This window comes from Alnus glutinosa, chromosome 8 (assembly GCF_958979055.1).
Source record: "Alnus glutinosa chromosome 8, dhAlnGlut1.1, whole genome shotgun sequence".
Classification (NCBI taxonomy): domain Eukaryota; kingdom Viridiplantae; phylum Streptophyta; class Magnoliopsida; order Fagales; family Betulaceae; genus Alnus; species Alnus glutinosa.
Window position 1 is genome coordinate 25,063,498 of NC_084893.1, and position 71,722 is coordinate 25,135,219.

The 71,722-nt window shown below is 36.4% G+C and overlaps 5 protein-coding genes and 1 non-coding gene across 8 annotated transcripts; 3 read left to right on the forward strand and 3 right to left on the reverse strand.

Moving 5' to 3' along the window:
* The first annotated feature begins 205 nt into the window (after nt 1-205).
* LOC133874543 (tRNA (guanine(37)-N1)-methyltransferase 1) lies at nt 206-7,550 on the forward strand. Its single transcript, XM_062312393.1, has 9 exons — nt 206-1,152; nt 2,839-2,937; nt 3,460-3,579; nt 3,722-3,888; nt 5,381-5,451; nt 5,692-5,834; nt 6,698-6,809; nt 7,049-7,161; nt 7,281-7,550. Exons 1-9 carry the CDS (start codon nt 316-318, stop codon nt 7,422-7,424), a joined length of 1,806 nt encoding a protein of 601 aa, XP_062168377.1. The 5' UTR covers nt 206-315; the 3' UTR covers nt 7,425-7,550.
* A 12,041-nt stretch (nt 7,551-19,591) lies between these two features.
* On the reverse strand, nt 19,592-19,673 carry TRNAS-AGA (transfer RNA serine (anticodon AGA)). Its single transcript has one exon. It is a non-coding gene; the product is annotated as a tRNA-Ser (tRNA).
* A 2,082-nt stretch (nt 19,674-21,755) lies between these two features.
* LOC133874926 (universal stress protein PHOS32-like) lies at nt 21,756-30,834 on the forward strand. 2 transcript variants are annotated; one of them, XM_062312853.1, is made up of 3 exons: nt 21,759-22,623; nt 30,360-30,406; nt 30,655-30,834. In XM_062312853.1, the coding sequence occupies exons 1-2, from the start codon at nt 21,867-21,869 to the stop codon at nt 30,365-30,367; spliced, it is 765 nt and encodes a 254-aa protein (XP_062168837.1). In that variant the 5' UTR covers nt 21,759-21,866; the 3' UTR covers nt 30,368-30,406; nt 30,655-30,834. The 2 variants fall into 2 exon arrangements, with proteins under 2 accessions (XP_062168836.1, XP_062168837.1); XM_062312852.1 differs by lacking the exon at nt 30,360-30,406 and having other exon boundaries at nt 21,756-22,623.
* Nucleotides 30,835-38,954: 8,120 nt separating this feature from the next.
* LOC133876493 (zinc finger protein CONSTANS-like) lies at nt 38,955-40,508 on the reverse strand. Of its 2 annotated transcripts, none has more exons than XM_062314781.1 (2): nt 39,598-40,508; nt 38,955-39,390 (listed from the first exon to the last, which is right to left on the reverse strand). In XM_062314781.1, the coding sequence occupies exons 1-2, from the start codon at nt 40,147-40,149 to the stop codon at nt 39,130-39,132; spliced, it is 813 nt and encodes a 270-aa protein (XP_062170765.1). In that variant the 5' UTR covers nt 40,150-40,508; the 3' UTR covers nt 38,955-39,129. The 2 variants fall into 2 exon arrangements, with proteins under 2 accessions (XP_062170765.1, XP_062170766.1); XM_062314782.1 differs by having other exon boundaries at nt 39,604-40,486.
* Nucleotides 40,509-51,034: 10,526 nt separating this feature from the next.
* LOC133875506 (calcium-binding protein PBP1-like) lies at nt 51,035-51,794 on the reverse strand. The gene has a single exon (XM_062313660.1). It carries the CDS (start codon nt 51,564-51,566, stop codon nt 51,231-51,233), a length of 336 nt encoding a protein of 111 aa, XP_062169644.1. The 5' UTR covers nt 51,567-51,794; the 3' UTR covers nt 51,035-51,230.
* An 8,265-nt stretch (nt 51,795-60,059) lies between these two features.
* LOC133876267 (G-type lectin S-receptor-like serine/threonine-protein kinase At4g27290) lies at nt 60,060-66,065 on the forward strand. Its single transcript, XM_062314548.1, has 7 exons — nt 60,060-61,344; nt 64,269-64,403; nt 64,576-64,733; nt 64,807-65,017; nt 65,106-65,343; nt 65,422-65,572; nt 65,766-66,065. Exons 1-7 carry the CDS (start codon nt 60,060-60,062, stop codon nt 66,063-66,065), a joined length of 2,478 nt encoding a protein of 825 aa, XP_062170532.1.
* The last annotated feature ends 5,657 nt before the right edge of the window (nt 66,066-71,722 follow it).

Here is a 71,722-nt window from a genome sequence, read left to right on the forward strand (position 1 = left end):
AGATCGAATAAAAATATTAAAAAAATTTTGTAATTTCAATATGAGTCAAACACCGAAAAATACTTTTAGTGAAAAATATTTTTTAAAAATATAACTTCTCTAAAATCATTTTACAACGAAAATCGGTTTACCTCGACACAAACGGAGCATTAGTGAAATTGTTATCGAACTGTTTTCAACGATGTCACACATGCGCCGGAGAAGAGCATATCACTAGCAGCCTTAAACCCTGGTTAAACTTAAACCCTCCGTCACTCACACACAACGTTTCATTTCATTTCAAAATTTCAACCCCGAAACTCATTCACAGCCAACATGGTCGTAACCAGGGTCTTCCTCAGGATTCACTGTCTTCCCCTCATCACACTCTCCCCAAAACTCATCTTCCCCAAATTACCCCTCACAGTCTCTCTCTGCTCCACCACCAGCACCCAAGCCCTAACCCAAACCCGAATTCATGACCCGGCCCTCTCTTACGGACCCTCCCTCCACAAAGGAACCAAGCCGCAACCCGAACATCAACAACAAGACCAAGAAGATGAGGTAATCGACGAACAAAGCTTCACACGGGTCTTCGACCTGGCGGCCCTTCGTGTCCCGGCAAAAGATTGCTTTGCCCTCGAGATGCGACTCCGAGGCCACCTCTTGAACTGGCCTCGCATTCGCAACATTGCCCGAGTCCCCGGCGACGAGGTCGACCCGGAGGTCTTAGATCTATTAGGACCCCAAGGCCAAGGTTTGAGCACTGAAGAAGAAGAAAATATCGTTTCGTTGGAACGAAGAATTTACGGAAAAGCGGAGGGCGACGGCGACGTTTTGAGCCCGGTGTTGTACAGGGAAAAGCTGGCCAGGACGTTTAATTCGCGGGGGTATGTGAGATTCAGGAATTTGGCGCGGATTTCGAGGCCGAAAAGGAAGAAGAAGAGGAAGGAGGAGGAGGAGGAGAGCGGTGGGGACAATAAGGGAATTGGGAAGAATGAGATTGCTTTGGTGGAGGTTGTGGAGGGGGAGGGGGAAGGGGAGGAATTGAAGGGTTTGTTGGGGGATGAGTTTAAGGGGAAGACGAGGAAGTGGAAGGGTTCGACGAGGTTGTTGCTTTTGGACGAGCGGTATGCAGAGAGGGACGTGGAGGACTTGCCCGAGGCAATCAAGGTTAAAAGGCTGTTCCCAACACTTTGATACTCTGTGAGTTCGTTGGAAGATTTTTCTGAATTTTTTCTTTGCTTTGTGCTGTATGGACTGGTATCGCTAGAGTTTCCTGTTTTTAGATATTATCTTTGCGTCTTGATTGATACAGGCTCTATACTTCTCTTGATATCAGATTTGTTGATGATCTTGTATAGCCCCCATTATGACATTGGTTGCACATTGCTGTATTTGGTTTACCACTTCAATGTTTTTGATGTGATTAAAATCTTTTCATGAAGACAACATTTTCACTACCAAGAGTAAGTAAATATGTCGTGGTGCATTTCATGACCTTGAGTTTAGGCAGGCTGTTTATGTAATGAAAAGGCAAAATTTGATATCAAAGCGTAACTAAATGTGTCGTGCTAATATAACTGTTTTCACTTACATGTATAACTATTTTCATGATGTCCTGCACCTGGAGAGTTCTCTCTCTAGGTTCCCGAGCCTCAAGCAACGTCTTCATTTTTATTGCAACTCTAGCGGTAGTTGGCCTTCATTTATTAATGCTAGTCAGGCATTTTAAGTGTAAATGATGGCATCCTGTGATTTTTTGACGCTATCAAAATGGTCAGAGTTTCATATTAACATGATACAACCATTATTGTCATATTTGTCAAAGATATCTCATGGTATTTTGATAACATGTGGAAGTGGAGGTTTCTGGTAGAGCTTGTGGCTCCCCCCCTCAGGGAACCCTTTTTTACATGAGGGAGAGCTATTTATGTAGGCTTTGGCACATCACATATCTAGTCCTGATTGGTGAGCTCTCAGGAATTGGTGTCTGACGGTAACTGTAGCGAGGTTTCTTCATTACCTTGGTTACCAATTTTGGCTATTGGCACCGAGCTTAACCGTGGTTGGGAAAGTCGATCTTCACAATCAGCACATAGCATGCAGATCTGTTAGCGCACTTATATTGTACTGCAATCAATGTTTGAGTTTGTTCAAACATTATTGTGATATCCACCAAGATATACTTGTCAAATTTCCATAGTGTGCCACCATGGTGGAAATTATGTGTCGACTTTCTTTGCTAAAGTCACCATTAGTATTGTATCCACCAAGGTTAACTTGTCAAGTTTCCATTGCACGGTGCTATGATGGAAGTTACATGTCTACTTTCTTTGCTAAAATTTGCTTTAGAAATCCTCTTCTCCTTCTCCTTCTTAATGATTGAGTTCGCTCAGCTACGAGGCTGCCATTTTCTCACTCCTTTCACTTCTTAATGATTGAGTTCGCTCAGCTACGAGGCTGCCATTTTCTCACTCCTTTCACTTCTTAATGATTGAGTTCACTCAGCTACGAGGCTGCCATTTTCTCAAACCTACATTCTTTCAAAGCAGCCATTGTACCCAATCAGAAGTGTTAGTCTCAAGTCACAAACTTGTCTTAGTCCTTGTGACCTTAGGTATGGAGACAGTGGCCCTTTCCTTCTTAGATAACTTGTTTCCTTTTTTATTTATATATTCATTTATTTTGCAACTTATTTTAATCTGTCTTGTTTATTTTTCTATGGAAATCCATGTTCTACACAATCATCTTACCTTGTTTCGGATGAGCATCTCATATATTCTTGTTTTTATGGAAGGATTTGTATGTAAGCTACTTTTTTCATCTATTTAATTAATATTATCTTCAAATTATCAGGCCGTGTTGAAAGAAGATATGGGGGAAAGAACAGAATCAGCTTTTGAGCTTGCTAGATGCAAGCTGACCTTGTTTTATGATTACTGGCAGATGAATGAGGTAAATGACACAAAGGACATCCAACAACTAGGCTAGGTGACATCTTTAAGTAAACTATGCTCTGAACCTTCTGGATGCGAAGCATTTGATGACCAAGAACTGGACACTTTACATTGTTCTTTCATATGAGATAATAGATGGAGAGAAGAGGCCTTCATTTACCTGAAGTGTTCTCTGATAATTGTTCTCAACTGCTTTATTAGAAATGACAGTACTCAAATAATAAGTTAAATTAACATCCTGATTGTCACTTGACCTTTTATGCACAAGAATGGGGGTTGACATGTCTCCCTATTTCAGTAGTAGACCCATATACATTGTATCATAGACTTCTCTGAAGAGTAGAGCCTTCTCACATATCTAGATAAGTGGCCTCTGTATCTTTTTAAGCTCACTCTCTTGTTTAGGGGCATAGACCGTTGATTAGGTATTAGTATTCATATCTTATGGGGATTTGCCACTCTTAAATTGCTGAAAGTTTGCAGAATCAATGGATATATCAGGTCCTGTATGTTCTTGCAGATATTGGAGGCCTTGCTACCAAAGGGTATAATTGTTCCTTCAGCTTTTGAAACAGTTGGGCATATTGTTCACCTGAACCTGAAGGAAGAACATCTACCGTACAAGAATCTTATAGCAAAGGTGCTTTTTTTGGAATTTCTTTTTTACTAGTTTGACAATTGAAAAGTGATTTTGCATCTATCAATTTTTTTTTTTAGAAAAAAAAAGAAATGAGAAGTGAATTTACTGTCACTTCACAGAAGAAGGCTGTTTTTGTTTCCAGGTTGTTCTGGACAAAAATAAGCCAAAGATAAAGACAGTTGTCAACAAGATTGAAGCCATTCATAATGACTACAGAACAATGCAGCTGGAGGTTTTAGCTGGAAACCACTCTCTTGTGACAACAGTAGTTGAGAATGGAATGCGATTTCATGTTGATTTAACAACAGTGTATGTTTCCTTTTGATTGCAAGCTTTATGGGAGAAGTTCATTAAAGTTATTGAATGCTTGCCAATGTCATGCTATGATTCAAAACTATTTGTTTCTGGTAAAGCTGCAAGCCTACCCTAGTACCCTTGCTATGTTCTAGTGCAGTATGCACCTCGAATGTGCCAAACTCTGATCGAATATTGAGTTACATCTACAATTTCTTTTTTCGTGAGGTCTCTGTTCTGGACATCTTTGAATCAATTTGAAGGCACGTTCGAGGTGTAATACAGAAAAAACTTCTTATAGCCTTAAAATCGATTTGTTAGCTGCATTTATCTGGAATCAGTAAGGCCTAAACGTAATATGTTGGAAATACAAGACACTGTAAGTCTCCAACCATAAAATTGTTACAGCCTTCTATTGACCTCTTGGGGTGTATTAGCATTTTTTTATTTTTTTATTTTTTTTTTATTTTTTTTTATATATATATATATATATATATATATATATAAGTAGGGTGTATTAGCAATTCATAAATAACCATATCTATTAATTTATCAAATCCATCTTCACCTTCTATCTAAAAGGTTGCCTGGAGAGGATCAATGACAGCCAGTATTAAATCTTTCTAGCTCATGCATTTGTTGATCACAAGTTAATCTGGGCATGTGAGTTAGATACACAGTTCACTCTTAGCACCATTCCTTGTGCGAAACTTACAAGAAACACCCAGTAGTTCCTTCTCCTGGTAGTGTCTGACCATTGATCATAGGCATGGGATAAAATATCTGGAATCATGATATTGTAGCCAGGGAATTGAGTGTCATGGTATACATGAATGTAGGAGTTGCTCCTAATTGGTTATATTGGAAGTTCATATTTAGAGTTGGTTTCAACTCTTATTCAAGTTTGACCTATTGGGTAGTTTGATTTCAGTAATGATAATATCATGAAGACAAACAAAAAGATAGAAATATTCGAGCTATACAACCCTTCTCATCCAACACAAAAAAAAAAAAAAAAAAAAAAAAAAAAAAAGGAAAAGGAAATAGACCAAGAAAAAGAGAAAACTGAAAAACAATGTTTTGGCATTTTGAATTAGGATGTGATATTCCGACTGAGGAAAATATTCATCAACTTGACAGATTATGTGAGTTTAACACCATAAGGTGGGTTCTTTTTCTGTTTGCTTCAGTTAAATTCTATTGTAGTCAGGTGAAGGTCTTTGATCTTATAAAAGTCTTATGCTGTTGGATAGAAAAATAGGGAAGTAAAAATCTAGTCTGTTATTATGTCTTTGGATACACAACAGGCTCAATATACTATAGCCTGGTTTGACTATTCTGTCTATTGGGTGGGAATAAATTTGAAATTCTGTTTTCTAGAATAATCTATATGATTTGTTTTGTCAAGGACAGCTGCTTTTGTATCCCTTTTTGTGCTTAATTTGAAATGAATCAAGGCAGCAACCGAATAACAGTGGCTTCTGGATGGTTTTTCTCTTTTATGCAGGTATTGGAATTCAAGGCTTGCTACTGAAAGACAAAGGCTTCTGAATGGCTTTACTCACAATGATGTTGTTTGTATGTTTATGTCTTGGCCTATTTTTGTTTATATTTATTTATTTGTTTTTGAATAAGTAAAAATATTTTGTAAAATAGAGGAGAATGCTAAAGCGAAGTGTCAATAGAGCTAGCCTTTTTAGTTTTTATGTTAGGTGATCTTATCTTGTTTTGAACTTTCCACCTACTTTTTCTGTCTCTGATAATGTCATAAAACCGTGGTGCTTACCTGTGTATGGTCGTCTTTTATGCAATTGACAGGCGATGTTTTCTCTGGGGTTGGTCCACTAGCAATATCGGCTGCAAAGATTGTAAAACGTGTTTATGCTAATGATCTGAACCCACACGCGGTTGAATATATAGAAAGAAATTGTGTGCTCAACAAAGTTGAGAGGAAACTTGAGGTATGTGACTGACTTGTTGCCGTATTGGTATTTAGTGGTCGTACCTTTTCTATGCTTATGATAATAAGAAGAATATTCATCCAAAAAAAGATAATAAGAAGAATAAGAAAAATGAAGGATCTTCTAGTTTGACTGTATAGTGGGGAAAGGATTTCTTTGTGGTATGTAAATGATGAAGACAGCGTGGGTAGATGAGAGTAATTCCTCCCAGAATATTGATAAGTTAGACACTGAGTATTACACAGGAATTCTTTTTTTTTTTTTTTAAATTTATTTATTAGTAAGTTACATATGCACCCGGTGGGACTTGAAATCACGACCTCACCCTCTACCTTGCTACAAAGGGAGGAAGTACCATTTGTGCTAAAGCTCATTGGTTTCTACTCATTGGATTCTTAAGCATCTCTCTTAGTAAGCATGACATGAATAAGGAAAGATTCATTTGTCAGAGATATTCTTGGAGGTTTCTTGATCGGTTGATAAAGTCAAAATGATGAATAAGCATATTTGCACAATGTATCCTGAATTTAGCTTCTTTCGCTAGTTCTCAGGCTTTAATTCATACCCATTTAAGAGTAATGCTACACATCATCCCCTTATCCTCCTTTTGTCCTCCCAAAATTGATGTGGCTCTTAAAATTACCATTGAATTTTTGATATATCACTTTTGGATTTTGATCCAATGGTGATTTTAAGAGCCACATCAATTTTGGGAGGACAAAAGGAGGACAAGGGGATTATGTGTAGCATTACTCCCCATTTATGGGGCATTAACTCAGAGATACATTGCCTAGGCGTTTCACAGTATTAGTTTTCTTATGAATAGAGTTATATGCTTCTTCTTATGGACCTTGACTTCCCAGGTCTTTAACATGGACGGGAGGAGGTTCATCCAGGCTATATTTGCAAGTGAGAAAGCTAAGCGCATTACACAAGTGGTTATGAATTTGCCAAATGATGCTGCAGAGTATCTAGGTCTGTTGTTAATTTTTATGGATGTTCTTGATCTCGTTTTTTTATTTTTATGTGTTAATATCAGACTAGTATTCCATTGGATTCGTAAATTACTATTGTGCAGTCTATAAAAAAAATGATCAGCAGAGTTGTAATTAGCTATTAAGTTTATCAAGTTAATAATTTGGACCAATTCTGTTGTAAAATATCTTGACTCATCCTCTGTGTGAGTGTGTGGATGTTTTTGCCTCTATGAACAGATGCATTCAGGGGAATATTCAGAGATAGACCGGAGAATGGAGATTTCACTTTCCCAATGATCCATGTTTATGGATTCTCCAAAGCACAAGATCCAGAGTTTGACTTTCATGAGGTCTGTTCTAAAATTTCATACAACATGCACGTGTTATTTGCTTGGCTAATTGAACAAACTCCAGGCTGTTTGTTTGAAATTATCTTCCCTCATCCTTCTCCGTAATAATTTTAATGCAGCGGATAAGAATTGCATTGAAAGAGGTGGCAGTTGATGTAGAAATGCGAAGAGTACGCGTCGTTGCACCAGGAAAATGGATGCTATGCGCATCGTTTGTCCTCCCTGAGACTGTAGCATTTGCAGATAGTAGACCAGATATGTAAAAAGCTGAGGGTAAGCTGTACCCAAATTTCTTTAAACATCAATTATAAAATCGATATTTACAAATGTATTTTTATATGTACTCTCTATTTGTATATGCATTTAGGAGTAGTTAATTTATGTAGTCATTTTGCCAATGTTCATAATGTTATTGTTTCTACTCGTTTTATCATTGGAAAAAAAGGCCAGTGAAATAAGCTAACATGATCAGTACTACACCATTTAAAAGGGTTTATCTAACAATCACTTAGCTCCTTTGGACAAGTTACCTTCGCAGCAAAGAAAGGACCATTTTCTGATTGTCCGGAGTTCCCATCTCCATACAACTATCATTAGTTTTCTTGATTTTATGGAGAAATAAAATAGATGAGACCACTGTAATGAGATGAGCAAGAATCTTAGGACGGGGAAAAACTCATCATATAAGTGGCCAGGAATGGAGTAAGGGCATAATAGAATGTTTTAATCAAGAAAACACTCAACAAACTACTTTGGATGGTAGCATATAGCACCTTCGACTACATGATTGAATTTATAATAATTGTGAAAGAAATGATTTGAGTTAGAAATATGCTACAGACAGTCAGTGTCAAAACTCAGCAGTTTCAAAAAGGCCCCACATCAATTGTAATGTAGGGACACGCAAATTTTAAAATAGGTCTTGAAAATAGCGGGATTTGAAAGGCTTATTATGTAACAGGTGGTTAATAGTTGCACTTTGGCTTTTAATAACAACATAATCACCTGTTAGTGGCTAATCAATCCTAACAAAACGGTTAGGATTATTTAAAAGTGAATAACCGTAACTGCTTTTACACGGCAAGTAGGCAAAAGGTCCAAATATATAAAAGAATAAAGTAAATAAAAAAATTAGCAACTAGAGGGATCAACGATAAACTGATTGGTTAAAGAAGAAACAAATTTTTATTTTAAAAAAAAAAAAGACAAAAGAAATTCAGGAAAACTGACTTCTTTCCATTTTTTATTTACGGTATTTTTGTCATTTTTTTTTGTACGAAGGGGATGTATTGCAATTGTAATGTAATTTGGGGGGACATTGTTGTAGTTGAAAATATTTAAGGAGAATATTACAAATTATTCAATATTTAGAACTTAGAAGGGGATATATCATATATGTATGTGTACTTTTTCAACAAAAAATTAAAATAAAAAAACACAAGTAAATGTCAAATATATGGCACTGGAGTGGCAGGGGTGCCCTTATTTAACATACCAAAAGGAAAAGAAAAGAGAGTCCAAATTTCATTTTGGATTGGCTGTGATCTATTCTTCACCCAGACACCTCACAGTCATATCTTGCTTTAATGTCTTGAGTCTCTGTTTTGTAGTGTTTTTGTGCTGTACCACCACAACTAATCAATGACAGCGACCTCTTCCTGAATCAAAAATAAATAAACAAATTAAAAAAAAAAAAAACCAATTTGTACATAAATGCTATAGACACTGGATTTTTTTGTACTCAGATTTGTCCTCCTTGGACGGCCCAGATTCACCCCAAACATTTGCATGCTGCTCATCATGTCCTTCCTAAAAATCTTACTGTAAATCACGTACTCTGTATGCATCTGTTTTGCCCCACCCACAGGCCATGCCAATTGTGAAGAATAGGGTGGGGTGGGCAGGATGGTCTTTCTGGGCACGATGGGTGGGGGCAGGATGGTAAAACTAAAGGGTGAGAGAGAATGAAAGCAAATCTCAGTTCAGATTGAGATCTATATAATAATATCTTTCCTGTGGTCCTTATTTATGACTAAAAAAATGAAAGAGAAGGAGGGGGAGCAGAGGATCTTCTCTGCTACTTTGTGCAAAAATAGGTAGCTCATTCACCAGTTGCATAAAGCCAGAACTAACAGTTACTCTAACAGCTACATTCTTTATAGCAGCCAGCTCTAGGATACACAAATGTAATGCTCACCTGCTCACTCTCCACATTATTACAAAACAATCCTAAAAACACCATCACTTACACTAATCTTGAAACATAAACTTAGTAATTAATGATTTAGGCATTCTAAAGAGACCGGGTGCCTCTTGCGAAATAACGGCCTCGTTTGATAGTACTCTTTAAAGAGTGTTGCCAAATGAGCCCGTTGTCTTGGCCGGAACCACCGACAACTATTCGATTGCAAACTTAATCTTATAATTTGGCATGTCATGTTTTGAGGTTATAGCGAGAAAATAAAATGTTTTGGATACTACTATTTTTATTACAACCACCCTTTAGAAATTGACGTAACAATTTATAACTGTTAAAATGATTAAGAGTGTAGAATGGTGCTAGAGGAGCTACAACTTTGATTACGAAGCCATTTTTAAATTGACATAGCCAGTCTATAATTGGTGAAATAATCAAGCAAAAAATCTTGCTTATTGTTTTTTTCTTAATTATTTCACAAATTGTGAATCGTCATATCATTTTGGAAATGACTTTGTAGTAAAAGTTGTAGTAGTCCAAGCATTTTTTAAAAGCGTTTGCTTGAAGCTTGCCAAAGAAATATAGGTCATGTTTAGTAAACTTCGCTAAAACCCTTTTAACTTTTCAAACGTTGGAACTCTTTTGAAATAACAATTACTCAAACAGATTTTCAGATGTGGCTACCACTACTAACACATTTTCAAAACAAACTATAAAATTCTTCTCAAAACTCAAAACACTGTCATGCTAGTAATGTCGTTGCTTGAGTCATACGGTGGCTGCCGATGCCCGCCATTGTGGCATCATCTTTTTACACTTGTTTTCTTTTTCCTAACAATCATTTTCTTATACATGATCCATGCCATGCCATTCACAACCAGTTCTCTTATCCACTAATAATAAATAAATAAATAAATAAAAGTGAAATTCCAATTTCTTCGTGTTAGTACCCAACCTTACAACTCATGGACTTTTGGTCCGTTTGTGTTTGCAATTTTAAAAAGTAATATTTTAAAATAGCGTTTTTAAAACGTGCTATTTGAAAATATGACTGAAATCATAATTTTACCTTTAAAATTGTTGTTTAGTCTTTAAAATAATGCATTTTTAAAAATCGCAGGTTCTTTTCTTTTAGGGTTAAATACATACTTGCCACATGTGGTTTGTAAATTTTATTTTTTGCCTCTTCAGTTTTACTTTTTATCATAAGTGATACCTGTGCTATGGGAAAAGATGCAAATGGTATCTCCGTCTATTTTTCATCCAAAACTAACAGAAATCCACGTCAGCGCCATGTGGTACTATTCAAAATACGACACGTGGCCATAATATATATATTAATTTTAAGGCTTTTTTTTTAAAAAAAAATAATAATAATTTTTGGAGTGGCTCTTTTGGGCCACATGGGGTGGTTTGGCCACCTTCAAGGGCAAAACGGGAAGTAAAAAAATTTGAGGGTTTTGCCTTGGGGGTGGCCGAACCACCCTCGTGGCCCACGAGGGTGGTTCGGCCACCCTCAAACCACCCCCGTAGGCCACAAGGGTGGTTCGACCACCCCCAAACTAGATGATCTGGGGGTGGCCGAACTACCCTCGTGGCCTATGGGGTATTTCGACCACCCCAAGGGCAAAACGGGAAGCAAAAAAATTTGAAGGTTTTGCTTTGGGGTGGCTGGCCACCCTCTTGTGGCCCAAAAAGCCACCCCTACAATTTTTTTAATTTTTTTTAAAAAAGGCCTCAAAATTTCAAAAAAAAAGTGTGGCCATGTGTTGCATTTTGAATGGTGCCACGTGGCGCTGACGTGGATTTCTGTTAGTTTTGGATGAAAAAATAGACGGAGGTACCATTTGCATCTTTTTCCATAAAATTAGTATCACCTATGATAAAAAGTAAAACTGAATGGACAAAAAATAAAATTTGCAAATCATATGAGACAATTTTGCATTTAACCCTTTCTTTTAACATTTTTAAATTGCAATTTTTTTTTTTTTAGACACAATTCAAAACAACATATTTTAAAATCGTTTTTTTTTTTTTTCCTGTAAAATCAAAATGTTAAACGAATTTTTAATTTTATCAGATACCCTCACACGTGTGAACTGGTCCCCACCGGCACCCACAAAGAGACACCCTCTAGCCGCATCGCCTACATCCTAAATGCCATCATAATGCCCAAATCCCGCAGGCGTTCCATCATCCATGCAGGGCGCAATCTGCGTCCCCAGAACCCAAGAATCCACCATGTCTGTCCAAACCCATCTTCATACGTGTCTACCCAACAACCTAACCACCCTACCTTCGCACGTGCCAATCCCCCTTCAGATTGTTCTCCACGTCCCTTTTCCTTCAGCCGCCTATTTTCCATACAACACATACTTCTCTCTCTCTCTCTCTCTCTCTCTCCCTCCCTCTCCTCGTACCTCACACTCCAGTGATGGTCCCCCATCTGGCACGTAGTAGAGAGGGGTCCACCGAAAGTGGGACCCATGAAAATAATCTTTTAAGATTCTCAAAGAACGACTATAACCAAGGGTGCTGCCTATCAGGACCTTTGATTCCTCTTTGATGCCTGATGGTGCCAAAATCTAGGGAAAGATCAATGCCCATCAAGAGAAGGTGGAGCCCATATGGGTGAGATGGCCATCCCTGATTGGCACCCATCTCAAATCATGGTGGTCGTGGCATAGAGGCCGGCGCGAGTTCGTACACCCTACATGCCTTTTGGTTATGTGGGATCTCTCACCAAATTCGTATTTTGTCCGGCCTTGGTTGCTCACACGGTTCAGCTTTTGATCCAAAGCCTCCCATTTTATATGTTATTTTTAAAATTATTATTAAATTTTAAAAAAATTATCTTTAATTACACTGAGAATGAAAATTTACAGTAATTAATTGTTAAAAATGTTAATAATTTATACAGTTAATATAAAAAAAAATTATATCATATCTATTTATCCAAATAAATTTTCAAGTAAAATCTCTAATAACAGCTGCTTAAATTTTTAGCCATTAATTGCCATGAATCTAAATCAATAGACTGCATGGGTGTGGCTAGGTTTCGCTCATTTATGAAGCCCCTCTTAGCCCTCTAGGTGAGGAATCGTGGACCAATTGATTTGTAAAGGTTAGATTTGGGCATTTTAAATCAATTCTTGAGAGTGAAGATCATGATGTTGTAGTCTTAAATGTGGATTAATTAATAAAAATTCTGGTTAGACCTAGTTTGAGTTAGGGGTAGGTCAGAGACCAAATGATGATTGGAGCATCATAGATGCCTAGCTTGGCACAACAATATTCTTTATTATCTGGTGGTAAGGATATGTTTGGATCATGATGTGGTTTTGTAACAAATCCGAAAAGGAATTTCATAATAATGGTCCTTTTGTTTTGCCTTTTTGGTATTTTTTAGTGTTTAATGGGAACAAAAATAATGATAAATAAAAATTATTTTTAGTTTGACTGTAAAAATTTATTTAATTTTTGAAAGAAAACCGTAAATCATTTTTTAGATTTAAACTTTTTATTCTTGTATGCACGTTTGTGAAAATTCATAATCGTCGGGCATTGGAATTTGTTAGTAACCCGACTCAACCGCTGAAGATTTCCGAATTTTAGTATCGGATTGCTAAAATTTAGTGGCAGTATTGGTTGAATTCTGACAATGGTCGTCGGATTTCGGTGGATCAGATTCCTGCCAGTTTGGTCAGAATCTTACCAATACAGCTTTTTTCTCGGATTCCGGCCAATTTGGCCAAAATTTTTGCTGGAATTCGATGACGGCGGCCAGACATCGTCGGATTCCGTTTTACGCTGTTAGTAATTTTTTTATATGAGCCAAGCGCTGAAACATTATTTTGTCGAAAATATTTTAAGATGAAAAATATTTTACGTCGAAACAAACATAGCATAAATTTAGCCGTACAAGAAATGGGTAACAAAAACTTGGATGAAGTGGTTGAAAGATCGATTTTTATGGCTGCTACTTTTTGGGGTTCTGTTTCCCTTCCCTTGCCTTAGTTCCATTATCGATCATCATGGGATCAATGAGTGCAAGTTTGAAGAACTTAGGTTTAAATTACTTGTAGTAATAGTATATGGAAATATATACGAGGTGTTTTATAATGTTTTTTAAGGAGGTTTTTTGTGTTTTGGTTAAAAATGTATTATGATGTGACATAACTTTAAAAGTAGTTTTAATTTTATTTTTTGTTGTTGAGTATTTTGTGTTTAAAATTATTTGTTAATTAATGTTTTATTACATCTTAACCAAGGCAGCAGGCAAGGAAAAGAGATAGATCCCAAGCTTGAAGCTTCCTCACTAAATCTAAAAGCTAGCATTATATAGAGAGAGTATTTTTTTTTTTTTTTTAATTATCATATTACATTTATTTAGTAATTTAGATTCTTGAGGTAACCCCATAGAGTCATGGAGAGAAAAATCCAGAAATTTAGGAAGAAGCCCCTCCCCCCTTGAATTGGTGCATATATATACATATATAAGTGGGACCCACCATGAGATTTTATCCCCCAACACAAGTTTTGCTTAAGCATTATTGTCAAATTGTCAATTAATTGCTAACTTGACTCATGTCCTTCTTTCTATCATTCTTCTCCTCCTTATTATTAATTGATTGCAAATTTAAAAGGTAAATTAAATGTAGTATTAACAAACTCCTGCCCAAAAATCTTACTCTATATGATTGCCCAAGATCGAGGCCATGGTTTAAATATCTTACACTACCCACCACGTGATCCCCATGATCAGAGGATCATGACCGTTAAATTGGGCATTACATAAATTGATGTGCAAAATTACAAACACTTGCCTAACATAATAATTCTTTTGCTTATTTTGCCAAAACTGACTGTGTCCTACGAATTACAATGCAACCTGGCTTCCTTATTTTGGCCCTGGAGGCTGGACAATATTGTGGACAAGGCTAGCTCCATGTTCCATGTTCCCACCAGGCGCTCGAATAAACCGTCCGTTCGGTCTCAGACCATGACACGTGTCAGACCTACTCCATCACGCGTGTACTAGGAGCGTGCATACATTCCATCTCTAGTTCTAGCTACTTCTCAAGACTGAATTGAAACACACGCTCCGTAAAATGTTGTGGGTTTAGGCATACTTGTTCCAGCGAACCTTGTGTTCGAGTTTTTACACACAAGGAGAAAAATCAACGGTCAACAGAGAGATCGTATGGTGTGTACGTGGAGGTAGTAAAAAGTAAAAACGCATGGGCGTGGAGGTAGTAAAAACATGTACGAGAACGAGATGAGCAACTCATGGCACTACAGAACAAATTACAAACACAGAGTAGCATAGACATGCATAGAGCCATGTCTTTTTAGCTTTTCACACTGGTAGTTTTTCCCCGTCTCTCTCTCTCTCTCTCTCCCCTCTGTCTCTCTCTAGGCATTTAGCTCTCTCACCCAAAAAGCATTAGCACTCTCAATATTCTTACAAGTACCCCAAACTGTCTTAATTTTCTCCTCTTTCTCTCAAAACAACCACTCAATGGATGAGTATCCACTTCTTCTTATGGCTGCAGGCCAAACCACCACCGAGCAAACCAAACCCGAATCGGCAAAAACCCGAGGGAGAAAGCCCGGAAGAGGACCAAACCAGAAAAAACAACCCCAGAGAGGACTAGGTGTGGCTCAACTTGAGCGCCTCAGGCTCCAAGATACCGGAATACCCCACTTTCAGTCCTTCAACCAGCTCCCCGATCCTCAGCGTCAGTCCCGGACCCCAATGGTGCCCTTACCCTTCACCGACCAGGATGTGTCTGTTCCTCTACAGTACGGTGCACCTTCACGGCCGGCTGTTAATGGCTGTGGAGGTCTGGTGGTTCAGAGGGCTGGAAATGGAGGTGGGTTTGGTGGGTTGTGCTATGGTGGGTCTTCTGGGATGGGAGGGACGTTGGTGACGGTGGATCAGGTTGGGATGGATCCTTATGGTCGGGCTGGGGATCCGGATCCGAGAGTTTTTGTTGGGACTGTGTTTGAGGCCTCGAAAGAGCTCTCTTCAATGCCAAAGATGCTCTCTGGGCCTCAGCGCTGTGATGCCTGCTTGAAGGTTTTGGGTTTAGTTTTTTCGAGTACTTTTTTAGTCTTTCTGTTTGTTTCCCTAGAAAATGTAGGAAACGGTGGGGAAAATAAATATTTCGAATCATGTGCTTTCTAGACATTTTCATATGAAAAAGTTCAACCAAGCCATATAGTTGTGTTGGGCATGGTTAAGGCTTTTTGGTCTTCATGTCCTAATTCATAAGTACACTGTTCCACTGGGTATTTTCCTCCAAAACGTTTTTCTCTGCAAAAATGAAACGTTATATATAGTTTTCTACGTGTTTATCTCAATTCTTATGCTTCTTTTTTTTGTTGTTAATTGTGATGTCGTTTTTGGTTGCAGAAAAGGCGAGGCAATGCGGGAAACATGGGGCTTAATGGGGGGAGAGACAACTATAGTGAGATATGTCCAATCAATGGCTCTGATTTTCTCGGATCCAATCTGCAAAACATCCCAAACTTCACTGGTGAAACCGGAAATTTTGGTGTCAGATCATCGAGGCGTGGTGGTCGCAAGCTTGATGAGGTAGATTAAACCTCCAAAATTTTGAAGAAAACAGAAACGAGAAATCAGTGAGACTTAAAAAGCACAATATATATGTTTAATCCATTATCATGTGTGCGTGTGTGTATATATAGACAATGTATAGAAATTTTCCATAACTCTCTCTATATTTTTTAATTATAATATAATATCTGGATATGTATGTCGCTGAATTCCCATTGGTTGTTTTAATGGGGTTACTGTGTAGGGTGTAGAGGTGGTGGCAGTTCACAGGAAGGGATCAAATTGTTCGAAGGGTGGAAGCGTTTTGATGGAATATGAGTTTTTCCCTGAGAAAAGTGGCAGAGGCGGCACTTCTTCCGAGGGGCATGAATTTCCTACAGAAGCTTCAGTTGCTGTGGGCAGTGAAGCTTCTTCTCTTCCTACTGCTGCTTATATTTCCACTTCTAGCTCTGTTGATTTGTCTCTCAAGCTTTCATATTAGAACCAAAGAGGGGTCTATTTTTTTGTTTTTGCTTGTTTTACGTGATCAGTGAGTAGCTAGTGAGTGTAAAAAACAACCCAAACACACAGCCTTTTGGTTTTCCTTTTGTTGTTAAGCTATTTTCAATCATCGACCTCACTGATTTTGTTCAATTTTCTCATCTGATCACCATTATTTCTCATAATATTGATCTTTCCTTTTCATTTTTTTTGGGTGCGTATGAGAGACCTTATTTAATTCTGTTACGGGACAAAGCTTAATGGCTTCCCGTTGTGTTTTTTAATAATGAATGTAATCAAACAAGCTGAAGTACCAAAAGTAGTATGCAGAATACAAGCAGCCATGCTTCACAGTACATGTAAAATATATATATATCTTTCTTCGTTGATGTATAAATGTCTGAAGCTTTGAGTGGGATCGATGCACCCACAATAATAAACTAACTCAACCCAGCTACTATATGAGAATTATCTACTGATTGTACTATCTGGGATATACCCAGATAAATCTCTATATTCTCAAACACCAACATAATCTCTTTATAAGATGTTTCAAGTGTAGACAATGAACAGAGAGTACTGTGGCATTGCCCACCAATTTGATGTGGAGAATGAGCTTCTAAAATACAGTTTATCTTCTTGGTTTTTTTGGCCCGGGTGGGTCGTTTAGGGTTTGACAGCTACAAAGAAAGAGCTTTAATTTACTTCAAATCATTACAGATATTTGAAACAAAGAGTAGGGAAGAAAGAAAAATGAATCCTGGGAATTAAAATATATATATATATGTACAGGCTGTAATTTAAACTTGAGAGAGGTGAAAAACCCTAGCAGTTCTTTTCTCCAACTAGCTTACTTGTTTTTTCTATAAAGTAGGGCCGTTTTTCTGTTCCAGAGTTAGTTTACATCTTTATGTGCTGAAACACAAGGTGGGCATCTCTGGCTTTCCGTTTATAGGAGTCAGGCAAACCCTTCTGTGGGGGTGCTTTGAAAACCGTGAAAGGAACTCCTGCCCTACCTTACTGTTGCTTTAACGACAGTACTGAGCTGCGTGTGGATGGCTGATCATCACCAGCGGGTGGCTGCTGATCAGTACATGCAACACCACGACAGGTACAAATGTGTAATGAGTATAAATATGGTAGTAGACAGGCAGGTGACTGTGTGTCTCAGTACAAGTAAGGTTGTGGAAGCTTTTTCCGACTCCTTTTTTTTGATTGGTTCCTCACTGATCCGGTGATCCCCCACTGTTCTGCTTATTATGACCACCTTTTTCTTTTCTCTTCCTCTATCTTGCTATATCTATTATGGTAAAAAGCTACCTTTTTTTTTGCCTTTGTATTTTTCTTTGTTGCCATGTTTTAAAGTTTGAAGTTTTGTTTCGATGTAGAGGCCGCAAACGTGTCCTAAATATTGGTTGATAATAGAACTCCCGGCCACTAGCTCGAGAAGAATATGGTGGAAGAAAAGTTTTTGGGGATTGGAACTATATACTTTCCCTTTCAATATATGCACCACCTAATGGGTAATGTTTCTGGTCTAATTTTTGTAATGTATTCTACCAATTTAATTACCACGTAGTTGAAATGTTTATCTTTTGTTAGAATTTAACATAAATTCTAACGAAATAAGGTATAATAGACATTTCATGTAAGTAAAAATGACAAAAAGATATTGCATATATAAGATAAATTTATTTTTCAAAAAATGAAAAAAAAAAAAAAAAAAAAAAGCCCGTCAAACCCATTGCCTTCTAACATAATGGGGTATAAAGATATTTCACCCGACTAAAAATGACAAAAATATCTTGCATAAGACAATTTTATTTTAAGCAAAATGAAAATAAGCAAGAAAATCCTGTCAAACCCATGATATGGCCGAGAGTCGCCTCCCATTGAGGATTATATATATATATATATATATGTATAAAAGGGTATAGTTGTATTTTTTTTTAAAAAAAATTATGTGGTAAAATGATCATTTTACATCACGTACGTGTAAAAATTAACTCTTAATTTTCAGGCTTAAAAATTAGGTTGATCCATATAAAAAAAATTAGATTTAACCTCTCATTTATATTTTGACCATTCCGAATGAGAAATTCTGATTCTGTTCCTATGTGATGATGTGTTTGCCACTTTGCCGACTGTTTAAGTTTATAGAAAACATTGCAAATGGAGTAATAGATTAAAATGATAAGAAGTATTTCTCCAAAGTTTTTATTTCTAGGCAAAGAATATACATGGCATCCTCCATAATAAGAGTAATTAATAATATACATGACATCTTCACATGTATGTTGGAAAAGCTGATCGTGTAATTATGCACATGAAGCCCATATATATATATATATATAGCCGATTCTTTGTTAAGATTATTAAGAATATGGGAAAAAAACAAGAAGTGTTTACCGACTAAAAAGCAAAAAGTATGAGCTCCGATCCTGACGATTATGCATGGCTATGGAATTAAATCATTCCTGGTTCGGGTATCAAATATCGTACACTACAACTGACTATTACTTTTTGTAAAGATATTCTCCAAGAGGATCACGGCTATTAATTCCTTGGTATAGGAAATGTTACAATTATTAGTTTGTACAAATGATTTTTTATTTATTTATTTTATTTTTTTGTAGATTTGTACAAATGATTGATAGGTATATATATATTCTCTTTAAAGTTTATTAATTAGAAATAATCGTAAATAATATATATCTTATCAATTTTTATAGAGTTTGAGAACTAAAAAAATAAATAGAAACCATAACAATCTTTTTAAAAAATTAATAATTGTAACGTGTGGAACCATCTTTAAATATTTATGAGGGAATAATGCAGGAGATTAGATAGAATCATATATATATAGAAGGAGATAAAGGAGCTAGCGTGCAGAAATCAAGGGGAACCATGGCTGGATTGGACCTACTAAAGTTAGGTTCATGTACATATCATCAGTTCTTCTACTCTGTTAAAAATAATGCAAATGATATTATTTGATGTGAAATTTATATATGTGAGATAAATCTCACACTAAATGTAAATGTGTATAAATAATACATCTTTAAAAATAAAAGGGTAAAATAGTAAAATAAGAACATTTAAAAGGCATTGACATGTCTTTGTACATACTACATGCTTATTACATGGAAAAGAAAAAAACACCAAAACGACGTGGACGGCAGGATTCGAACCTGCGCGGGCAGAGCCCACATGATTTCTAGTCATGCCCGATAACCACTCCGGCACGTCCACATCAGTGAAAGTACTATCTAGTTTAAATATTTGACTTATAGTTTTTGTTCACTCCGCAGGTCTCGGATTAATACAATTAATAAGATGACAAAACCAAAGCAGAGTTCTCTGAAGATTTCTCGTTCTTACTATTGTCAACAGCTCTTTAATTTTTGGTTAGTTTTATCTATCTCATTTTCAAGCTTTCATAAATTAAAACACAGTTTTAGGCTTTTCACTGAACGGATCCTTAACACAATCTAAACAGGCTCGTAGGCTATCTAGTGCGGACAAAAACTTTTTATTTCAAATGAAATAGGGAGAAATTATTTTACGGTTAATATTTTATTTTATGGTGTCTATGATGACAAATTATTTAAAACTTTTAAATGATATCATATTATATTCATCACATACATAGTTAAACAAAATAAAATAAAATCTTGATCATTAATTTTAAGGATTTGGTTTAAGTGCTGTAAAAAAAATTCCCAACAATTATACGGTCATTTTTTTCAAGGGTTTAGATTGAATTTCACTTTATCTCTCCTTCTCATGGAATACTTGAAATCACATAAACCCAATCCAAATTTTAAATGAAATGAAAGAGAAAATCCTATTCCATCTTGGTATTGCATTAAAGAGTTGTAATTAAGTTTGACATTTAATAATGATAAAGAGTTTATGAGGAAAAGAAGAAGTATTACCATTTTTTTTTTTTTGGGTAGTGGGCGTAAATCACATTATATTGGTACGGGTAAGCGGAATTCGCCTATAACTGCATATAGACAGGTCGTTTTTTGTACTAACCCTCCGTAACATTCGCTATGTATTTTTTACTCCTTTTTGGGCCTTTAAAAAAAAAAAGAAGCTCTGGACTTAATTTATATGGGCATATTGTTTTTGCTTAAAAAAACAAATGAGCTTTTTTAATGTACTTAATCTAATTTTTGAAAATGATGCATTAAGATTTTGTTTTTTACTCATTTCCCTAGACGAAACGGAGTCGTTTTGGGATTAAATTCGGAAGCGACGTTGTTTTATTAGTCAAAACTATTTTTCTTTTTTTTATTCGCCTTCATCTACTCACCTGATTCTGACCTGAACTCCCCTAATTTTTTTTTTTTACCAACCAGCCAAAGGTAATCTTGTTGTTTTGTGGGCTGTGAGATTATGGGTGTGCAAAACCCACACGTACCCGCGAACCCGCCCCGCCCCGCACCAACCCGCCTCATCAATAATGGATATAAGACATTTCTAAAAGAGTGCGGGTGCTAAATATGCTAACCCGTGATTTATGGGGCGGGTTGCGGTATTAAATTTTTTCTCACCTGCACACCCGCCCCGCCCCGCAATCCCTTTATACTCGTACCATCAAATTTTTCATAAAAAAATTATTAGTCATGACTAGGGGTGTGCCTTTGATTTCATCAAATTTTCCCTAAAAAAATTATAAGAGTCATGACTAGGGGTGTGCCTTTGATTTTATCAATTTTTCTCCAAAAAAATTTTAAGTCACAACTAGAGTCACGAATTGCCCGGATTGTGTACCTTTGATTTCATTCAATACAATTCTGCACTTTCCATTCATCTCGATTCTTATTTCATTTTTATATACACTTTCATCTCTACATTCTCACATACACATACCCATTCAATCTACAATCACATAAAAAAATAAAAAAGTTCTTTACAGTTGGGTTTGTTGGTAATTCTGGTTCTTTCTTCTTGTTCTTGTTTGCTGGTGAGGTTGATTCAATCGGGATTTTCAAATTTTGAACTGGGTTAACAAGATTGTGAATTATTTTTCTGGTTTTTGGCCCCCCCCCCCCCAAAAAAAAACCTCACCCGCATGCACCCGTTCCGATCCGCAATACTCGAGGCCTAGCGGGTTGACCATTCACTATGCGGGTTGCGGATCTCGATTTTCAAACCCGTTCACTACGGGGCGGGTTGTGGGAAACATGCAAATCTGGCCCAATCCGGCCCGCGCCAACCCCTATGTGAGATGCACCCAACCCAAGTAGTGAAATCCCCTGGCCGGACAGCGGACACGGTCCGAGCCCATCGAAGATGCTATACGCTGGTAGATAACAAGCATAACCCCTTTTTAACCCCTTTTTAGCCCGCCCTCCACTCACTCTTCCACTGTTTTAACCAGTCTAGAAAGCTCCTCATCTTTCTGAATCCGATCACTCTCTCTAGTCTGACCAAATGCATCCCCAAAACCACCACCAGCAATACGACTCCTCACTTGACCCAGACCATCCACAGCTCCCAACCATCAAAATTCACCACCCGGCCTCCCCAAGACACCACTCCGCCACGTCGGCGGCCACCCCGACGCCCACCGCCGGGGCCCGCCGCAAGATTGGCGTGGCCGTCGATCTCTCCGACGAGTCGGCCTACGCCGTGCGCTGGGCCGTGAATCACTACATCCGACCCGGAGACGCCGTGATCCTCCTCCACGTCAGCCCCACCTCGGTCCTCTTCGGCGCTGACTGGGGCTCTATTGACCTCTCGATCTCCCCCTCCGACGTGGACGGCTGCCACAGCGCCAACTCCGCCACGGGCACCAAAGCGCCGGACCAGAAGCTGGAGGACGACTTCGACGCGTTCACGGCGTCGAAGGTCACCGATCTCGCGAGGCCGCTGAGGGAGGCGCAGATCCCGTACAAGATCCACATCGTGAAGGACCACGACATGAGGGAGAGGCTGTGCCTGGAGGTCGAGAGGCTTGGCCTGAATGCGGTGATCATGGGGAGCAGAGGGTTTGGTGCGGCTCGCCGCGGCAGCGACGGTAGACTCGGCAGCGTTAGCGACTACTGCGTCCACCACTGCGTCTGTCCTGTCGTCGTGGTGCGGTATCCCGAAGATAAGGATGCCTGCGATCGCGCCGATGCCACTGCCCGAGCCGTGGCCGTCGTGAAGGAGGTGGAAGAGGAAGAGGAGGAGGAGAACGATCTGAAAGGTTAGGGTTTTTGCTTTTGTTCTTTTGATTTTGTATCTGATTTTGCATTTCATGTTTGTATGAAGCAAATTGAATTAAGTAGAATTTGTGATTGGTTATGGGACTGGTTTTTGTACTTAGTGTGTCTAATTTCAGCTATGTTAGTGATGGTTGTTTTGTTGCTTGAGGTATGATTAGATTGTATGGGGACTGAGATGAGTGAATTGCCGTGACTTGGGAATGAGCTTATAGAGGCTCACTATATTCATAGTTATTTGCATGGTTTGAGGATTTTTGTTTCGTTCATAGCTGTTAGAGGCAATTATAACAAGGAAAAGTATAGCATTTGGGGTGGGATTGATTTGTTTGTTTGTTTGGTTTTTTTTTTTTTTTGTTAATTTATTAACTATGGACCATTTCGCATTGGGAAGGTTGGGTGTGCTACAAAAGCCAAATTGCATGCTGTTTGAAAGTGGATGAAATTGCTTAGACGCCTTCTTAATTTGTGGTTGTTTGTGCTTTTAGTAGTATGAAGATGTTTCTTTTTTGGAGCATGCAAGAATTAGCAGGATTGCTCATCTTCTTTGGCAACATCTCATCTTGTCATTTTTGGATATATGAGAGTGACCACATAACTTCAATGTTCTGGAAAAAGATGCCATCTAGAATGGATATTCTTTTTAGGCATGTGTTGGAGTAACTAGTTGGGTAGGTCCAATGTATGTCTGGTTTGACCTTTTATGAACTGTCCAGATGGGTCTGTTTCTTATTTTCGAATCAGATGGGAGATTGGGTTGCATTTACTTGACTGTGACATTAATGGTGATAATGTTACAGATGAGGTTTAAAAGTGGAATTCTGACTCTTCAATATAGGGTTTGTTTGGCAAATAACAGAACAGAACAGAGTAGTGGGTCGTTAGTTTTGGAATTAGTAAAAAGTGATGATGTGATATAAAATAAAAAGAATTTGTATAAAAAAGTGAAAAAGTTTTGTATTGTAGTAAATTTTTTTAGGGATAAATACCCCATTGGTACCTGAGTTTTACGTGTTTTTAAATTTAGTACCTCAGTTTTGTTTTGTATCATAGGTGGTACCTGAATTAAGGGTAAAAACCTATTTGGTACCTCCGTTAGATTTTCCGTCCAAATTTTAACGCCTCGCCACGTGTCAACCGCTGAGGTTGACACGTGGCACTGCATAAAAAAAAAATTAAAAATTAAAAATTAAAAAATTTAGAAAATGATTAAAAATAATAAAATTTTAAAAAAAAAATTAAAAAAAGAAAAAAGAAGAGGGGTGGCTGAGCCACTCCCTTGGCCGGTCTGGCCGGTCTGGGGTGGCCGAACCACCCCATAGGGGGTGGTTCGGCCACCCCACAGTTGAAAAAAAAAAAAAAAATTTTTTTGAAGGGTTTTGGCCCTAGGGGGTGGTTCGGCCACCCCCAAGGGCCAACCCTCAATTTTTTTTTGAAGTGTTTTGGCCCTAGGGGGTGGCCGAACCACCCCCAAGGGCAAACCCTCAATTTTTTTTTGATGGGTTTTGGCCCTAGGGGGTGGCCGAACCACCCCCTAGGGCCACGGGGGTGGTTCGGCCACCCCCATACCGGCCGGACTGGGGGTGGCCGAACCACCCCCGTGGCCCTAGGGGGTGGTTCGGCCACCCCCAAGGGCAAACCCTCAATTTTTTTTTGATGGGTTTTGGCCCTAGGGGGTGGCCGAACCACCCCCTAGGGCCAAAACCCTTCAATTTTTTTTTTTTTTTTTTTTTTTTTTTCAACTGTGGGGTGGCCGAACCACCCCCTATGGGGTGGTTCGGCCATCCCAGACCGGTCAGACCGGCCAAGGGGGTGGCTGGGCCACCTCCTTGGCCAAAATGGGGGTGGCCGGCCACCCCCATGGTGGCCAAGGGGGGTGGCTCAGCCACCCCTCTTCTTTTTTCTTTTTTTAATTTTCTTTTTTAAAATTTTATTATTTTTAATCATTTTCTAAAGATTTTAATTTTTAATTTTTAATTTTTTTTTATGTAGTGCCACGTGTCAACCTCAGCGGTTGACACGTGGCGAGGCGTTAAAATTTGGATGGAAAATCTAACAGAGGTACCAAATGGGTTTTTACCCTTAATTCAGGTATCACCTATGATACAAAACAAAACTGAAGTACTAAATTTAAAAACACGTAAAACTCAGGTACCAATGGGGTATTTATCCCATTTTTTTATTTGAATAATAATAAAAAATTATTGATGTGATATAAAAAGTGAAAAAAGTGAGAATGTTTTGATATTGATTGTTATTGAAAAATGTCAAAATAATAATAAAAAAAAAATGTGAATAGTGACTTGCATTATTCTGTAATGTTTTGTAACTTAACAAACAAACCCATAGTGACTAAGAACACGGATTTGTATTTGTGGATATGTGAGGGACAAAGTTTTACTGAAACCATTTGTGGGGATCTTGTATAGAGCTACAAACTGACTGTAATTGCCGAATAAAAATGTGCTTCAAAAACTGACACCTGCAAAGTTACACATCTGAGAAGTATAGATTAATATGCATGGGATGAAGTTTGTAGTGCACATCCTCAATCATGCATATGATGATTAGTTTTTTTTTGTTAAAAGTCAACAAGATAATACTTTTAAAAATATCTGATTTATAGAACTAGGGTTCAGACAAGTGAATTTTTATGCTTTACAGGAATTTATTAGATCCAAATTCATTGACATTTTAGGTTCCCTGTCGTATATGCTGTCGATTGCTGAAGATGTTTTGCTTTTTACATTTCGGGGAGCCTTTGACCTACCTAATAACGATATTTATTGTTTGATATCGGCATTAGGGATGGATTAGTAGCTGTAGGTATTGGTGAGTGGTGAAGTTTGCGTCAACTTACTATAAGCAGTAAAATAAAAAGATCATTGAGAACCATGGAATTTCTAGTTCTTTTTTTTTTTTTTTTTTTTGATAAGTAAGAAGAACTTTATTAAAGAAAGCGTAAGACGTCCCTAAGTACACAGGAAGTATACACAGGGAAAACCAAAGCTAACCCAAAAAAACCCACAACACCAAGGCCCCAGAACACAAAAGAACCAAAACAAGCTACAAAAGAACCCAACTAAGAACAATACTACCCACTACCCGTCAAGGCACAACAAACCTACAACAAGTGTGCCTTGCCTTTACTACGCCTAGAGGGGTAGTTCGCTTCACCATAGTTGATGAAACTATGCAAATTTAGAAGCTCCCCTTTCCCTTTAGACTTCTGGCGCGCAAAAAACTGGAACTCCTCTTCCATGGCATCCCGAATAGCCAAAGCCTCCTCCCCAAAATCCCCATCCATCGCCCGATCTAAGGGCAAACAATCCCAATAATCATCTTCATCTTCCTCCCACACCACAATCTCCCCATTATGATCAAAACCAACTGGCCAATTCCGAGATTGGGAGACACCATTAAAGCAACCACTCGAAGGGGACAAAGGACCTACCACCCCGCCATTGTTGACCTCCTGAAGCGCCACGGGAGGGACTGAAATTGGGGGAAGGTTGAGAAACCCCTTTCTAAAAACCCTGATGCACTGGCGTCATTGACTTCTTCATTGCAGGACGCTTTGCCGCCTTCTCAGCTGGCGGCTCTGCACCTGTAACCCTCTTATCAACGTAGTCAATTGACATCTTCACGGCTTCCAAAGAATCAGAAAGTAGCCCATCATTCCACTTCACAGAATGCCCTTTCCTCAATTTTTTCGCCCTCCTGTAGTAACACTGACAAGGCTTAGAAACCACCACAGGGAGGGGAGAACGCAGCTTATCTCCTAAATTAGCTGCTCCGGCGAGAGACAACGGGGCAGCAAGGGGTTTAGGAATCAGAAGCTTCCCCAAAGGAGTGAACTTAAAAGAGACAGAAGCAGAATCCGCCGAAAAACCCATATTCGATGCCGGAGAAGGGGGGAAACCGAACAGATTAGAGGCTGGAGTCCGGCTAAAAACCGCCGGAAACACTTGGGACCTGCTCGACTCACCCCCGGAAGAAACCTCTGTACCTGAAACTGTCCCTGTATCTGCCACCGACGAGGGCTCCGGCCTAGAGGAAACCCCAACAAAAGCCGATGAAGCTGGACTCGCGCCCTCTTTAGCTCCCAACGCTGTAACCTCCAAACCCCTAGGAGGAAGCCGATTCAGAACCAACCCAGAGGACACCTCCGTTGACGTCTCCGGCGAGGATGGTGGTGGACAAAAAACTATAGATTTCTAGTTCTAAATTGAACAACCTTATGTTGCCGAAGCTTTTTGGATATTTGTTCTGGGCAAATTATGGGAATCCCTGGAGTTTTGTGGATATTGATTTTTCTTTATTAGGCTTCTAATCTCTTTCCATAATTATGTTGTTTAAACAATTAATAGGTGTATACTAAAGATGTCTTTCTCATCAGAATCGTTTGTTGGCACAGTATCTTTTCCTTATGGTTTGCACAGCACTTTGTACTTCTTCCACGGTTCAGTGTGCACCAAGTTTTGACCCTCAGACTTGCAAAACATGGGAAAGTTTTGTTTTATTTTTTATTTTTAAATAATAATAATTTTAATATAAGGAAACAAAATTAATTAAAAATGCAATTGGCGCATGAAGTATACAAGAAAAACACAATCAGAAAAGGAAAAAGAATAGAAAAGTCATGGGAACTAGAAATATGAAAACACTCATAGGCAGCCATATATTGGTATAGGGTACTGAAGAAGAAAACCTTTATCTCTACCATCGTCCTCTCATTATCTTCAAAGCTTTGATCATTTATTTCCCTCTAGATACACCACATCAAGCAAGGCAGAATCGTCTTCTAAACAGCTTCACTTCGAGGACTTCCAAACTTCCATCTCCAACAAGTGAGGAGATCTATCACTTGGTGGGGCATGACCCACGCTAATCCAAAGAAACCGAAGATAGAGTTCCATAAGACACTAGCTATCTTGTTATGGAGTAAAAGGTGGTCTACGGTTTCTCCAATCTTTTTGCACAAGAAACACCAATCTACCACAATGATTTGCTTTTTTCCTAATTATCCAAAATGAGGATCTTCCCTAATGCGGCCAACCAAGCAAAAAAAGCTACTTCAAAGGGGCCTTACTCCTCCAAGGGAAAGGAGTACTAACATGAGGAATTAAGACATTATAAAATGATCTTACATCAAACAACCCTCTCTTGGAAGGGCCCAACAAAGCTTGTTCTCGCCGCCCCATCTCAACTGAATGGAATTCAATTGATTGAAAAACGAAGTAAAGAATTCCATCTCCCAATCATGCATCGCTCTAACAAAATAACATTCTACTGAGAAGTGCAATTAGATAGCTAAAGATGATCTACCAGAGAGGCCTCTCTAAAGCAGCAAATGCTAAATGACTTCGGAAAGCTACCTTAAGGGGCTGCTCTGCTCCCCGCACCACACGTCATGTAAAAAACTAACATTTGAACCGTCACCCATCTCAAATCTAGTACACCTAGAAAACTCCTTTCAACCCTTCCTAATGAATCCCGTGTGACCCATTAACTTCATTAGAATACCAACCCTGTTTTAATTAGGCCTAGTTTGGAGAGTTTTAAGAAACAGTTTTTTATTATTATTATTATTTATAATTGCTTTGTCATGGTTTAGCTACTGTACAAGATTACCCCCCCCCCCCTCCCACCTCCACCCAAAAAAAAAAAAACTTGGGGGTGCCCAAGGGGAAGAGCATACGAGCATCAATTATCATTTTCTGCTAACACTGCTGCTGCTTGCTTCTGTAGAAAACATCTTGCTTTTATTAGTGCATTGAACTTAATATATAAGCCTAATAAGTATATCCCCGTTTGACCAATTACAAATACTGTGATGAACTTTCATAAGATGACTGCAAAAGGGACAATTTGTTTTCAAAATGGTTAAAAGTTTATCCTAATTAAGATTTAAATCAGGCTTCCTTTAACTGTGATCTTGCCTTGATCCAAAAGAAATTGTACAAGGATTGCATAGCTTCTATTGATTAATAATGCGTGGAGATTGGGTTATTACCACAATAATGGTTCAGAGTGAAGATTTATCCAGTATCACATTGCTGAGTTCTACCAAGTGTTTCTTCTGTTCTGATATACCATATTCAAGCATAAATGCATCGAGATATACTTGACAATGTCCATAGTATTACATGTCTATTTATTGCTCGCAAATTTGATTTAGATTCAATATAAAACAATACTGTCAAACTGATTTCTTACTTTTTTTGGGCACTTCTGAAACTTCGTGGGACTGCAGTACTGTTGCTTTATTGCTTTAAGACTTCAAAAGATGGGGAACAACAAATTTTGCAGTTATCTTGGTGTATTATTTCTTGTTGAAAGTGGCCTCAAATTCCCATTTTGAATAAATTGCATATTTAAGTTTTACTAGTGTGAGAGGGAGAGGTAAATGTTTTCCCTGTCACATTAGTAATTGTTATTCCTTGTTTAATAAGGAATAATAATTTGGTATTTATTGTAGAACAAAGAATCTGAATTAGGGTTTTAGGGTTGAAAGATGTCTGAGTGAGTGAGACTTTAGATGTCTTGGCTTAGGCTTGAGTATCTTTCAGCACCTTTTGTACTCTATCTTGGTTATCTCGGCCCATGAATGTTGGTTTTCAAGCTGAAACATGTAAATCTTGGTGCACGTGTTTGGTTTATTTTCTTCTTCCCTTCTCTACTTATACGTCTTCCAAAATTTTAATTTATATGTAGGGGTAATTACCTTTTCCTCCCATGAACTACCAAAAAATGCGCGATTCCCCCATGAACTACCAACTCGACCAAAATAGAGCATTCAACTACCAAAGACAACCATTTTTTTCCCTTCCGTCAGTTAGAGGGGTTAAAAGAAACAGTCAATTGGTTATGTGCCGTTTTATATGGGGGCATGTTGGAAGATAGTGGTAGTTCATGGGGTAAAAGAGGAAGATGGTGGTAGTTCATGGGGGGAAAAGAGGAAGAAAATGAGGGTAAAACGGCGTGTGACGGTCACGTGACCCGTTGACCGTTTGTTTTAACCTCTTTGACTGGCGGAAGGAGGGAAAATGATTGTCTTTGGTAGTTGAATGCTTTATTTTGGTCGAGTTGGTAGTTCATGGGGGCATCGCATTTTTTGGTAGTTCATGGGGGGAAAAGATAATTACTCCTTATTTGTAACAAATTGTTACCAGAGGTTCTGCCTGCATATCAATTCTTGCAAGTGATTCTTCAATTCAATAAAGGATATCTTCGAACTGGATGCAGTAGGATGGTTGAACGCTGCTTTACGCACCAAACATGGGAGTAGGGGATAAGAAGGAAGAGTTCCACATAAGTTATCTTTGTTATTTATCTATTGGAGTTTATCAAGTAGAAAGGATAGTAAAGAATAAAGGATTGTGTATATCCTTGGTGTTAGTATGTTAGTAGAAGTTTGTAAGGGATGCCTCATACGTATCTCTGTAGTTATCTTTAGTTATGTTTATTTTTTGGGATTGTAAGGCTATATATAGCTGGTTGCTTGTTGAATAAAGTATCAAAGAAGTTAATTATCAACTCTAGTAGTTGTTTGGGGAGGTTTAGGGTTTCTCGAACTACCTTAAAATTATCCATTATGCGCTTGAGAAATTAGGCACGTAACATGCTGGAACGGTTGACTGGCTTTCTTTTCTGTTTTGAAATCTATAATTATCACTCATAAAACTAACATCCCTATTTGTTGCTATTTTTGAAGCAGATGCTTAGTAGGTAAATGGTGTCATGGCTTGATCCTCTCAAATGCGGGTATGAATATAGGTGTTAAATATTCCTACTATCTATGTTCTTCATTTATGATTGCTTTTTGCAAAAAGTTTTTCCGGCTTAGTAATTTGCTTCTTTTCTGGTCAGAGCTGGTTTATATAAACCGAGTTTCATACTTTCTGCATGCATATTGCACTTGCAATAACGAATACCATTGTTTCCTGCATGTGCTCTCCTCTCTTTTGTCATCTAGATTCTTGGTTGCATCTCAGCTTGCTTTTGTGCTGTAGGAAGTATAGAAGGAATCTGATTCAACGAGGATCAGCTGACACACTGAAGAATTAATGTGGATTGTAGAGTGCTTTCTCTGTGTCGTGTCAATAAGATTCTCTTTATGTATGAACTATGAACTATGAACTATGGGTGGATTAGGAATGATACATGTATGGATGAGAATTTTTTTTTGGATCTGTTAGGCTTTATGCTGCTGCATTGTGATGTCGACCCCATTCTGATCTTAAATATTTTTATGTAACTATCTTGCTTCGTGCTCTTTTGCTGTGTTAAAAAATTTGGTTGACGGGCAATCACAGTGGTGTTTTGAAAAAGTGAAAATTGTTTTGTGTTTTGTTTTCTCAAAACAAAAAACAACAAAAATTATAACCTGTTCTGCTTTGTTTATCTCTCTTGTTATATTTTTGGACACGGACTTGTCTAATATTCCCAAATAGAAAAATCAAAACTATGAGTTGCTCAGCAAAGGGAATTATTGGAACTGACATGTGACATGGCATGCATCACATGCTACACTTCATTCTTCATGTTAATATTGTTGTCGTTGCTCAAGATTGACCCTGTAACCAACTACATCATCAAATATCATGAAGTTCGTATTATTTTTATCATTAAAGAACTGGGGATCATCCATCTAAAGAATTCAGTAGTATGGGTGTAAAGAATATTTTTTTTGTCTATTACTCATGGGTTTGGGGATTTTTAACACTTGTAATTTGTTGTAAACTAATACTTTAGGATGTGAGAACTCAATACAATATGTTTAGACACCACATTTACTTGAAAACTTAAAAGGAAAAAATTATATTTAACCACTAAATTTTCAACTTATTTGAATCTAGTCTTTACATTTTTAATTTTAAGAATAAGTTCTTTAAGTTTTACTGAAGTTTTAAATTGGTCTCTCTATTACTTTATTGTCAAAATTAACGATTTTATACTTGTCATGTGTGTCTCATTTGACGTGTCAGGGTCTATCTCAGCGTTAAAGTTAATGGTTTTTCATCGAACGCTATAAATTTAAAAGATTAAAATAACAAAGAATATGGTTTTTGTTTTCTGAGTTTGAGTTTTTTTTTTTTCTCTTAATGGAAAATTTGGTGCTTAATGATATGACATTGATATAAAGTGTTGATATGAATAATAGCGTATCAATTGAGACATATGTGATATATGATAAACTATTTATTTTGACGAAAAAAATTGATAGAGTGACCTATTTAAAATTTGGGGTTAAATACCCCAGAGGTACCTGAGTTTTACGTGTTTTTAAATTTAGTATCTCAGTTTCATTTCGTATCACAGGTAGTACCTGAATTTGGAAGAAAAAAACCCTAGGTAGTACCTGTCAGATTTCTCGTCCAAATTTCAACTTCTCGCCACGTGTCAACAGCTGAGGTTGACACGTGGCACCACATAAAAAAAAAATTAAAAATTAAAATTACAAAATGATTAAAATGATTAAAATTAAAAAAAGAAAAGAAAAAAAGAAAAAAAGAAAAAAAAAAGGGGGGTGGCTTGGCCACCATGGGGGTGGTCGGCCACCCCCATTTTGGCCAAGGAGGTGGCCTAGCCACCTCCTTGGCCGGTCTGGGGTGGCCGAACCACCCCCTATGGGGTGGTTCGGCCACCCCAGACCGGTCAGACCGGCCAAGGGGGTGGCTGGGCCACCTCCTTGGCCAAAATGGGGATGGCCGGCCACCCCCATGGTGGCCAAGGGGGGTGGCTAGCCCCCCCCCCCCCCCCCTCTTTTTTTTTTTTTCATTTTTTTTTAATTTTAATCATTTTTTTAATTTTGTAATTTTTAATTTTTAATTTTTTTTATGTGGTGCCACGTGTCAACCTCAGCGGTTGACACGTGGCGAGAAGTTGAAATTTGGACGAGAAATCTGACAGGTACTACCTAGGATTTTTTTTTTCAAATTCAGGTACTACCTGTGATACGAAAAATGAAACTGAGATACTAAATTTAAAAACACGTAAAACTCAAGTACCTCTGAGGTATTTAACCCTAAAATCTGAGCAAAAATTGAAGGATTATATTATTGAAATTAGAAATCAAATGACTAAGTGAGCATTCTTTTTGTATATATAAAAAAAAATGGGTCGTTCAAAATATCAAACAAAGATTTTAGAATAAGATTAGCAGAGCAATCCACTTGGTGCTTTTCTCTGGTCAATCACCAGAGAATGTTAGATTTTGTTTGAGTTCCAACAGTGGCAACAAGTTAAATGCATTCCCTGCGTAGATTGGGTTTCTGATTTTTGTTTTTGTTTTTTTGGATGAATCTGAGTAGACTGGATTTGTTAGATGCTGAGGGTAAGATCATTCCTTATCTGATATTAGTGAATGAAATCGCTAGTATGTTCTCACATTAATCCAACACTTTCCTTGCTCCCCCTTCTAAGTTTCTTACCCATTGTCAAAAGACTAAATATTGTTGCACTTGAATGTAAAGAACCACAGTGGTAAAAAACCAATCTTGTTTTAAATTGAGTAGTTCTTGTCCTCTGAGGAAAATTTTTAAATAAAGGAAAAAGGAACTTTCATAAAATCTTTTGTCACTACCATATATAGTTAGTTTCAGGTGTTCATATATTAGAGGATTGAAATTATGATCAGAAAGTAATGATGTTATTTGAAATTTCTGGTTAAAACCACTTGATTGATATGGGAGCTAATATTGGATTGGTTGTATGTCCTTCCTTAAGCAGAGTGTCTACCAACGGATAAAACTAAGGCCAAGTGTCGCCTAATAATAGTGTAATGACCTAGGAAAAACATTTACATTTGCACTATCACTTAAAAGTATTAGTCAAGTTATAATTTGAAAATTATTTATAAAGCTCAATATTTCATAGTAAGAAACCACAATGTGGTACTTAGCATTCATGAGCATCTTTATAATCTATCAACTCAATGTGGGTATCTGAGCTTCCCAATGTAGGACAAGCTTTTTAGGGTGTCATAGATAAGGTACAACCTTGACCAAGTGTGAGCCGAATTCGTGTCCTATAGTGAGCTACATCCTTAGCGAGGTGTCACTTGTTGATGAGGTACAGCTCTGCCTGAACGTGTAACGCCCCAAAATTTTCACCTACTTAAAAATACAATGAGGTGTTACTACTATGCCTCGATATTAAATTTGCAGCAGAAAATGCTATAAATAAAATTTTTAGCTTCTAAAATATATAAACTGTAAATTCTAAAAATAATACAGAGTAATAACTGAAACATAATTTTTTTTTATTCACATAAAACCACATATTTACATCAACTATTTAACTTAAAACCTTAATTAAAATATCATAATCTATCAATTCTTACATTTGTTATATTTACAAAGCCAAAATATCAAAATCCCAATACCCTCAAAGCTTTTATCTATTGACCACTCCAGCTGCTCGTCTACTACCGCAGTGTGCTCAAACTTTGTAAAACAATATTTTACAAGTAGAAATATGAATAAGTGACTCAGTAAGTAAAACATTATCGTTAAAATATTATTCAAATATGGTATCATATTTGTATTATTCTCATTTACCCTATTTCTCTTATAAATATAAGCCTTTTGTATTGTAAATCTCATCAAGTAAATAAGAGCAAAATGTAGCTCTTATGACTTTAATCTCTGGACGTAGGTTATAGACTGAACTACATAATATCTTGTGTTTCTTTCTCTTTCTTTCCTATTTTCTTCACTTTTAACTCAATATGTTATTCATTCTGTGATCATAACTATGTTGATATCATGAGTGGCATTAAACATTATTGATGAGACATCTTTGCCCTAACTTCCATGATTTATAGGGTAGCATTTAACCACAGCTATGATGATGCCATAGTAATGGAAACACATCATTGCCCGATCCATGGTTATACTCACATCATGGGCCCCATGACTATGTTGACGTCATGTGTGGCAAAATCATGACTATGCTGACGTTAGTTAGGACATTTAGTAGGGGCAACTTTGGTTTAGTTTAGTAGGGGAAACTTTAGAAAAAACAGTTGGCATGGTTATCTTGCACAAGGAAATGAAATATTATTATGTCTAGTCTCTTTCTTGAATACTACCTAAATCATAATATAACACATATTTACTTTCACATCTTGTAAAGAGATTTCTTTACCTATAAAACCACATTTAGTACTTAAGTGTGCAAACATATTTAACATGATAATCCATATTCATTTACACAAATCATGCAATAAAACTTTTATCTACTTGTGAGTTGTGAGATAAGTATCACATATTTCGTCTCTTTAGACTTTCTACAAACTTTTCTGATTCATCTTTCTCATAATTTCATTAAGTTTTTCAATCTTTTTCCCACGAGATATGTTATTTGCATCTATTTTATACACAAATTGTACACAATACCTTTTGACAGTATGTTATGATTTATTTTTTATTTTTTTTTAAAAAAAATTGCCAAAAAAAAATTATAGGTACAAAATGTGTGTAAATTATATATATCTCTTCTCTCGCCACCAATACTTTCAAAAATTTCTCTTTAGGTGCTAGCTAGAAGTCTAAGGGAAGGATAAACATGGAATTTCAATTTCAGAAACAGTATAATTACAAAAAATCTTAGAGGCTCGATGAATCAAGTTTTAGTTTTGTCGACCGAGTTTTCTGCGACTCGACCAATGCAAGCTTTGCAAGTTGACATGTTGCTCGACGGACATATAACACAACGTGTTATGTCATTTAATTTATTAAGGAAAATGTTACTTTTATTACAAGTTTACAACATGGGCACAACAACCTCTCACATGAAGGTGAGCCTCACATACTGGACTTCACCCTCATATGAAAGGTGATTGTGCTCATGTTGTGGGCTTGTAGTGCAATAATCAAATCTCATTAATTAATGAAACAAAACAATATTGGTGAGGTTTAGTTTTGTATCCACCGTACATCCAATTCGGCCAAAATTCCTACTACTTGATAGCTCATGTCAAATGAATGATGAATTGGAGATACTTATGCATCACACTCATAACAACTACACTCACACAAGACATATTGGAGTGGGGCCCAGTGTTCCAAAGTAGATATTAAGAGCCCCACATGTTTGGAACCGCAACACAACTCCTGTATGCACTTACCTAACCTCGCATATCCAACCAAACTGCCCTCGTGGCAGCTTCCATTCAAAATTCTATTGCTGGGGACAACCTCTTTAAACATGGCCGGCGAACATTACTTGCTACCCGTTCTAGGACATGTGGTCGAGGGAGGAGGGACTGTCCTACGATAAAGAAGCCTCTTGATCATTATTTATTATAATAATCTATTTTACTATAAATAGTACAAACAACCACCGCCATCCACATCTTCCCTGTTAACATCATCCACTTCTTTCTTTTTGCTTCGGGTCAAACAACAAAGAGCGACCTACTCTTTTTTGATGGATGAAAATACTTCTGTAATTCACAAGTAAATAAGCAATGAGAAATGATAAGTTTAGTTTATTTTTGCAATTTTAAAAAGTACAATTTAAAACACGTAATTTTTAAACATACAGTTAAGCGTTTGGTAAAATCGCAATTTGACATTTAAAATCGTACTTTAACATTTAAAATTGTACGTCTTCAAATAGTAATGCCAAATGCACCTTAAATGCTACAATTTTCGTTCATTATCATTTTATTGGATTGATATGCCAGTGCCCGCAAAGGTTAATCTAGAGACTGCATCAGCCCAGTAAGACGAGGATGTAATCTAGGTAGACTATGGATTCAATAAAACATCCACAATATTTAAAAGAGAAATGGAAGAAACCATGTTTCAATCCCAGCTTCTAACTAACCCTTATTGATTAGAATTGCCACATTAACATTATAGAATAAAAATGTAATTTTTAACGTTACTATAATTAAAATATAACAATGAATTTTCACAATAACTAATCCAAGTCATGCCCATTAAGTAAGTAATAATGATATTAAAATTCCTAAAATAGCCAAAATAGTGGGGGGCAGGTGGAAGCAGGGCACCATTGGCTCTTGGGAATGAATGGGATATGCTCCTCTCTAGGGTACGGATATCCGTCGGTTTCTTAGTGACGATGATAAATGAAGGATGCCACGCCACAATTTTAAGATCCAATGGTTTACATTTGGACAAATACATTAAATCATCAGCCTGACCAATTATACATTTATGTGTAATGCAAAACAACCCGATCAATCCCTACGTCTTTGACTTGTGTATTCACACCTATGTTGACTTGATATTTTAGCCTAAAAATTAGTGAGCAACTACCAAAAAAAAAAAAAAAAAAAAAAAATAATAATAATAATAATAATAATAATAATAATAAATACTCTTTATAAGAAATGCCCGTGACTTCAAAATGTTTAAAGTGTAGGTGTTTGAAAAAGAAAAAAAAAATATTGAAATGAAAAGAAAAATTTGCTAAATATTAAAAATTTGCTAACCTACTCCATTAGGTCCTAATGGAGTAGGATAACCTAGTCGAATAGGATTTATTATGTATCATTACTCTTGCCTTAGAACACTAATAGCGGTTACTCTATATTGATTTTCTTCCTTATATTTAGAAAAAATTTCATGAAAAACATCAAAAAATCTCCCAAGCAGATACCTTATATTTAGATGAGGGGGTTGAAAATAAATAGTAATTCCCTATGTATACATGTTTACTATTCATTCCCTATGTATTATTTTAATATAAAAGAAGTATAATTAATTGATATAAGGAAGAGAGAAAAAGTAAAAAAGAGAGAAAAAGAATAAAATAAGAATAAAAAAACAAAATAATTGAAAATTGCTGCTAGTGCTCTTATATAGAAAAAATAATGATCTTTTCTTTTTCTCTCTATATATATATATATAAATAAATAAACAAAGATAATCCCTCACCCTCGGGAGAAAAAAGTTGGTTCAGTCTTGGCAACAGATGATATGCCATTTTCTTTGCCCAAAAGAATGCCCAAGGAGCCCAATCCCTCATTTTCAAATTTGAGGTTTAAACAAATTTTCCAGTTCAACAATTTTTTTTTCCTTATATTATTATTATTATTTTTTTTTTCTCCATGTTATGTATATGCAAAAAGAATCCTGTTGACATTAATGTGGACTTGCGCGTCCTAGTCAAGAAAATTAGTTGCAGCTGCCGGGGTGAGCTTTGCAACTCTTGTCTCTCAAAAGAAAGAAAAAGCCCCTCTCTCCCCTTCCCACAGAAAGTCCCTCCTCCTTCGTAGTCAGTGTTGCCGGGGGAGAACCTCTCTCTCCTCCGGCATGGTTTTTGTATCCTTGGTCTTCTTGGACTAAGAGATCTTTTTGGTCCTCCTTGGGTTTTTTCAATGGAGGTTAGAGGTTCCCAGTCTCTATGACTGGGGAGTCTTGTTCCCTCCGGACTAGTTCCGGCGGTGGTTTCTTGTCCCCCTGGTCTCAGATTCGGCGGTGGTTGTTTTGGTCCTCCTAGTCCACTAGGACTTGGGAGGTTTGTGCAGTGTTTTTTTTCGATTCTTATTTGTTGGATGATAGGAAATCATTTCAAAGAAGCTCCTAGGGGGATGCATCCGCCGCTTGTGTTGTCGGCGGCAGGGGTTTGGTGTGCTTTATGTTTGTCTTCCTTTCATTTCCAGATCTATAAAGTTCTGCCGTCCCCAGGTCGACACGCGCCCTCCAGCCTTGCTTGCCGCCGCCATCTGGTTTAGCCGCCGCGTCGTAACGGCCGAAATGATCGCCGGAGCCCGGCGCGTGGTTGTCACTTGCCAGGGTGTTTTCTCTCCTCGGCCTTGCGTGAGAGCTATGCTCCGTCATTTTTGCCGTGATTGGTGGCTTCCGGTGTACTGGGGTGTTATGGGAGATGGGAGGGTGAGGCTCGACGGTGGCGCGTGTGGCACACGCGCCATCGCCGATGGCAGCTCCTTCGACGGATGCTTCTGTTTGGATGTTTTCTTATTTTTTTAGATTGTACTTAACATTTTGCTCTGTGTCAATCTATCCTAGTCATTGCTTTGTGCACAGATTGTATGCCCGACTCCATAGCGCAAGTAGTAATTTTTATGTAATCGCAGATGCATCTTTTTGTTGGTTAGGCTTATTTGTAGCAATTGTTAATATGATCTGTATTTCTAGGATAACTGTAACGGGGTGCCTATAATGTAAGTCTCTGCAATGTTCTGAGCTTTGTCTCAATTTAATAGAATATGAGCTTTGTCTCAATTTGATTGTAATTTTATTACCCGGAGTGATTAATGAGAATTCCTCTTTTCCCTCTAAAAAAAAAAGAACTCTGTTGACGATGACCACTCTTGCAAATGATGCCAATAAACACAAAAGGAATATTAGGTTACAAAATAAAAATAAAAATCCACTAACTCACAAGCCTCATACAAGCTAAGGGAAAAACTACCTCAAATTCTGTGGTTGGGAATAATAAGTAGGGAAGGAAAAAAAGAAGAAAAAGAAAAGAAAAAGATCCACAAATCAACGGCTGTGGTCTCTGCTCAGCTTGCAAATCCCAAGAACCGTAGCGGCCGCGTCGTCATCGTCTACGATCCTGTCGTTTTGGAGTCTTCTGAGCGAGCTTATGATCGCCGTCGATCTTGACTCTTCTGGAAGTCTCTCTGGTTTGTTCGCATCGGCGATTCTTCGCTGCTTCGTAGCTCTGGTTGAGCCCGAATAGCTCGCTTCCTCACTTGCTAATGCTCCAGAGGCCATTATAGAAGAGGAGCATCCGATCTCATCCTGCACTCGTCAGAATCTCACCGTTAAATCTTCTACTAGAGCCAAATATTAGCTACTTATCAGTTTGGTTGCTGAGAAATCGTAGGGAAAAAAAAAAGAAAAGAAAAGAAAATGAACTGAAAACCGAAGAAAATCATCAAATTTTCTAACTAAAAAGGTTTAAGAACAAAACGGAAAAGAAAGAATCGAAATCCAGAAAAAAATAACACTCACATCTGAATCGAGATCCGTATGCTCTCGCGTCCGCTTCAATGTCGAAATAGCAGTCGATGGCTCCTCCTCATCCTCCTCGCTACCAGAAGAACTCGCCGGAGGCGGCGGCGGCTCCGAAGAAGTAGAAGACCAGGGAACCACCTGATTCTCTCCCTCCCCATCCTCATTCTCATCCTCATCCTCGCCTTCATCCTCGTCCTCGTCCTCGTCCTCATACTCACCAAAACTATAATCTCCTTCATCTTCATCATCGTCATCATGACCACCATCATCGCTCAGCACTACAGCCTCATCCTCTCCGTTGCAGATCGGTCTGCGGTGGCTCTCGACACAGCCGTCGCAGACTGAGACGGTGAGAGTGAGCTTGGGCCCCGAGGCATTCCATGTAGTCGGAGACTGGCACACATGGCAAAGCAGGCTCCTGGAGTGCCTCGCCACCAGAAAGTTCGCACAGTGCACTTTCTCGTCGCAGCCCCAGCACAAGCTAGCCTGATCCGCCTCGCAGTACATCCTCGCCGCGTTCCCACAGAGCTCGCACCCCTTCATCTTCTCTCTCTTTCTTTATTCTCTCCGACTTTCTCTCTATCAGAGCTTGAAATAAGAGGGGTAGAGAAAGCAAAGAGCAAGTTGCAGTGTTTTATGGAACCGCCCTCGCTTTTCGATTTTAATTACGTGATTTTCACTAATTGGGCTGCACATTACGGGGTGGTTTCGTCTTTTTGCAGGTCGAAGTGAAAAAACATATCTTTACCCAGCTCCCCCTTCGAAGTTGTTGCTTTTTCGAGACGACTTATCAACTAGGGGGCCGTACCTAGACCTAATTGTATAATTTGTATTCACTGCGCGCAAAGGCCACAACTCCTGATTATTTAATCCACTGGAACTCGGCCACGTCATGGATGACTAGTTTCCCGGCGACGCTTTACACTTGTGGCGAAGAGGTAATTGGTTCCTCCAGTTTAGAAACTACGACTGCTTTTGTAGCAGATACATACTCTGCACATCTCGCTTAGCCACTACCGTGAGCACCGGCTGACATTCTGACACGTGTCACGTCGTCATGGAGCAAGGTCCTTGCGTTTCTAAGGACATTTAGATTTCCTTGGATCCCCAAAGATATTTCCCTGGGATTGTATGATGACGTGTCTGCCTCACTGTATCAGCTTTAGATTCCCATCTTTCCTACGTGGACAGTTCACGTCCACAAGGGTTCGCGAGCCACGTGATGCCCACGTGCTATCTCGGCTTTCGGCGTCCAAATAATTCCGCCTGATCCTACTCTCTTCCTTTTCAACAATTTTTTATTTTTATTTTATCCAATTAGCAGATAACATTTATTTCTTTTTCGAAAAACATAAAACTATGTAGAAATTGAAGTGGGCCCAGAAATGTATGGGCATGGATGAGTTTATGACCTTGTCAATGCTTTCTTTTTATAACTGATGGTATATATTTTTCACATTATGTTAGGTATATTTTTTTTATAATAATTTTTTTATTTAAGTTTGAGTTTTTTGTAAGGTTTATTTTTATTATGTTAAAATATTTATATTCTCTAAATTAGGTTTATTGATGTTTACCTTATTTAAGCTTAATTTTTTTTTTTTTTTGTTCATTATTCATTATCCTTTTATACGTATCTTTTCACATTCACTTTCTTTGTCTTTTTGCATAATATTATCTTCTATTTTATATTTATTTTTACACAAATCATAAACATTACAATTAAAAAAAAGGTGGGAATCGTGGCTAACGTGGAGATGGTGATGCGGCAGTTCGTTTCACGTGGGTTGTCCTACGTGGAATGGGAGTAGGTCGGTCTAAGGAAATCGTTGTAGATGACGTGGAGTCGTGGGAGGGTGTCTAAGTGTCAACGACCGTGAGCCACTCGTGTGGGAATATGTGCGAGAGAGGATTGTGTGGAGGAGAGCGAAGAGAAGAGGTTCTTTGCATCGTGAGTGGTGACTGAGGGAGGGTATGGTGAGTTGAATACAGTCATACGGATGAGATGCTGTGAGCCGTGAGACCATTAAATATATATTAGTTCTGTTAAGAAAATTAACATTGGTGGAAAAGTCAAAAGAGGGCCAGATAAGTCCTTTTACATTACTATATTTCTGTGATGGAGATCATTTCGGATGGATATGGGAAGGGAAAATAATGCATATTATGTGGCCCAGCTACCTTACTAAAATATTTAGAGCATTCTTAATGAATTTACGTATCTTTCACTTTTAGTTATAATAGCTAAACAAAATTATAAAAAAACATATCATCTTATTACCTATTAAAAATATAAAATAAATTTATCTAAGATTTATGAATAGTATAACTCTACAACTGCATCTTTTTTATAATATTTCTTTTGGGCCTATCTCCTTCTCTCTTTTTTCCCTCTTTTCCTTTTATTTTCATTGTACGTTGCTTTTGATTATAATTAATTAGTATTTATTTTTTACTTTTTCACAAAAAAAAAGGTAAGGGGTAATTACATTTTCTCCTCATCAACTACTAGCCATTGTCAACATGCCACCATGAACTGACACCTCGACCAAAAGAGAGCATCCAACTACCATCGTTACCCACTTTGCCCCCATCCGTTAGTCTAATTCACACAAAGACCAAAATGCCCTCTACAGTAATTAATAAAAAAATATTAAAATTTATATTTAAAAAAAAAAACTGAAAAAGGGCGCCACCCTTAGATTAATTTTTGTTTTTGTTTTTTTTTTAAAACAAAAAAAATATATTAATTTTAATATTTTTTTATTAATTACTGTAGAGGGCATTTTAGTCTTTAAACAAAAATTAACACTCAAAAATGGAATATTCCATCCAAGTTAACGTAATCTTCTGACGGATGGGGGCAAAGTGGGTAACGATGGTAGTTGGATGCTCTCTTTTGGTGGAGGTGTCAGTTCATGGGGGTATGTTGACAATGGCTGGTAGTTGATGGGGGAAAAGGTAATTACCCCAAAAAGTAAATAATTCAATGATTGCAATGACTCCTAATTCTTAAATCTTATGATTCATGATTGTTATTTGGTTTTCTGTGATGGTTTTTCGGTGATACTGTGTTGGTGATGATAAAGAATATGGCGGTAATTATGCTTCTAGATATGAGAGTTTTTTTTTTTTTTTTTTTTTTTTTTTTTTTTTTTTTGTGTTGTTTTTTTTTTAATTAAAATAAATAAAAACATTATAAAATTTATTATTTTAATAAAATACAGAAGGATTTTAAATAATTTGCTGGGTTTCGTGCAGTAAAAGTTATACATGGTACATAATATATAACAAAATTAGGTTCATCGATCTTTAAGAAAGATAAATATTTTATTCTCTAGTGCAAGAGCTCTCTCTCTCTCTCTCTCTCTCAATTGAATTCCCTAGTTCTTAATTTAATTAGATGCCTTGGTAGGATAATTTTCAACTCTTTTTCAGAACAAGTTAAAAAATATATTGAAATAAAATAGAGTACAACAGAGAACGAAAAAGAAAAAGTGTTGAATCACTAATTATCTAAAAAGAAAAAAAAAGCAAAAAGAAAAGAAATAGTGAATTACGAAAAAAGATCGAGTTTGAGCTTAAAACCTGTACACTAATACCATATTAATTTATCAGTTATTTTAAAACCTTAAGTCAAATGGTAAATTTTAATCATTACTTAATATTCTAACGAACATTATAATTAAGAATTACACACATGGGTAAGAACAAAATTATGTCAATCTTGAAATAAATAAAGCTGTAAGTTCAGATTATTAAATGAACAGAATTTGAAAAATAAATTTAAGACTAATTTATTAAACGAGTCACACTATTATAAATTTGACTCGACTCGTATATAAACGTATAATTTTATTAATATTATTAACTTTATAATGAAGATAAAAATAAAATTTTATTAATAATGTAACCGATATAATTTAAATTATTATAATTGTGCCGTTAAAATAAAGAACAACAATCGAACACACGATGAACATGTCATAACCTTGGAGTCTCTTTCAATATTTCTCCAATAGTGAGAGGATTACGAGGGGCCCTCTGATTGGCTAAACATGAAAAAAGGGAAACCTCTGTTGCATTGTCTCAAGACTCTCTGAAGATACTCGACAATGGTTGCATGGCTGTCCTTGATCTCCACGTCGATGTTTATCTTCTTTTCTTTCTTTTTGGTGAAAAAATTTGAGGAGGGGGGAGTGACGGGAGTCCAATTGATTGATTGAGCGATGACGACGGAGTTATCGGGTAGCGCTTGATTACTTCCACGCGCACCTTCCACTGGGCCCTTCATATGTCATGTTCGTTAATGATAACTTTGTCCACTTTACCCTCCTTCTTTGCCTTTATTAAAATCCGTGCAAGTGGATCGAGATTTTAATTTTAATATATATAATTATATATATTTTTTTTTATAAGTGATCGAGATTTTAATTTTAGGATCTAAGGAATATAGTTTACTTATAGTAATATCCGGCCCTAGTTTAGTTTATTTTATTTATTTTTTAACATATCTGTATAAAAAATGTGTAAATTTATCATTAAATTTGAGAATTTATATATGAATTTCACAAATTTAGTGACAAATTTTTTAAAACCTGTTTATATATATCTAAGAGACATATATCATTATTAAAATTCACGAAATTCATGATAACTCATCTTAAAATAAAGAAAAGAACCGAAATTGACAAATATATAGTTTCAAACATATTATATGTTTAATTAATATAACAAAATAACATCAAACAATCTTAACTATTAATTAAGAAACACCCAAATATATTAGCTACTACAAAAAATTAATATGATCAATCCCATAGTAAATGACAAGCTACAAAAGTATTTAGTTAGATTTTGATAGATAACAAAAAGAAATAAGACAGATACTGCATGTAAGTCCACAAAAGCAATGTGATCATCATTGTTTTTGAGCCCATCTGAAGTAGAATATATCTGCAATATAATAAGTAATGATCATCCGCATGCTCCGCCCACCTTCTCCTGCTTCCTCCCCCGGTGGACCCTGATGAAATTGGTGATTCCCGCTGCTGAGAGGTTGTCCTTGGGCGGCGCGTGTTTCTCACGCGCCTCTCAGGACGGCTCCCAACCCTCATCCACCCGATCCTCTGCTGTTGTAGTTGTTTTTTGTTTGTTTGGGCTTTTGTTTTGCATCCTTCTCTCCATGTTTACCTATGTTGTTTTGGTGTTTGGGTTTTTGAAACTCAATACACCTATGAAATCACCTTCAATGGTGACCCCGGCTTTGTGGCATCCGTGCCTCAAGTCAAAGGATCCGTATCTTCGGAAGCATTACCCCCGCGTACTTTCGTTCATAGTTTCAATTTTGAGTTGTCCAAACCTTTCTGTTTTTTTATATATATATATATATTTTTTGTTGTAATCCGTCATTGTTGTACTTATAATATATATATATATATATACACTCACAATCGTTTGACTACAGACCATTCAAATTTTTCTAGAAATGTTTAATTGATGATTGCTTGGTGTTTTCTAGCCATGTATAGATAAGATAGGCTGTACTTTTTATTTTAAGTTATTCGGAAAGAATGGAATGAATATTGTGATGCGACACCTCCACAAAGAAAAACAAAATAAAGAGATTTATCAAATAAAAGAAACTAGAATAACTTGACATACCAAGCTCTCCAAGTCAATAATTTCGGATGAATTTCATCTTTTCAATAGACTAATTAAGTCCCGATACAATGTTTAACACTACCATGATACTCGAGTTTATGCAAATTATGAGTAACAATGTTAACTTCAACCAGCTCTTAGCAAAGATTAAAGGCTAAATTCTTCATGTGATCACTTAAAAAATCTTAATCCTTTTCAATATATTGCAGGCCCAAAGCTCTTAATGAGTATGCGTTCAGAAATAAAATCCTGCAACCATTGGTCTGCCACATTGGCTGAATGCAACTCTAACTTCTTTAAATTTTCACATGGGTGTAGGGTGATTTGGCATGGTGTGCGTCATGAGATAGATAAGTAAAGATTCAAGCTTTGATGCTTCAATCTTAATGCTATTAATTACATGTTTCGAAATCACCTCAATGGCCATCAGTTTAGGAAGACCAGAGACATGCATATTCTTCAACCCATCTCAATGCTCTCAAACACATAAATAAATATTTTTTATGCTAAGTACAAAAAAAATGCAACATATTAAAACAATCCCTCAAAAAAAAATGCTCTCTCCTTGAGTGACATTCAACTTTTGTGGTTTACTTCAACCCCTAAAAATTAGTAGAAGAGCATAAGAGTAGGATTGAATAGTTATAACGTTCCCCATTAATGGGATCTTCCATTGCTGAATATAAACATCCAAGTAAACCCAAAGAAATAGTCATAGCTCTGCTCCTAAGAGAGCTATAAATTTCTTAAGGGGGTCACCTCTCTCTATCTCTTTCTTTTTTTCTTTTCTTTTTTTTTTTTTTTTTGTAATTTTTTTTTTATTTGTTGGTAAGTAACAAGTAAACCTTCACACCTAAGAAATAAGTACGTGTTTTCTTAAAATATTCCTGTAAAAAGGTATGAAAAATTTTCTAAATCATATGTTGTGTTTTGTATTTTTGAAATGTATTTTGTATTTTACTTTTTAGAAAGTGTTTTATTTGGTAATTGTGTTTGAAAAGAGAGACTTCTCAAAACATAAACCAAACGAGCCTTAATAATATGTTTGGCTTCCCTTGGAAGTAATCATATTATACTTGTTTTTCAGGGAAAAGTGAATGCGAAGGATTGCTTTCAAATGCCCATGGGTTGCTGGAAAATATCTACCCTGTCTACCTATACCAGCAATTTCTTAAATTGATTCTTTATAGTACTCTCTCTTCTTGGAGTTGGTTAGGGCATCTTTGGGTGAAATACTTCTTCTTTTTTTTTTTTTTTTTTTTTTTTTTTTTTTTTTAATTTTTAATTTGTCTCAAATTTTCTAAAGAATCTAAACATAATTTCAATTTTAATTTTTTTTTTCGATATTCGCAATTTGAATATTTTTCAAAAAAATCACACAATCAAACAAGCTATTAGTGTTGGTGAAAAAAACATTTTATTTTGTAGTGATATTTTTATCTTGTAACTCTCATGCTTACGTTGCGGTCCAATTAATTTTTAATTTTTGTTTTGTTTTTTTTACAAAAAGTGATCAAAGAATTAGTTGAGACTGTCACATTAATATTGCAGAATAGTTGTGAAATATAAATATAATTTCTAACATTACTCAGTATTTATCTATAATTTTTTTGCAAACTGAATTTTTATTTTTTTAATTATATTTTTAAAAATAACATGTGTTCCTAAACACGGGAGTAACCTATTAGTAAAAAATTTCTGACCTAAATACAAATAATTTTTGAATTCCCAGGTCTACGCTGAAATATACTACTGCATATATGTAGCTGTAGCCACTCATCTCCATCTTGCGGTTGGTTCGTTTTGGTAAGAAATTTTAGAGGGTGTTTATTTTTTAATTGTGATATGACATAAAGTGAAGGTAGTTGAGGAATGCTAGAGTTCTTTTTAATATTCTTCTGGTATCTATCTGGAAAAACATAAATGTAATAAAAAAAAATTACATCTATGTCCTTTTGAATGACATGGATACAATTTTTAATTTTTTTTTTATTACATTTATGTTATTCGAGATGGATACTATAAGAACACTAGAAGGAGTTCTACCATTCCTCAAGGTGGTTTTTAAATATTTGTGTTCTAATTTGTTTATTAAAGCATTTGCGTTTTTAATGAAAGTGAAAAATGACACGCATTTCTAAGACTACACTCATTCGTACACACTCTTTGACATGGTAATAAAAATCTTAATTAGATTCAAAGTCTAATAGTAACCCATCCAAAATTTAATGACGATCTTCATTGTCACTTTAAGAAATGTGTAATTAAAAGTAGGAAAAAAATACAATTTAGCCTTCCAAACTACTACCATTTATTCAGATGGCCCCCCAAACTACTAAGACTTGTATTCTGGCCTCCCAAACTACCAAAATCTTTGAAAAATGCCAATTTTGGTGAAATTTCCCCATAATACCCATTGCCACGTGTCATTTTTCAATTAAAAAATAATAATAAATTAAAAATAAAATAATAATAAATTAGAAAAATTAGTAATTTTTTTTAAAAAAATTAAAAATTAAAAATTAAAAACTAAAATTTATTTTTATTTTTAAAAAAAATATTGCGATACACTGAAGGACGTACTACTTCTTTCCAGTATCGTCGTTGGGCATGATGCACACCTGCAGCTTGGCGAACTAGTCCCCACCTCTTCGAATGTGGACATGACTAATTTCCTATCATTCGATGTCTATGATATTGATCTTTTGAAGGTTATGAATGATTCCAATCTGAATTTTGTTTTATTACAAACGACGAGCAAGTCTATCATCGTTGTGGAAGACCTCGATCGATTTTTGATGGAGAAATCAACGGCCATAAGCTTGTTCGTTGATGTTTATATTCATTTTTCTCTCTGTGATTTTTTGGCATTTAAAACATTAGCCAATAGCTACCTCGGACTTAAGGATTATAAGCTTTTCTCTGAAGTAGATGATATTTTCCAGAGTGGGGCCAACTTGAGCTCAGCCGCAAACGAACGGTGACTGTAGGGGTGTTGGGAAGATCAGCTCGCGGTTGGGAAATAACGCTACCTTAAACACCCATCTTTTTTTCTTTTTTTTTTTTCTTTTTTAATAAAAATAAAAATAAGAAATAAAATTTTAGTTTATTTATTTTTTAATTGAAAAATGACACGTGACATAGGTATTATAGGGATATTTCGTCAAAATGGGTATTTTTCAAAAGTTTTGACAGTTTGGGGATCATTGTGTAAGCCTTGATAATTTGAGGGGCCATCAAGAAAAAATGTGGTAGTTTGAGGGGTTAAATTGTATTTTTTCCTTAAAAGTATGAACCGAGAATACATATAATAGTTTTTTTTTTTTTTTTTTTTTTTTTTTTTGTTAAAAAGCAAAAAAAAATCCTAAAAAAGTGTTATCAAACCAGCCAGTAGTGTACAATCTGCTATGTGGGCCCAGAGGGTCCAGCCCACCAAGCTTTGTAAAAGAGGATATGTCGCGACTCGCACCAATTATAAAACAGTAGAAAGACGGCCAAGAAAAGAAAAAAAACAAAGAGCATGTGGCGCGAGAGAGATGGATTGATTGGATTTGCTCTATGATTGCTTTCTCTACACCCAAGGTGTTTCACGTAAATTTATCGTGTTCTACTTTTAGATTTAATTTCAATTTTTAATTTTTATATATATAAAATTAGTGGTGTACAAGCGGGACGGTTATTGACCGAAAATAACTTGTAACCACTAATAATTAAAAAATTCGAAAAATTGAAAAACCGAAAATAACCACAACCAAATAACCGGATATCCGGTTGCGGTTACCGATTATTATATTCTAAAAAACCTGTTAATAAACCGGTTGCGGTTACCGATTATTGTATTCCAAAATTTTTTGTACCCAAGTGCTTAACAAATGGTTGAGAGCGATCTGAAATTGAGTCTAGAGCTCAATTTTCAGGTTCGTGACCCCAGAATAATCCGATTCACAAATTATTCTCATGCATGTTAGGTGATTCTTGTGATGGACATTGCCCTTAAATAGAAAGAGAACAAATTAATAAGAGTGATTATTTTTTTTTTGAAAATATTCAATAAAATTAAAAATTTTCAGCAATATATGAAAATCGGTTATCTGGTTAATAACCGGAAAACCGGTGGTTGGTAAAAATCGCAACCGGTAGACTAGATGCAGTTGTGGCTATTGAAATAGGAATAACCGAAAACCCCAGTTGCGGTTGCGGTTATGAACAAATAACCGCAATCGCAATCGTTTGTACACCCCTAATATATATATATATATATATATATATATATTTTATGAGAAAGAGCGAGATAATGAAATTAAATATAAATGGTTGAGTAGTTGACAACACATAGGCCAAATCTCATTTCGTTGGGTTGATGAGATAGTGTCCATCAACCCTTACATTTTTCTTTTCTCAACAATGACAGATCTAAAGATTAATTGTCACTACCTCAATAAAGTTGTCTGTTTGAACAACATAAATGAAAGAGAAAAAAGTATTCTATGTAAATATATATATATATATATGGGGAATGAATTTAGATCGAATGAGAAACTTAATGAGAAACCATATCAAATTGAACCTAAAGTACTTAGAACCATTTAGTACTTATGTGATGAGAAATGATTGTGAATCATACAAAGGAATAGGAAGCAATTTCCTGATGATATTATTAAATGCTTATTGGATCAGATAAGGCATTTGATACACAGATGTGAACAGAAGACAAAATTTAAATTCACATGATTGCGTTGATGTGTACGTATAGTCGGTATAGATGAGATACGTTACACTTCAGATCATATAACTGTTTTTTTGCCACAAGAGTTAAATGTTAAAATATATTACGAGATTAATTTGATTTCAATATTGATCGTAATCAAATAAAATCAGATTTAAATATATTTAAATTTGATTTGATTTGATCACTCGTATATACTATTTTGTATTTCCTTTAGCTCCTTATAAATATGAATCCTTTGTATTGCGTCTACAAAATTAATGTAGACTTGGAGCTTTAATCCGTAGACGTAAGTATGTTTATAGATCGAACCATAACCACTATTTTTCCTTTAATTTTCATAGCATTATTTTTTCTTTCAGTAAATACTACATAAATACAATTCATCTACTCGATGATGTAGAAATATACGAAGAGAATATGAAAGAGAAAAGAGAGCGAAAGTGAAGACACAAATACAATTCATCTACCTCTTGTCTTCGTGTATATATTGAAGTACATTGTTTTGTGCATGTGGGTAGCCGGCGGGTCGTTGTGGGGAGTGACCGGGAAAGAAGCGGGTAAAGTTATGTCATAGTTGCAGGTTCGTAGCCCTCCTCTCTTTTTTCTTTTATTTTTTTTAAATTAATTATTATTATTATTATTATTTTTTTTTTTATTTTATTTTTTTTTTTTATGTCCATATGGTTTCAAATTACAGTTTCTCCAACAACCACCGCCGCTAAAAAAATAAAATAAAAAAAAATATAAAAAAAAAATAATAATAATAAAATGAAAGCCCACATTCTATTCTATCTAACGGTACAATATATATGTACTATGACATCGATCTTAGAGGGAAAAGTTTGTAAGATATTTGGCTTAAAGTGACTATTTCGAAGAGTCTCATCATAACTATAAGCTGCATTGTGAAGTTGTTAAATCCTTCCATTAAGAAATATATGCCATCTACGAACAAATTTCTTGGCAGACTGTATTAATTAATTAATTATCTTCGTTCACAGTGGTTTTTGGATGATAATTGAAGCAGCTAGCATGTACTAAAAGTACTCTCTTTATTCCAAATAAACATTGAATTCATCCAGAAAAGATTAAGGTTTCATACAATTTACTTAATAGATATGAAAGCAGGAATGGAATTATTAAAGCCTACAACTTTTTTTTTTTTTGTTTTTGTTTTCTGGATGAATGAGAATCATGAGATGGCCGGCCGACGGCCGTCATTTAAACGAGGCTACATTTGATCAGCTACATCAAGATCTTCCATCAAGCCGGGGCTCAACCTAAACATGAGAATGCAGAACTCCATCTGACTCAGGGCACCATCGCCGTCAAGATCACCTTCCAGAAGCATGCACACAAGCTCGTCGTCCCCCATGTCATGGAGGCCAAGCAAAAAGCTGTTCCTCTTCAAGCTTTCGAACGTGATGAGCCCCTTCTCGCAATCCATCAGCAGGCGAAACCCGCTGCAGATCTCCGCTATAAACCCTTCTGTTCCCAGCCGCGCGATCATGGACGGGAAGTAGTCCTCGAAGTCGAAAGCATTGTCTAGTACCAGATATTGCGCCATTGTTGATCGAGCTAGCTAGCTTGTACGTAAATTAACTTGTACAGTACGTGAAAAAAGGAGGAGGATTTGATAGCTTTGTAATAAGGCTGGTGAATAGGAGTGATGGAAGATGAGGGACGTGAGAGGTGTATTATATAAGCAAAGGGATCGAGGAAGGTGAGGGACGCGTTCGTGGAAAGGGCGGGGATTGAGGAGCCAACAAATGTTTCAGGATCTGCGAAACAGCTTCTCCTTCCTGGAAGTTGCATGGAGATGGAATATTAATTTGTAGGCTCTCATGTTTTAACTATATACGCTTGGTTTAGGACATAATTACAGATTTAACATCTCACCCATCAATATCATATGCATATTAACAAACCACGTTTTTCTTTCATAAATATTTCGTCCCAATTACAATTGGTTGAGATTGTCACGTCAACGTTATAAGATAATTGTAAAATAAAAATTAAATTATATTAATTTCTAGCACATTATTATCATTACTCATTAATAAACATGCAGTTATATTATTGAATCTCAAAGCCTATCCTTTATTGCAGGGGAGATCGAGAGAGGGCACTTAGCTACGATAAGCTGATTTTTTTAATCTTATTTAACGTAAAGCTCAACAATCACGGATAAGATGTTCTCCACTTCAAGTGAAATAAAAAGAAACGTACAATTTTATGATTTAAGTTTTATATATATATATATATATATATATATAATGGAATATAATAGTATATATGTTGTTAGTTGGTGAATATATATGTGTCGCGTCGCAAATTAATAACATCCATTTCACGGTAGTTATGGACTGGTGATATGTCGTTGATATCCTGTCTGTGGTCCAAATTTTATTTCTTACAAGATTGTGACGCATTCTTGAATAGCTAATCTCTCAACTTGGATAGCAATCATAGCATGTGACATGTGTTGTGTCAATTTCTAGCCCATTAAATTCCATATTGCATTTATAAGTTGGCACTGACGTTACGAGTGTGTCCTGTTAAATTAACCTGATAATGATTCAAGGTATATAATTAATTACCTATCTAAATTACTAACAGTTTGAATAATTTATGTCCAGTCCAATCCAGTTAAACCACACATAAAGTGAATTAATAACGCGAAGTTTGAAAGACAATAAGCTTATTATAAATTGGTATGTCGATAGGGAAAAACATTGGCATGCCCAGTGCATGTCCTTTGATGTACTTCATTTGATTAGCCTTCCATTTCGGATAAATAGTTCTTCTCAAAGCTATACGTACATGAGAATATGAATTTGAATTTGAATTTGAATTTGGTGCTTCATGCTTGTGGGATGGAGCTGAGCTGCATGCCTGAGCTCGAGCTCCTGTCTCAATCGCTGGCTGCTTCACCCAATTGGAGCTAAAAGAGTGATATATCAATACCGCAAGTTTGCAACGGATTCTGACTAAAGAGAACTATTATGTCACGTCATGCTTTTTTAATTTTATCTTGATGATTAGAACCCGCATAAGGCAGGGTCATTTCATGTACCTACTCATCTCTATCGGGCAAATTCTGAACCCGTGAAGAGCATTCCCTCTACAAGAATTGGGTAAGATTGCAACTTCTTTAGCGGGCATGGCCCCTAAGAATTGTTTGCACTTAAGGGATATGATCGAATTGAACATTATACCTAATGGTGATGCCACCAAAACCAAAGTCCTTACCACTTGAAGTGACCTCTCCAGAAACTTTTTTAAGGAAATGGATCCAACTAAAAGTCTAAAAGAACAAGAAAGAGCTCATCACCTCAACCAATCATTAATCTAGAAAATTTACATGCCAAATGCTACCAATTTCAGACAGTTTACCAATCGAAAATGGGTGAATCCAAATTGCATTAATTTTTATTACTAGCGTACCTCTTTGTATAGTACCATGTGCAATACAAGTTGTCGCATACACATTTAGTCCTAGCTTAATTGAAATTAGATCTAATAAGTTCAATTTTTGTCCCACAAATTTGAAAGATTTTTTTAATTTCTTATTCCAAAAATATAAAAGACAGCAAATAATATTGTTCTTCCGTACGTTATTGCATGTTTACCTTGAATGTCACATCAAATTATAAATTTACCACAACGGTCTCCCATCAACCATGTGTATAATGATCAATTCATGGTTGATGAACTCATGCAAGATAACATTCTTCATCTTAAGATTTTCAAAAATGTGAAGAACGAAAAATTTAATTATTTAACCTAATCTTAATTTTAGGGATGAAAAAAAAAATACCAGCCTAGCTATATATCTACAACGAGTTCCATATGAGAAATCAGTATAATAAAGCAATAAGTTAGTGCTATTTTATTTTATTTTTTTAATATATATATATATATATATATATATTTTATTTTTTTAATTGATTTTAGGAAAATATTACATGGGGGATCCTTACCACTCCTGGTCTAAAAGCAAGAAGAAGTGGCTGATCTTATAAAAGAAAAAAGAGTGGGTTCCCCAGCAATAGACCTATAACAAATTAAAACAGCACTAAAATATATACAAAAAGTAGGAAATGAGGCAAATAAAAATCCGGTCCTTTCAAGGAGGTACAGACTAAGACAAGCCTATCTATACCCCCACTTGATATCAACAACAATCACTCAAAGGAGGCTGAAGTGGTAAAAGTACTGTTAAAGCTAGAATCTGAAACTACAAAAAAGAAAAGTACAAATACAAATTCAAATATAAGAGTTTTCCCTAAAGTGAGACAATAACCTAAGCAACATAAAAATACAGAAGCAAATAAACAGCAAAACAACCCGAAAATAAGCAAATCCAATGACTGGCAGTGCAGAACACGATTGACCTGGCGCCGGCAAACCACGCGACAACGGAAGAAGGTTTGGCCGATGCCGTTGGGTAGAGGGGACGCAGTGAGTGCAGTGGAGAGGCGCGTGTGTGGTAGAAAGCATCGTAGGAACGTAGATCTAGCTTTTAAAAAACTAAAACTAAGAACTACTACAAAATCAGCCACTAACGTTGGAAGGATGGCGGCGAACGTGAATGGCGTGGTGGATGGTATGGTAGAAAAGGCAAAACACTAAAGTTGTAAATCCAGGCGGGATAAGTCGTACAAGACGACGGATAAAACCTCGACAAAGGTGAGGTGGACTAGAGAACAACAAAAACAGTAAAAAAACATAAAGGAAAGAAGAGAGGAGCTAGAGGACGGAATTAGAGATGTGGTCCCTCCCTCTTTCCTCATTTAACTGAAGCAAGAAGAGAATTAGGTGAAGAAGCGAAGAGAGAGAATAGAGCTTTTTGTTCAACCGGCGATTGTAATCAATTTTTTAATTCATATTTTAGTATTTTCTTGCATGTTGAATTCTATTATAATTATAATACCCTTATTTTCAATAAATTAGAAAAAAAAAAAAAAAGGATTTTGCACTCGGGCCCTCTTGAATTAATGAGATTTTTCCAGCTTTGAGAAGTATATTTCTAGTGTAGCCAAGTCAAAACAAATTCATCTACTTTTCTAATCTCAAAAGGAAATTAAAGTTCCAGAATATGTTTTTGTTATTTGAAATTTAAATGGAGAAAGGAGATGATGGTGTACTTTCTGGAACGAGGTAAATCTTTTACTGTATTTGGTTGCATCTCTCCGACAAAAGGAAGTTTCAGTGCAGCTTCCTTCATCCTTCCTCGTTAGAAGTACACATAGTAGATATCCTTTGGCCATTTGCCTTTTAAATTCTAACAATCCCACAAAACACTGGCGTTTTGCCTTCCAAAATCCTCAAATCCTACAAACCCATCAGTCCTTGAACAAATTAAACTATTTAGCATGTGGGACATTTAAATCATGACCAAATTCTGAAGATGGTACGTGGAAGTTATAATTTATACATGTTTTCATCATAGTACGTTTCACAATATTCCTGTAGAAAACTATATATAACTTACTTCGGTAGGCCCACAATTGACATCATGTGTCTATTATTATTCTTTTAAATTAAAAGACGGAACATAGGAGGATCGACTAACTATGACTACTCTACTTGGACGTGACTATTGTAGCAATTACTCGCTGGAAACCAATGACAGGGGGGCTTAGGCGGTGGGAAACCGCAAACACTTCCTCAATCCTGATTGAAACCATATAACCTAACATAGTCTTACCAAAACATGTATCAATAAAACTCGATGCAGCTAACACTAATCAGGCTTGACGTGTCCCATTGGAATGTATGGTCATGGGGCAATTGGCTGTGTTCCAAACACGATTTAAGTGAAGTGACTTTCAACTTCTGTATGCAGAAGAGTTGGGTTGGGTATCCTTCCTAGCTAAGTGAGGATGGCCCAAAGCTTATGTTTTTTTAGCCCATGGGTGGAGAGGCCCATTTGGGAAATTAGGGTTATTAACCCTATCATTTTCTGCTGTAAAAAGTAAGAGAGAGCAATCAAGAAAACACAAGAGGAAAAGAAAAGAGAGCTGCCGCCAGTTTCTGGAATTTCTGTCCAGTTTTGATCAACTACTCCGATCAACGAGCGTTTGTGGTCCGATTGAGCTGAAATTTTGTGTGGATGTTCATGACACGTGAATATTCATTGTGAACGGTGGAGATTGGATTCTGAGCATCCGGTGTTGGTCTTTCAGGCCCTGGACAGTAGCCCCTGTTTTGGTGAGATGTTTCTTAATTCTTGTAGAAGTTGATTTAAGCCGAGGAATTGTATTTCTTGAAGATAGTTGCTGATTGTATGACTCTATTTGAGACTAGAGAAGACTTATGTATTCCCGTAATTGTTGATAGTGGAATTGTTTGAGTGGACTACGGTCCTGTAGTTTTTCCTTCTCACACCAGGAAGGTTTACCACGTAAAAATCGTGTGTCTTGTGATTGTGGTTTTTGGATATATATTTTCGCATCTATATATTGCTCTATTTTATAGTTTCCTGCAGATTCATACAAAGTCTTCCAATAAAGTGGTATCAGAGCGAGGTGCGATCGAGCGCCCTTAAGTGGTTATTATTCTGTTAAATATCTTGTGTTGAATTATGGAGGTTAATCTAAGTAGAATGGTGTTTTTGAATGGTTCAAATTATCATATATGGAAAGGCAAGATGGAAGACCTACTCTATGTGAAACAATTTCATTTACCTGTGTTTGCTTCGGAGAAGCCAAAAAATAAATCTGATGAAGAATGGACTTTGATGCATAGACAAGTTTGTGGATATATTAGGCAATGGGTAGATGATGATGTTTTGAATCATATTGATGGTGAGACACATGCACGTACACTTTGGCAAAAACTTGAGGAGTTGTATGCTCGTGAGACCAGAAAAAATAAGATGTATCTGGTGAAGCAGTTGATGTATTTGAGATACCGAGATGGAACTCCCTTAACAGATCACTTGAACACTTTCCAAGGAATTATTAATCAGCTGGCTAGGATGGGTATCAAGTTTGATGATGAGGTTCAGAGTTTGTGTTTACTTGGTACACTGTCGGACTCTTGGGAGATATTTAGAATGTCATTATTTAACTTAGCTCCAAATGGTGTAATCAATATGGATCTAGTTAAAAGCAGTGTATTGAATGAAGAGATGAGAAGAAAATCACAGGGATTCTCTTTACAATCAGAAGTTTTGGTTACAGAGAAAAGGGGAAGGAGTAAGGGCAGAAGTTCGAAGAATAGAGATAAAAGCAGAAACAAGTCTAACATGTTTGCTAATGTTGAGTGTCATCATTGTGGCATGAAAGGGCATATAAGGAAACATTGCAGACAGTTGAAGAGAGAACAAAGAGAAAGGGAAGGAGACAAAGAATAACGATGGCAAGAATGATGATCGAGTTGTCATCACTGGGGTTCAATTTTGGTGTCTCAAATATATTAACTCTCGTAGTGACTGCTGTGAACTTTCAATGGTCTTGTTGTGGCTACCAAAAACTTTAAGAGGCCCCATGGTGGTCGCTATGAACTTCCGACGGCCCCGCATGCAGCGACCCAGTGGTAGTGACCAGCATTATAAGGGACTGGATATTCTTTAGTTCTCTTGAACCGGAGAGGATCCGTTCCCTCTCATAACCGACATTATTCTTGTGACATCCATCGATTTATTTAATCATAGTTTTTACTTCCACAATTATAGAGCTTGATTCATGTATTTGAGTTCACATATTAATTAGCTATAGGGAGAAAAATCTTTTTAACCTTTTGAGAAATTTGGCTTATAAAAAGCACTGTGGTTAAAAATCAGTAGGGTTAAAGATATTATAAAGCACTGTGGTTAAATGTTGAAGTTACTTTATATCAGAATGTAGATATATAAATACCTATAAATGTTCCCAGTAGGGGGACTGCATACTGCAATAAAAAAATAAACTGATATAATGAATTAGAGTGCACCAAATTAATATGATGTGCACCTTTAATGATGAAAATCCCTGTCAATAATAGGGCAATATAACGAACAATACAATGCTAGTGAAGAGGGATTTCTAAAGTCCTAAACCTTTCAAACCTGAAAGACATTCATCAATTATAACTTTCCTATGGCCAGTGTGAAAATAGTTCCAACGAAAGTTAGGCTAAGAAGGAAAAAAGATGGGCTTCATATCAGTTATCACCTAAGCATATGGAAACTTAAGCAGCAAGTTAAACAATAAAATTTAGGAGAAATTTTATTTAATTTTCTAAACTTTTATTACATTTATAATTATCTTCATAAACTTTAAAAACTCTCAATTTAATTACTTTATTCATTATTATCTTTTATTTTCAATTTCACTTATTTGTTAAGATTTTTCGTTAAATCCTAACATATGAGTGTCAAAATTCTCAAATACCACTATATTTTTAAGGAAAAGAAAAAATTATAAGGATTTAAGCATCGGTAAAAATTTAACGAAATTTATAAAAATATTTTCACTTGATCCTTTGAATTTTATATATATTGACAAAATTTAACCAAAAATTTTAACCAACGAGTGAAATTAACAAAAAAAAAAAAATTAACGTTTGAATGTGTGATATTTTTTTTTTTTAAGGAAAGATAAATCTTTTATTGATCAAAGAAGGGTACAAAACAAACCACCATATAGGTGTACACAACACACCTTCAAACAGGTGAATACCCCACCTGAGCTAAAAGACTCAGACCATTACAGACATAAATGCTACAAATAATGAAATCTAGCCAAGCAGAATGATGCCTCTAAGGTGACATAATCCTTATCTTTAAAGGGAATCGGTCACACATTCTGTGCAAAAAGCAATGACTAGATTGATTAGCACAGAACACACTACCAAGAGAACCAACACCAACAAACCACCCCTCTGGATCAACATCAAGGGGACAACAACTCCACCATTAGCTCACAAGACTAAGGGGAAAAAACAACAAAGACAAACAAAAAATAAAATCAACTACAAATGCAAAGGCCGGACCATTTCTCCCACTTTCCCTTGTTGCGCAAACGGTTGGAATCACCTACTGAGACTCCAGAAAAATCTGGAATTAGTCCCTGAAACACGCTCCAAAACCGCACCCAAAAAAAGGCCCTCAATCAAGCACTGCCGGTTCGGATTAAGCGCCGCTCGTCGCCCCAATGGCGAGATAATCGGTGAAAAACAAAACTACCAAAGAAACCGCCAATCCCCATTCCCCTAAACCGCCGTTCCAGAGGAAAACCTTAGGCCTCCACTGCAGCAGAACTACCACGAAAACACAACTGAGCTATTTCGTCTCCGGCGTGGCAAACCAAACTAGCATTGGCAGATCAAAGCCTTCCATACGAAATCAACATTGTCAGGCCGGAAAACCCATGGAAGAAACCCAAAACTTGGACCAGTGCGATAATTCTTACAATTGCGTCTTCGGCAAATCCAGCCAAACCAGCGGTAAATCACGACCTCCAAGTTAGAGATCAGACCCCAGGTGCCACAAATCGGGAGAAAAAACATCCACCATTACACCCTACTATGCGAAAAACCATGTCTCCATCCCAGAAAAGGACGAGATAAAACACATCCACTTCACCTCAGTAGTTACCGACGACACCCAAAGAGAGAAAATGAAACTTATTTATAAACAAGACCGAAAATAACCTACTGGGGAGGAGGGAAGCCGCCTCCATTATCACGCTCAAAAAGTTCTTACTCAACAATGAAAAATCGCCAGAGGGGAGAGCGTAAGAGTTCACATAAGTCATATCAGTGTAACTCATAAGTCAAATGTAGTTTTTTCAATCTTGATCGGTGCCTTTGAAGTCGCATTACATGGGCCCCGTTTGCAGACAAGGGGATGGGAGAACCGGCACGTACTCTTCCTAAGTTCAAATTTGTAGAAAAGGAAATACATTGATTGAAAAAAACGAAAAAGTGAGAAAGAAAAAAAAGCCGAGATTCGAGAAGAAGGGTAGACTCCGAAGAAATAATGCGCTCGATCTGTCGCTGCTTAAATCTCAACTTCCATGGATATATACTACTTTCTCCGAATGAGAAAAGATAAATCATTAGAAAATCAATGGAAACCTTTACCCATCTTTTTGTCTGCTCTTTCTTCTTCTCCCTCTTAAGAACCTCCATTACACAAGACAGTACTATTACGGCAAGTCAATCCATCAGAGACGGTGGCACTTTAGTTTCAGCTGGCGGATCATTTCAATTGGGATTCTTCAGCCCAGGTAATTCCAAAAGTCGATATGTGGGGATATGGTATGTGATATCTCCGGAGATAGTTGTCTGGGTAGCCAACAGAAATGCTCCGCTTAACGATCGCTCAGGTATTCTTAAGGTAACCGGTGATGGAATTCTTGTGCTTCTTAATAGCACGAATGGTATTGTTTGGTCATCTAATACATCAAGAAGGCCTGAAAATCCAGTTGCGCAGCTCTTGGACACCGGGAATCTTGTTGTTAAAGATAAAGATGATGATAACAAAGACAACATTTTGTGGCAGAGTTTTGATTATCCTTGTGACACACACCTACCGGAAATGAAGCTTGGATGGGATTTAGTAACTGGTCTAGATAGGTTTTTATCATCTTGGAAGAGCACGGAAGATCCTGCTCAAGGTGAGTATTCAATACGCATAGATCCTCGTGGGCTTCCGCAAAGAGTTTTTATGAAGGGAGATTCAATAAAGACTAGAGCAGGGTCATGGAATGGCCTTGGTTTTACGGGTCGTGGGTTAAGACCGAATCCAGTATATGAGTATGGATTCGTGTTGAAAGAGAAGGAGGTCTATTACGAGTACAAACTCTTAAACAAATCTGTTTTCTCAAGATATGTGCTAAACCCATCAGGCGTTGCACAACGATTCAATTGGGTGGATCGGACACATAGTTGGGAGCCTTTCTTTACATCCCAGGCAGATGCGTGCGAAAATTATGCCGTATGCGGTGGATATGCTACCTGCAACATCAATAACTCACCTGTATGTGCATGCTTGGAAGGATTCTTACCCAAGTCTCCAAAACAGTGGGATTCAGTAGATTGGTCTGGTGGGTGTGTTCGAAGGACTTCTTTGAAATGCGAAGATGGAGATGGATTCTGGAAGCACAAGGGGGTGAAATTGCCTGACACATCTTCTTCCAGGTTCAACAAGAGCATGACCCTCAAGGAATGCGAAGAAATGTGTTTGAAAAACTGCTCCTGCACAGCATATGCAAGTTTAGATGTGAGGGGAGAAGGAAGCGGCTGCGTGATGTGGTTTGGTAGCCTAGTTGATACAAGACAATTCTCTGAGGGTGGGCAAGAACTGTATATAAGAATTGCCATTTCCGAATTGGGTATGATTTCACTTCTATTTTTCTCTTTGAATTCACTACAAAAAACTCTACAATTGGCCGCGTGTCTACAGTACCTGTTACTGTAGACACGCGTCCAATTAGCCACGTGTATACAGTACACGTGGCTAGAAGGGGGCGCATCACAGTTGGCCGCGTGTAAAAAATACACGCGGCCAACTGTTTTTATCAAATATATATTAATAAAAATAAATTTTATTAAATTTTGTATATGGCCACGTGTATTAAAATACACGTGGCTAATTGTTTTTATTATATATATATAATATAATTGGCCGCGTGGCTTTGTCCCGCGCGCCACTGAACAAGAATTTCAAACGGAAAAAAAAAAAAAAAAAACGTTAAATATACACGTTCTTTCTCTCTCTCTCCTCCATTTTTGGTTGCTCTCTCTCTCTCTCTCTCTCTCTCTCTCTGTCTCTCGCTCTCCCTCTCTCTCTCTCTCTGTCTCTCGCTCTCTCTCTCTCTCTCTCTCACGGTGTGTTCTCTCTCTCTCTCTCTCTCTCTCTGTCTCTCGCTCTCCCTCTCTGTCTCTCGCTCTCTCTCTCTCTCTCTGTCTCTCTCTCTCTCTGTATCTCTCTCTCGCTCTCTGTCTCTCGCTCTCTCTCTCTCTCTGTCTCTGTATCTCTCTCTCTGTCTCTCTCTCTCTCTGCATCTTTCTGTCTCTCGCTCTCTCTCTCTCTACTGAACTTTATCGTACGTGTTTTTTCCTCCTTTTTTTTTTTTTTTTTTTTTTTTTTTTTTTTTTCTTCCAGTTATTATTATTTTTTTCCTCTAAAAATAAAGAACTAAATTAAAAATACAATCAATTATTTAAAAAATAATTAAATACAGATTTAAATTAAATAAAAAATTATTTTTTATTATTATTTTTTTTTAAAAAAATATTGCCACGTGTATTAAAATACACGCGGCTAATTGCGCAGTTAGTCTCAACCGGGTTGGCCGCGTGTATTTACGTGGCGACTTGCACGCGGCCAACAGTTCGCCACGTGTACAGTGACCGTACACGTGGCGACCTGCAAGTGGCGAAAAACAATTTTTTTTTGTAGTGATTTTGCTGATTTTTATTTATTTATTTATTATTTTTTACTTACGAATGGTGCAGATGGGGAAAGTGAAAACAAGCCCAATGTCTCCGACCATCGCCTAGAATGGGCTTGAATAGGTGTTTACAAAATAATGCAGAATTTAAAAAATTAATCACCACACAATTTGTCGGAACATTTTTTGGTAGACACATGCACATCACAAGAATGAACAATCAAAGGTTGCCGTGAACGTTTCGACGGGGGATAGCATTTACAACTAGTACTAGTAGATAAGAGGAAGTATATTGTATGAAAATTCCAACCCTTTACCTGTGTCTAGGGCTGTCCCTTTATAGGTTTTTGAGGTTTTTAGCCTAATGGCATGGATCCTGGGATGATGGGAGCAACATTCGGGATTCTCTGAGGCAGTTATCTCCAATTATCTCGGTTGTGGTTGTCCTAATAACTCGGTTGTAGGGTGATGTTCCTCACAAAGTGGCTCGTGCATGCGCGCCTAGCTTTAGGGGATTCAGTTCCCTTCAACTTGCATAACCGTCCTTAGAGATAGGTGTGACCCACTAGACTATCCGTTTGACTGTGGGACATAGGTTTGATGGTGGGCCATACATCCAGGTTTGGGCTTGGAGACACACCGGCGGCCCAGTCCCAACACAATCAATCACAAAATATTATGAAAACAATAAATTAATCAACACAAGTGTTTAGTATGGAAATGAAAACTTTTTAAAGAATTGTTCAAGAGTAAAATAACTCCGGAGTAAGAAAACTTATCCACTGTTGAAGAATTAAGTGACAAGCAGGACATTCTTACAAAACTTTTGTCACGAACACTTTATTTGTACCAAACGAACAACCCTTTTAATTTTACTACAGTAGCTTCAAAGAAAGCCGATACATGGGATGGTTTTCCGTTTTCATAACCCTCTTTTTTATTTTTTAATCCAAAAAAAAATAAAATTTGTCTTTCGATGTGACCATCAAAGGACAAATTTTTATTTTTTTTTAATTTAAAAAACCAAAAAATAAGTGATAGGGGACGGTTTTTCATCCCCCAAATCATTTCGGAGCTTCAAAACACTTACCGGCATGCAATAGAATATTAGAGGATCCTATAGGTATCTGCTTACTTGGCTGCACTAATCATCAATAACCACCATTTTTTAGGCATTGTCCACTTACCAAGACTAACACTGACAGATAGAGACATTGTCCACTAACCATCGACAGAGATATGGACAATAATATCTGTTAGGTTAATCTTCCATGGGCAAAAACAGGCTTATCATGGCTATATATGTTTGATAAATCACTCTAATTTTTTTTTTTTTTTTGAAATAGTGAACTTGAAACATTTCTCTTTTTATATCAGCTACAATTTAGAGTTTGTTCTGACCTTTTTTCTATTACATTTTTAATTAACAATTTTTTTTTTTCCATTTTTTTATATTACATCATTACTTTTTAATAACATTTTTCATTTTTCCTTATAAAAAAGTTCAATTTATTTTTTATTTTTTTTATATTTTATATCTCTCTCACACACATACAGATATGTTTGTTCTGACTTTTTACTATATGTTTTATGAGGTGAAGGGGGATAACGAACATTGATGGACATTATATAATATTTTTCAAAGCTTGCTTAATATGCAACAACAAGCTAGACAATTTGTAATGCCAGGGAAACTAGGAATTGGTGGTTGTGGTTGTGTTGAGCTCAACTTCTTTATCCACCTCATCTGTTACCCATTTTTCCCGTATAGACTATGTACAAAAAAAGTCGATCTCTTTCTTTTCCTCAATTATCCTTGGCCGAAATGCATGTATAATATGATGATCTCAAAGTCACATGAATCAATTTTGCTCTTTCAGGTCGGCTTGAGAAAAAGAGGCACTCCAACAAGAAGAAACTAGTAGGAATTATAGTCGGCTCAACATTACTAGTCGTGGGAATGATAATAGTTGGATTGGTCTTATACATATGGAAGAAGAAACTCAGAAACCAAGGTAAATTTGTAAGAAATGGATTATGATAGTATCTGATTCATGATAGTCAGTTTAAAGCTAAGAAGTTTAAATAAGTATGTCTTTCATGGAAACATATTGGAGGTTAAGTAATTATTATTAGTTCTTACACTCTCCAAGATTTTTCATGCCCATGCATCTCTTGTTATTTCAGAAATGACAAAAAGAAATCAAATGAAGGATTGTGACAATGAAAGTGCGAAAGAAGATATGGAGTTACCGGTATTTGATTTGGCAACCATAACAAATGCCACAGATAATTTTTCAAACAGCAACAAGTTGGGAGAAGGTGGCTTTGGACCTGTGTACAAGGTACATAATAACATAAGTAGTTGAGCAATATTCTATTATTCTCCAACTTATATACTGACTATTTGATTTTCAGGGTACATTGCCAGAAGGGAGAGATATAGCTGTGAAGAAGCTTTCAAATAATTCTAGACAAGGACTGAACGAGTTAAAAAATGAAGTTATTTTGATTGCTAAACTTCAACACCGTAATCTTGTGAAGATTCTTGGTTGTTGCATTCAAGAAAATGAAAACATGTTAATCTATGAATACATGCCCAACAAAAGCTTGGATTGCTTTATTTTTGGTTTGAACCTTGATCGTATTCATATTTAGTTTTATCATCTTTCAATTCATGATTGAAGTTGTACTAACACGAATGTAAAATTGGACAGATCAAGCAAAGAGTAAATTACTAGACTGGCATAAGCGCATCAACATTATTAATGGTGTTGCTAAAGGGCTTCTCTATCTTCATGAAGACTCTAGACTGAGAATTATTCATAGAGATCTCAAAGCTAGCAATATCCTTCTGGATAACAAAATGAATCCAAAAATTTCGGACTTTGGCCTGGCTAGATCTTTTGGGGGAGATCAAATTGATTCTGAGACCAATAGGATTATTGGAACATAGTAAGTATGCTTCAAATTCTTTTATAGGTTAAGTTTAACTATTTTTAACTTCTTTTTCTTTGCAATGAAATTTTGCAGTGGTTATATGTCTCCTGAGTATGTGATGCATGGACAGTACTCAGTCAAATCTGATGTATTTAGCTTTGGAGTTTTAGTATTAGAGATAGTGAGTGGGAAGAAGAACAAAGGATTTTGCCACCCAGACCACCAACTTAATCTTCTTGGACATGTAAGCTTAAAGAGTGACAAATACTACTAATTTACTTTTTTCTTTTTAGGGAAACCTCTTATTAACAATGCAGTTACTGACAGTACAAAGCGTGACATGATGCCCATGTTATTTTGATGCTCTTTTAATAATCGTTGGCCAATTTGAAGGCATGCAGTTTGATCCAAAAAATTTTGGTTTTCATTTCTTTCAGGCATGGGAACTTTGGATTGAAGACAAACCAATAGAATTTATGGATGACTTGGTTGGTGACTTGCGCACATTGTCTAATGTATTACGACATATTCATGTGGGTCTGTTATGTGTGCAACAAAGACCGGAAGATAGACCAAACATGTCGTCTGTGATTCAAATGTTTAGTAGTGAGAGCTTATTGCCTAAGCCAAAACAACCGGGTTTCTTTACATATTCACCTAAAGCAGATTCTTGTTCTACCAAGCATGGAACTTGTTCAGCAAACGAAATGACCACTACAATAATTGAAGCACGATAAATAACGTCACTTGAGAGCAATTGTATTGTTATGAATTTATGTAATCTTGATTTCAACATATTTAGCTGAACAAAAAACGTCTGGAAGCTGCCATTCTACTGTATAATTTTGTAACCTTGATCAGTTCAGCAGAATCCGGACAGAAGGGTCAAAAAGAGAAGAAGGTAAATAGATTTGGCTTAGAGCAAGGTTGCTTCTACTGTATTTATGTTAATTATTCAACCAGTGGGTACTGTTTGGACACTGGAATTAGGACTATATCATGCTTTTGAAAATGTATGTTTTTCTTTGACTAATTTCAAAATCAATACCTTCTATAATACATACTATAAATCTAGAACTAATTTTCACCATAAATGCATTTAAAGGTTTCAATTGAACGTTTTGATTGATTAAGCATATTCTAAAACATGGTCTCTGGAACCCTCTTGGTGTTTCAAACTTCTATTCCAATCATGTTATGTAAGAAATCATGATTGAAGTTAAAAAAAAAAAAGTGGAAAAAAAAACATATCAACAATCAAATACGAGAACACAAGAATTTATTTAATTAGTTTCCTTGATTTGAAGAATTTCATGAGTAAGACAATCATGAATAAATTTACTAAAAAAATAGGCCCCCCATGGAAATGTGGTGCTATTGTTGTGGATATAATTACCACAAGCTCACTTAGTCATCCCACTGCATGGCAATAAACAGATAGTTACAATTTTGCCACATTGTACATAACTATTGTGCATCAATTAGCTTTCTTCTTCAAGAGAAAATACTCTTACACAACAGTTGTGCACTTTTGTAGACACAGGGGTGAGACCCATTACATGGGTCCCATCCCATGTATCTACAGTTGTACACTAATCAACTATCTTTCTTTAATGAACCTTCTATTAAAGGAGACACATTCTGAGGTATGCACATTTTCTTTTACTCCATTCAGTTATGTCTCTCAATGGCCATATTAACTTAAGTATCAGAGGCACCTCGATCTCCCACGGGCCTGCATTTGATGACTTTTTGCCTCTATTTTATAGGAATTTTTTCACCGATCCAACCGTATGAAAATATGCTTCAACAATCTCACTCTCGTAGGGCACAACACTGTCCGAACAATTTCTCGTAAATCTCTTGGAGTAATTCTATTTCTTAGACCATTTTAAGAATGGTACATGACTAAGATGATGTGGCATTGTTAAGTCACCCAGCCACCTCAGCTGAATTAAAAAAGAAAAAAGAAAAATTGAAACAAAAGAGGATTACGATGCCGCTCATTCTCGTTTTGTCTCATATTCCCAGCATAAAAAAACTTTGCCCCAATTTTAGAATTTAAGTTGTCAATTTTTTATTTTATTTAATTGCTTCCGCTACGTTACTTTACATAAGTAAGAAAATGTTGGAAACATCATAAACGATTTACAGCCACGTACGTAAGAAAATGTTGGAAAGTTCATCAACGATTAACAACCACTCCAAAGTTGGAGCACTTAAGAAGAAGAAGAAGAAGAAGAAGAAGAAGAAGAAGAAGGATGTTTCCTTCACGAGGATCCCTGGCCTTCAGTCCAAGAAGTCGCATAAATGGCGAAATTGTTTGTGGTCCCAATTATTAGCTGAACTCATATTTAATTACGACGTGAAAGATGGGGAAGTCATACATGCTATATACCTTTACAAGTTCGCATCACAATTATTAAATCCGTAATTGGCTTTCCAAAAAACAATGGAAATTATTAAAAACCATTCGTTTTTTCGAAAAATTAACTTTGTGAAAATATTGTTTATTCAATTATGTGTTTGAGTAGTACTAGATGCCATACTTTATCCGATCTTTATCTTATTTTATTGACGCGTCAGGGTTAACGGTCTATAATTTTTTTTATTTTCTTTTAATAAGGGTTTATCCAATGAAAAGTATGCACTTGGGAGTATGAGAGTGGGAGTAAGAGTGTGTGTAACATTTATTTTTCCCATCAATCCGGTAAGGTAATGCCACGTTAGGAAGAATGCACTTGAGAGTGTGGGAGTCGGAGTAAGAGTGTGTGTAGCATTTCTTTTTCCCATCAATCCGGTAGAGTAATGCTATACACACAATATTACTATTCCACTATGTTGATGTAGTACCGTCAATCCACCATTAGATATATATTTTTCTTAATCAATGGTTGATCTAAATGTGAATTAACTGTCCTATTTGTTTCCACAATGAGTTGGTGGTGAAATAGTAGAGTAATGCTAGAAATCATATTTTTATCATTTTTTTTTTCGTTCAAAATTTAATGATGATTTTAAGAGCCACATCAATTTGGGAGGATAAAAAGATAGTTCCTATCATTACTCAAAATAATAATATAGTATATAACATTGGGAATAACTTCTATAAAGTCTTGGCACAAATCAAGTCTTTTTGTGCCTGCAACCTCTAATAAGAAGTTGACACGTCAGCTGAAATAAGAAAATCAAATTAGAAACTGATATATTGGATTAGAGTGCACCAAATTAATATGATGTGCACCTTTAATGATGAAAATCCCTGTCAAGTGTCAACAATACAAGCTAGTGATGAGGGATTTCTAAAGTCCTATAAACCTTTCAAACCTGAAAGACATTCAGCAATTATAACTTTCCTATGGCCAGTGTGAAAACAGTTCCAACGAAAGTTAGGCTAAGAAGGAAAAAAGATGATCGAGCCTCATATCAATTATCACCTTTGATAAGTATTGGGAAACTTAAGCAGCAAGTTAAACAATAAAACTCAGGAGAAAGTTTATTTAACTCCCATAAATTTTCATCACATTTGTAATTATCTTCATAAACTTAAAAAGCTCAATTTAATTAGTGTATCCATAATTATTTTTTATTTTCAATTTCACTTATTCGTTAAGATTTTTCGTTAAATCCCAACATATGAGTGTCAACATTTCTAAATATCTCTATTTTTTTAAAGAAAAAAAAAAAAGAAGAGAAAAAATTATAAGGATTTAAACGTTAGTCAAGATTTAATAAAATTTACAAAAATACCCACGCCTGATTCTTTAAATTTATATATATATATATATATATATATATATATATATATATATATATATATATATATATATATATATATATATATATATATTAGTCTTACCAAAATATGCATCAATAAAACTTACGGCTAACAGTAATCAGGCTTGATATGTCCCATTGGAATGAATGGTCATGAGGAAATTGGCTGTGTTCCAAACACGATTTAAGTGAAGTGACTTTAAACTTCTGTATGCAGATCGAACATGCATTAATTTTCAGGGACCCTTCCAGTGAAAACAAATGCATGCAATATGAACCCGTGAACTGCTTAAATCGGTTCAACCATTATGTTCAAATCTTGCAGTACTCCTCAGCTTTTCAAATATTGGTGAAGGAATTAAGGTTTTAAATAGGTCAATTTGTTATTTTATCATCAAAATTAACGATTTGCTGTCTATGTGTCTCATTTGATATGTCAATATTTATGTTTGGACCACCTCATCAATACGTAAAAAAAAAATACAAATATTCGCGAAAAGCTTATCCTTTGGAAACATAATATTGTCCATCTTCACCACTGTTGCGCGGCCGGCTGAGGGTTCATTGCTTGGGTTTCCAGTTAACAAACCCAATTCCACTCGCATAATCCACGGAAAGTACAACAAATAGCAACAGCATGCTAACAAGAAGCCCAGCAAAATCCACACCTTTCAACAATCATAATCCGGCCCTTCTTTCACCAATATATATAGGTCGATTTGAGATGACTATTTTTATTTTTAATTAGTTTAAGCTTTTTTTAGCGTAATTGAGTGATATTTATGATATATTTGTCTGAAACTTGCATCAAATTTGGTATTAGATTTGAGATGTGACTACTTCCGCCCATGTTAGGAACCTCTCACAGTCAACAAGGAGAAAAGAAAAGAAAAAGAAGAAATGGTCTTAAGTACATTTTGGCGTATTAGACCATATGTTCAATTAATCTTCGTCTTAGTCGTATTAATTTGCAAAACGGTTGCTTTCTAATCCCTCTCAGATTTGCAACAAGATCCTTTCAACTTCAACTACAGAGGAAATATCATTTTGTATAACTAACTGGCTCCTGGCCTTTTCGGTTCCTCTCAACTAGAGAGTATATATATATCCACATACTTACAAGGAAAGTTGTCCTTCGTTTGCTGGTAAATATTTATTAGATTCTTTGAAGTAAATTACCTTCTTCATAATACGTTGCGGAAAAAGCTAGTAAACACATTTAGTTAATGCTGGAAAAGGTACTTTTGCAATTACACAAATTTTGTATAAACAGTTTTTAGAAAATTTGAGTCCTCCTTCTATAAACATTTAGTTAATGCTAAAAAAAGTTGTTAGAAGTTCAAGGTAGCCATTATGGGGCCGTCAGATGTTCATGGTGGACACCACAGGGTTGTTGAAAATTTAGGACAGCCAACGCGGGATGGCGGTAGTTTTTGGAGGTGGCCACTGTGGGGGCTGCTGAAAGTTTATGGTAGCCATCGGAAGTTCAAAGTGAAAACTATGGGGCCGTTGCATGCGGGGCCGTTGAAAGTTCATGGTGGCCACCATGGGGCCTCTTGATGTTTTTGGTAGCCACAACAAGGCCATTGAAAGTTCATGCATGACAGCCACAACAAGGCCATTGAAAGTTCACAGCAGTCACTACGAGGTCACTAGACATTGTTAGCGACCATCATGGGGCCGCCAAAAGTTCGTGGTTAATTAATTATTTTTTGAGAAATGTTTTGTGAAAAATATTTTGGTTTTTGCGAAGAAAAGTATATTGTTGGTTGGAGGCATATCTAAAAATCAGTTTGGATATATGAGAAGAGTTTGAGCATTTGAGATGCGAAAGCTTTGGAATTTTTTTTCAAACAGACCGAAAATACTCTTAAAAACACAAAAGTAGTTTCCACCTATTATTGAACACATTGCTTTTTGATAAGCAAAAAGGTAAAAATAAAAATAAAATAGCGGAGCATAATAATTAGTAATTTAGGCTCGGTTTGGTAAACTTGTGCAAACCTATTTTCACTTCTCAAACAATGAAAATTGTTCTCAAAATTGGTTAACCAAACAGATTTTCAAATGTGGCCCCCACTACTTAAATATTTTCAAAACAAACTACAAAAGTCAAAACCCTTCTTAAAAAAAATAGGGTTAAAATATTTTTTTAGTACTTGTGATTTTCCTCTTTATCAAATAGTTATCTCAGTTTGTATAAATGTTACAAATGGGACATATGGATATCTTATAATCATGGTTGGTACTTCTGTAAAAAAACTTAATGGCTTGTCGCATCAAACCTATGAGCGAGTGCCACGTGTTTCATATGGCACATTAGAACATATTATTTTAAAATAAAAAATAAAGTACAAAAAAAAATAAAAAATAGCTGATAGAAATTACCCCCTTTGGCCGGCTAGAGGGAGTGGTTTCGTCCACCCTCATTTAGATAGTTGTGAGTGGCCGAACTACCTCCAATAGTCATGGGGTGGTATCTTTTACATAAAGAAGGAAAATTGCTCCACAGTCGGTGGTGGCACCGCGATCGTAGTGGCAACACTATTTCTAATCTGAACTCTAATTTATGTTCCATCTTGACCAAGTTGTTTCCCATTTTCCATTGGTCAACATT

What these genes read in the sequence shown, in the direction of transcription:
- LOC133876267 (XM_062314548.1), top strand. Translation starts at nt 60,060, where the DNA reads ATGGAAACCTTTACCCATCTTTTTGTCTGCTCTTTCTTCTTCTCCCTC. An exon ending in CTTGGATTGCTTTATTTTTG is followed by an intron (nt 65,018 to 65,105) that starts GTTTGAACCTTG and finishes AAAATTGGACAG; the next exon opens with ATCAAGCAAAGAGTAAATTA. An exon ending in AATAGGATTATTGGAACATA is followed by an intron (nt 65,344 to 65,421) that starts GTAAGTATGCTT and finishes GAAATTTTGCAG; the next exon opens with TGGTTATATGTCTCCTGAGT.
- LOC133875506 (XM_062313660.1), bottom strand. Translation starts at nt 51,566, where the DNA reads ATGGCGCAATATCTGGTACTAGACAATGCTTTCGACTTCGAGGACTAC.
- LOC133874543 (XM_062312393.1), top strand. Translation starts at nt 316, where the DNA reads ATGGTCGTAACCAGGGTCTTCCTCAGGATTCACTGTCTTCCCCTCATC. An exon ending in ACTTGCCCGAGGCAATCAAG is followed by an intron (nt 1,153 to 2,838) that starts GTTAAAAGGCTG and finishes TCAAATTATCAG; the next exon opens with GCCGTGTTGAAAGAAGATAT. An exon ending in CAGAGTTTGACTTTCATGAG is followed by an intron (nt 7,162 to 7,280) that starts GTCTGTTCTAAA and finishes ATTTTAATGCAG; the next exon opens with CGGATAAGAATTGCATTGAA.
- LOC133874926 (XM_062312852.1), top strand. Translation starts at nt 21,867, where the DNA reads ATGCATCCCCAAAACCACCACCAGCAATACGACTCCTCACTTGACCCA. An exon ending in GGAGGAGAACGATCTGAAAG is followed by an intron (nt 22,624 to 30,654) that starts GTTAGGGTTTTT and finishes TTTGTGCTGTAG; the next exon opens with GAAGTATAGAAGGAATCTGA.
- LOC133876493 (XM_062314781.1), bottom strand. Translation starts at nt 40,149, where the DNA reads ATGAAGGGGTGCGAGCTCTGTGGGAACGCGGCGAGGATGTACTGCGAG. An exon ending in ATCTCGATTCAGATGTGAGT is followed by an intron (nt 39,391 to 39,597) that starts GTTATTTTTTTC and finishes TGACGAGTGCAG; the next exon opens with GATGAGATCGGATGCTCCTC.